Raw genomic sequence first — 72,089 nt, forward strand, 5'->3', positions numbered from 1 at the left:
AGAGGATCAGTGGTAGAGCATTGCATGCAGAAGGTTCTGAGTTCAATCCTTGGCTTATCCATTTAAAAAGATCAAGTGGTAGGTGTTGCAAAAGTCCTCTATCTGAGAGCATGGAAAGTTGCTTCCAGATTGGATTACACTGACCTCAATAGACCAATGGTCTGATTCCATACAAGACAGCTTCATGTGAACAAAATATTTTTCCTGTAGCATCCCTACACAATCAATAAAATGAATCCAAAAGACTGGAATTTTCTATCAGGTATAAAAAGGGTACAGGGAACTACGGTTACCTTTATAAAAGGGGTGGTGGTGGTGATGGTGGTTAAAGGAAGGCTGAATCCTATGTTTGAGACTTTCAGTGCAAGGACTTTCAGGAGAGCATGCTCAGAGATTCTGAGAACGGGCAATGGGAGGAAAGAGATTTCTTGCTTGACTCTACCCTAGCTAGGTGAAACAGGGTACTTGTGGCCTAGTTGAAGAAAGAAGTATGTCTTCAAGTTTCCCTCACACAAAACAAACACAGCAAGATGGAACTGAAATCTGTTAACTAAGCTTATTCTGCCTCTCTTTTTAGAGGGAATTACTTTAGGTGGAAGTAAAGAGGATTACATTTATATTGCTGCATTTTATTTCTTGCACAGTAGTTGTTGGACATTTTTGCTCAAGTATATGCTCTTTCTTTTCAGCAATCACTAGCTTTAATTACCAGTAAAGTAATATTGCCCACTTCATGAATTTGGTGCTTTATTGTGGTCAGTCTGCCCCACATGAAAAATCCAGACTTGGTCCTCAATGACGAAGCAGCAAGAAATATGGTCAGAAAAGTTCTTTATTCGAAGAATTGTTCAAGAGACAAAAAATAGATGAATTAAGTATCTTGAAGACTGAAGTAGTATGTCTGTACCATCTTCTGGTGGTAGAAAGTTCTTTCGGTTGAGGGTGGGTGGGATAAAATTGACAAGATAAACTCACCATTAAGATTTAGGAAATTGGGACTTTGGCCATGGTAGGAACATAGGTGCAGAAAAGAGCAACCAAAATGATTGTGGGACTAGAGCAACTGTCCTATGGGGAGCGGTTAAGACGCTTAGGGCTATTTAGCTTGGAAAGAAGGCGGCTGAGGGGAGACATGATAGAGGTCTATAAAATTATGCATGGTTTGGAGAAAGTGGGCAGGGAGACGTTTTTCTCCCTCTCCCATAATACTAGAACATGGGGTCATCTGCTAAAGCTGGAGGGTGAGAGATTCGAAACAGATAAAAGGAAGTATTTTTTCACACAACACATAGCTAAATTGTGGAACTCCCTGCCCCAGGATGTGTTGATGGCTGCCAGCTTGGAGGGCTTTAAGAGTGGTGTGGACATATTCATGGAGGGGAGGGGTATTCATGGCTGTTAGTTAGAATGGATACTAGTCATGCTGCATACCTGTTCTCCCTAGTATCAGAAGAGCATGCCTATTATTTTGGGTACGGTGGAACACAGGCAGGATGGTGCTGCTGCAGTCATCTTGTTTACGGGCTTCCTAGAGGCACTGGTTGGCCACTGTGTGAACAGACTGCTGGACTTGATGGGCCTTGGTCTGAGCCAGTAGGGCCTTTCTTATGTTCTTATGACTGTGGGGCCTATTCAACTCACCTTTAAAGCTGAACTATCTTCTCAGAGATCACCTTTCCCAATACAAGCCCCCCTTCTAATAATGCTACACTGATTGGCCTTGCTCTGGGAACTTTTACTTTGCAAAATGAGATCAGATGCTGCAAGGAGTAAGAGCTGTATCGCAATAGCTAGGGGTTGCTAACACTTGAAATTTTAAATAAATCCTGATACCTGGTCATGGGGCCTGCAGACTTCAAGTCTGGTGATGGAACCATAAGGCAGTTCCTGAAATTTTACAGCTCCGTGGGTAGATCCTAGAGGCCTTTGGAGGCCAGCAATGTTGAGGAGCCCAGGGGTGGACCCAGTACTAGCATCAAAACTGTCTCTTCCCCTACATGGTATACCTGAGATGGAAAAAACTATTCCCTTGGTGTTCAGGCAAAAATAGATCCAGAGCGAAACATCTGTCCAGGCCATTGTTTTTTGGTCAGCTGAAAAGCCTCGTGATGGTGCTGATGCTCTGATGGGGTCCCCTTGATGTGATCAGTGGAACTATTCTTTCCATTCTGCTCATTTAAGGAGGAGTGAAACATTTACTTTAAAGGGCTTTTGGCTGTTGAATACTGTGTGTCTCTGCTATTGTTGTGATTGCTGTTTTCTGTTGTATTTTTTTGGGGGGGAGTTTGTTTTTCACTGGTTGTTTTTCGTCTTCAGATTTAAGGCCCTTTGAGCCTTACAGGGTACATTACTGGAAAAAAAATACCCTTAATTGGATGCGCAGTTATAATGATATTGAATTTTCATACCAAAGAAATGCATTTTTAATTCCCACTTATTTGAATGGTGCTTAAATATTTCCCCTTTAAATCAGTGGGGACTTAAGTATTTTACGCTGGCTGGATCCTGTCCTTCCTTTTCCCCTCCAGCAATATTTTAACACCCTTGCAGCGTGAAAACAAATGAGATGAAAACATGACAGAGAAAGGAAAACTATAGTTTCCCGTCATTTGATTAAGCATAAACATTCTACTTTTTTTTTTTTTTTTGGCTCAAAGATTAAAATTACTGGCACTGCAATTCAAACAGCATTTCCTTAGCAGTGCTAAAGCAACCTGAGAAAGGCTAAGCAAAACCATGGGCTATTCACAGACAACAGTCTTGTCAGCAGTATGGATTCACTCCATTGGTTCAGATGCCATTTAGGATGAAGCACAATGCATCAAATGAAATGACACTTCATGTTTCATCAGGACGTTGCACTCCTGGCATGTTGCTTTTAACATGAAGTGACACAGCAGTTGACATACAATTCATGTTGCTCATGACAAGGTGGAATGTGATTCCCTGCACATTCCAAGTGCATGTTTAGACTGTGTCAGTATTTATTTGGGAAGCAACTAAATATTGAAGCCTGATGCTTTCCCTCAAACTTTAACAACTTTCTTGACACATAAAGCGTTTGCCAGCTTTTCAAGGATATACACAAGAACAAAATCAGACCATGAAAAAAAAAAACCCTTCCCATATATTCCCAAAGCTTCAAACATCGCTTTCTAAACAACATATTGGCTTCGAAGCACTGTGTGACGGGGTGTCTGAAATTCTGTGGGAAACATAATTGTTGTAACATTAAATTGAGTGACATTTCTTTCTTTTTTTGCAGCTGTCTTTAAATTGGCTTCAGCTATTAAACCAACAGCAGCTATAGTTGTTAGCCAAACGGTTTATGCAACCAAAATCAAACTCAACCTTTCATAAAATTTTCAGCAAAGATTCCAGTTAATGAAAGACCTATTTGTGAGGTGCTAAAACATGTATACACATAGGTATTGCCCCATTTATCAGACATGAGAGCTAATTACCTCATACACGGCTATATTTCTTCCATCCTCTGCATTTCAATTCCCAATATTAGCACATAGGTGGTCAAGCTGACCATTGAATAGCCTGCATGAGCATGAATGCATTAAATAATTTAATGTTAGCAGAGTTTATTAAACTGCCACAATCTAATCAGCATGTGTACCTGCCTTCATTAATCTTGCACTGGTCCATGGTGTGTCTCCACAGCCAACACAGAGAGTGCTAATGTTAACAAACAGGGCCAGTTAATCAGGGAAAATTTACTACGAACCACATGACTGTGCATACCACAATCTAATTACAATCAGACTTAACCTCTTCATTATCTGAACATGTACCCTTTCCACTGAAATACCCAGGCTATACAGACGGAAAGCACGGCAGTGTTCATTAGAGCTGGGAATGTTTGCATTAAGTCAACATTTTTTCAAACTTGGGGAGAATTTTGGCATAGTCGAGTCTGTGTTTTAAAAGGCTTCTCATTAGATTCTCTGCCACATGGCTATTGCAATGAGTTTAGGGTTAGCTTCACCAGCTTTGAAAAGAAGAAGAAAAAACTGGCTAGGAAGGATGGATGGTTATTGGAAACATGTGTATCAGTATGAATGTCCATAATCGGGTGTAATTCAAATGAAATTTAGTCGTTGATAAATTGCCAATTAAATGTAGGTTGCGCAGACAGAAAATAATGTGAAATATTTAGCTAATTCAGTAGTAGAAAAGTGGTTTAACCTCTGAAGTGATGCAGCCTCTTGGATATTGCACACTGTCATTTTATTTTCTTTGCAAGAAAGGCCACTATGTCACATGATCCATCGCTAGTTTTAGGATTGCCAGCTCTGGATTGAGAAATACCTGGAGAATTTGGGGGCGGAGCCTGAGGATGGTGGGGTTTGTAATACTTACTATTACAGAATAACCTGATGTACTGTGCCTGTAACCATCTAAGATTTTGAACTGCTCGTAACCATCTAAGCTTTGTGCCTCTCTTGAAGAAAAACCATCAATCTAACAACTTTCTGTAAATAACAAACTTCATTTTATATTCATACTTTTAATATCAGCCTCAGCCTCTAAGCCTCTCTATTTCCCCTGGGGGAAGGAAAGGGAAACTTTCTCCTCCCACAAACAAGGGTGACAGACTGTGGGGATTAAAGAATATTCAAACCTCCTCTCAGCTGGAGGGTTCAAAAAGAGGGGAACAAAGAACCACCCCACCTCACAGCTTCATTCTGATTCCTTAACAAATCTTAAATTGATAACTATAACCATTTTTGCTTCCAGAATCTGAATCACTCAAACCTACCACAATTAGCTGAATCAGCCAAGTCTGCCAGAATTGTAAGGGCTTCGGTCACAGTAGATAGCCAAGAGAATTGCTTCTACTTTTCTCCTCAGCCACTCCCCCCCCACCTAGTCTTTAAAAAACGCACGCCCGGTTGTTCTTTTTTTTGTCTGCTTTTGTTGTTGGTGTTTTTAATTTTGTGCATACACCGAACTTTGCACATACTGAGTGAATCCAACCAACGTATCTGAGGTGCCTCTTTTGGCCATCAAAAAGACTGTGTTGAGTCATATCACCTGCATTGGCAAAAGCTATTTGTGATGAGGGCCGTAGTAAGGAGACAATTGGGTGAGACTGAGTGGGAAAACAGCCTGGATCCAAACCATCTGTTTGCATATACTGAATTACGCTGTTTCCATATATTAAAGTTTGTGCTTATACCATTTGCCAGATATTTCCATTTCTTCAATGTGTTTTCTTCTTCCATTCCCTCTATGTTACCAGTGCAGAAAAGAGCAATGTTCTATGATGTTATATATGCCTGTATGTATACATCACTAAAACCATACAAAATTGATGCAAGTACACATGTGGTTGTGTGCAGTACTTTCATAAGGTTATAATGGTAATGCAAAGGGGGGGGGGGAGAGATATAAAGGAAATGAAAGCTGTGGCAACTATTCATGCTCCAAAGGTGGGATGAAGTTCAGAAATCTCCTTGTTAAACTGGAATTAAAGAAAAATGAATTTCAATAACAATAAGGACTATACCAGAGGAAATGCATTCATCTATTGAAGGAGCTGAAGATAGAATTTGAGTTTTCCAATAGAAAGGAATCAACAATGAGGAAACCCTTCAGAAGACCTCTGTCTGTGTCCTTATATGAAAATAGCACACTGAGCAAAGAGTCTACTGAGCAAGGAGTTCCTTTGTCAGTGACCCAGTCAAGAGTCAGCAGCTTTATAGGACCAAGAGGAATCCCACTGGATGCTTGTGTCAACTGATCCCTGCTGCCTTGGTACTTGTAATATCATATTCTGCCACCTGTATCACTGCAGAAAAGCAAAGAGCAAGCCAGCAATTCTCTCCCTCAGAAAGCTGCCTTGATAGTAATGTGTCTGGGTCCCATTGCTGTAGTCCCCCATTCAAAACATCTGGTGCCTTTCACCTAAGCCCAAGTGAACTCTCCTGGCTGATCTTAACAAATTGTAATGAGATCCAGGAAAGGAAACATATCCTTATGTAAGCAGTTTATTCATATGAAACCTTTGGGTGCAACGTGGATGCAATTTCAGTGGACTCAACCAATTTAGATGCAATAATAATTGGCATACACTCTAAGCCCACTGAAAATAAATCCTCTGCATGTGCATATTGATTATGCCTGCAGTTTTGTGAGTGTGACTACTTTTCTTGGATGGAGCCCTCCAGATTGCAGACAGAAATAGTTCCTTTCTTAAAGCACTTTCTAAATGCACAAATCCCCGCCAATTCGAGAATGTAATGCAATTGTATATGACTCATAAATATAATTTAGTTTGGAAATGTCATATAATAATCCCACATAAGATCTTATTCATCAAAAGGCTTCAGCTGTCAAAGTCATGATGGTACTTTGATTGTTTTACACATTATTTACACAGAGTGGAGTCAAAAAGGCACATTCCATGCATGATTCAGAAAGAGAAACAGCTCTTTAATGTGGGAGGGTGTGTATTTTTCTCTATAGGTTTATTTGGAGACTGAGAAAGAAAAAACTTACATTTAACTGGGCAAGACAGAATCAGATGGGCTTGGGAAAAGGTATAAATGAAGTGTGTGTGTGTGTTAAGTGCCATCAAGTAGCTTCTGACTCATAGCGACCCTATGAATCAATGTCCTCCAAAATGTCCTATCCTTAACAGCCCTGCTCAGATCTTGCAAATTGAGGGCCGTGGCTTGCTTTATAGAGTCAATCCATCTCTTGTTGGGTCTTCCTCTTTTCCTGCTTTCTTCAACTTTTCCCAGCATGTTTGTCTTTTCCAGTGACTCTTGTCTTCTCATAATGTGAGCAAAGTACGACGGCATCAGTTTAGTCATTTTATCTTCTAGGGTCAGTTCAGGTTTGATTTGATCTATAACCCACAGATTTGTTTTTTATTTGAATAAATGAAGGCCAACTGTTATGTGGATATTTTAAATCAGTCTTGTCCTGCTTGTGAGTGTGTATGTGTTTTGCTGTTTGAATTATTTTTCAACTCAGGCTCAACAAACAACTGGGAACCCAGTTTTGAGGAAAGATAGGCTGTACTGCCAGTTCTTAATGGTTTGCTTTGTTCTTAGTTGTTCCTTGATATCCAAGGGAGATAATTCCCCTGCATCCTGGAGCAAGTGGCTGCACTCTGGGTCAGGAGCAGAGTATGCACATAGTAAGCCATTTGCCCTGCTGTGCTGCTGGTGCTCAAAAAAGCAAAACAACATAAAGGCACAGAGTGTGTCTTGGGATAACTTGGTAGGGTAGGAAAAAAGAGGGGAGGTGTCTACCTCTATAATCTGACATGGAAAACCCTGTGGCAATGCAAGGAGAGGAGAATCTTGATGTGTGGATTGAGGGATTGAATCCTATGCCAGCACATGAAGATGTTGCCTGCTTTCCTCTTTCTCCAGCAGTCCATTGAGAACCAGAAAAACTAGGGTCAAATTATTTATAGAAAAAAAAGACAGAATCTGAATGCAAAACCCTCTAAACATTGGTTAGTCATTTTGAGTTGTAAACAAAGGATGATCATCAGCCAGTAAGGGTGCCAAGCTCCTTAATCCAAAACCGCAGATAAGAGGCTTTAATGTTGATGCATATTTTTTTCTGCTGAAGTTTGTGTGTAAGTAATCATCTGTAACTTAAACATCTCATCTGTAAGTCAAACATCTTTCGCAGCCATGTGTGTGTATGCCTTGTTCAGACTGTAGGGTTTCCAGATTCAGTTTGGGAAATACCTGGTGATTTTGGGGGTGGAGCCTGAGGAGGGTGGGGTTTGGGAAAGGAGGGACTTCATTGGGGTATATTGCCATAGAGTCCATCTTCCAAAGTGGCCATTTTCTCCAGGTGAACTTATCTTTGTCACCTGGAGATCTGTTGTAATAGTGGAAGATCTCCAGCCAACACCTGGAGTTTGGCAACCCTATCGGACAGGCTCAGATCAAAGCTTATCTAGTTGAATAATATGCTTCCTGCAGTGGCCAGTCAGATGCCTCCAAGAAATTTATACATAAAGCATACTGGTGATACTCATTACTCAGACAGGGAGCTCTGACTCCCTCCTATACTAGTTGGCTGTGTTCCTGTATGTGTCTGAATGGTGGATTCTCATGGGGCTTGGAAGAGTGCTTGGTTATGTTCTCTAGGAGAAAAAAATGGAAAGTTCTACAGATAATTTGCTGATGGCTGCAAGGCCATATTAAGCACACAGGCCACCCACTGAGATATTTCCTTTTTTAAATGACAATATAATTCCCCTTTCTATTGCAAAGTTTGATATAACTTCCAAGAAAAATACAAACTGTAGGAACAAGGAGCTATTGAAACTGTATATTATGCTTCTGTGAGGAGTTTTATGTTGAAATGTCTTCTTTTGATATTTTATTGAGCTTTACTTTGTGTCTCTCCATTTCTCAAGAGCCAGATGCTTGCATTAAGTTACAGATCCTAGTCTTAAAAAGAGCTACGGCAGCATTCTTCAGCAAATGACACTCATGAATAAACATTTGACAAAGTCATTTGCCAACTCTACAACCTGTGCTGGTTGTCTTGATAGGCTCAGGTCATCAAGAGATGTGACCTGTACAACCTATTTGTCTATAATAGGCAAAAAAAAAAAAATGCTGTAAGATTTTCTGTGGCCATGGCATAGGATACAGTATAAATTCTGTTAATAATCAAAATAAAAATAACATTATGGATTGTAGGATTATGCTCCACAGAAATACGTACCTGACATCCAATGCAAAAGTTATGTTTGATTCACTAGGCAGTTTGGCCCCTACCCTACTGGACTGAATTCAGTGGGATTTACACAACAAATGTGTTATTGTCATAGCCATAGTAAATTATTCCCCTAAGTCTAAAGACATCAAGAACTTTCTCCCATATTGGAAATTAAATATTTTGTCTACTATGTACTAAAAATACCTTTCAGTTTTCACATATGTGCTTGCTTTCAGCATACAGTGTGAAGTGGTTCAAACATGTGAAATTAGATTAATTAGACTAGTTATGGTTAGAGTAATTAGCCAAATGTGAGCCACACCATTAATTATAGTTTATTAGCGTACCTCAAACTGGAATCTGAACCACGGTTCCAACTTGGTTTATTAGTCTGAACTATGGGGTTTTGAGGTTTTTTTTTTTTTGACAAACAAATATAGGTATGCTGGCTTAATTCTTGTCTGTTCCCTGGTACCAGCTTTATCATAATGCAGGCTGACGTACCAGCCAGGTCCTGGCAGGGGACGGAGCGAAAACAACAAAAACAATATTTGCTGAAGCAAACCAGAATTTGAATGGTTGTCTGTGAGCAGACTCATGGTTTTACAAACTAACCATTGTTAAAATAACACATAAGGTGCTTTCACACATGCAGAATAATGCACTTTCAATCCACTTTCAAAGCACTTTGCAGATGGATTTTACTGTGTGAAATGGCAAAATCCACTTACAAACAACTGTTAAAGTGCATCGACAGTGGATTGAAAGTGCATTATTCTGCACGTGTGAAAGCACCCATAGTTTCATTTTGGGTCCGAACTGAGCCTGTGTGGTAATATGTGAATTACAGTGCAATCCTAAGCTGGTTTCATCAGAATCCTACTGAAGTCTACTCAATAGAGCTTACTCCCATGGCAGTGCTTTTAGGATTGCTCAGTTAGGCACTGACAATAGAACTTGCCTTATGTTCTGAAAATATGGCAAGACAATTGGTCACCAGTTTGTCTGTGTTGTAGTCTTGTATAGTACAAATGTCTATAGAGTTTATTCCCAGAGCTTGCATTACCTCCAACTGGTAGGGTTGCCAGCACCCTCTTCACCACCGGCAGGAGGGTTTGGGGACAGAGCCTGAGGAGGGCAGGGAGGGGAGGGACTTCAATGCCATAGAGTCCAATTGCCAAAGTGGCCATTTTCTCCAGGTGAACTGATCTCTATTGCCTGGAGTTGTAATAGCAGGAGCTCGCCAGCTAATACCTGGAGGTTGGCAACCCTACCAACTGAACAAGCTTCCACTAAAATATTAGTGAGTGTTGTGCTGACACAGTAGTGCAGTTTAAAAAAGGATGCTGGACTTCTCTGCTTTCCTTTGTTTGTTTCCAGGCTGTTGCTTGAGTTGTATTTCTCTTCCTTCCTATACAACTTTTTATATATTTTTTAAATTGGCAAAATGTATGTCATTATGTGGGGGGGGGGGAGCAGTGTTTCTAAGAATAGTACTTTACTAAAAATGGAATTTATGGGGACAGACCCTTATCCATAGAACAAAAAGCAAAAGATAAGTGGAGTCAAGTGGAATGGGAGTAGGGGGAGTGTTCAGGCTAAGTCTGGGCACCTCCTCTCACAACACTGTAAGGCAGCACCATTGAGAGTGAATAATCGTCAGTGGGGAGGGGAAGGGGGCATCAATGAGTCCAGATGGTCTAGGCCAGAAATTCAGAAAAAGAAACACAACAAACAACTTAGTAGTTAAAAAGTTGGGAAGTTTAGAGCTTCATTAGAAAGTAAATGTAGGTCATGCATATATGACATGATAATCACTTACAAAAAGCTGTGGTTCAACTTCTCTCCTTGATAATTCATTGACACCAGTTTACTGGATTAAGCTCTTTAATATACTGAGTGATCTGGACAGTGTAAGAATGCAACACTTGCTGCTTTTAAGACAAATAGGAATACATTTTCTGATAATGGGTTTGATCCTGTGGAAATTTCCACTGATGGATAAGGAGGATGTAGCAAATCTCTAGATTCCTTTGAAATGTGGTGTTGGAGGAGAGTGTTACGGATACCGTGGACTGCCAAAAAACAAATCAGTGGGTTATAGATCAAATCAAGCCTGAACTGACCCTAGAAGCTAAAATGACTAAACTGAGGCTGTCGTATTTTGGTCACATCATTAGACGACAAGAGTCACTGGAAAAGACCTTCGTGCTAGGAAAAGTTGAGGGCAGCAGGAAAAGAGGAAGACCCAACAAGAGATGGACTGACTCGATAAAGGAAGCCACAGCCCTCAAGCAAGGCTGTCAAAGATAGGACATTTTGGAGGACTTTCATTCATAGGGTCGCCATGAGTCGGAAGCGACTTGACGGCACTTAACACACACACACACACACACACAGCAAATCTCTAACCCCCCTCTTGCTGTTCCTGGGCAGGGTCCCTCCTGTTTATCAGAAGCAACATTTGGGGAGGCCTTTTGGACTGTAGAGGGAGGAGGAGGAGAAGACGTCCTGCTCAAGTGATAGAAATCTGTTCTGCCAGTGGAAATTTTGCCCAGGATCCAAGCCAACACAAGCATATCCATATTGAACAGAATACAATTGATACATCATACAAAATGTTGATTTAGCTATAAAAGCAATAATTGTTTTGCTTGGCTGTGACAATAAATAAATACAATTTGGGTACACTCCAATTAAAGTTAAGTAGTTCTAGAGTCAGTTAAAATCAGTGCAAGAAACATAAGCACGTGCTTAACTTTTTTCCATTGAAATTGGTGACACTTTTGGCTAAATGTTGGCAGGATTGTGCCTTTTTTTGCACAACCAAACAGCAATCTAAAGTTCTATGTGATCTCTGATGCCTATGCTACATCATCAGCCAGATCGTACTCATGCTACAAACTTTGACATTCTGGAATAATTTTATTACTTTTACAATTTGGTAAGCATTAAAGTTCCAGCACAGCATGTCTGTTTTTACTTAGAGCTTTTTTTTCTCCTTTAACCAGAACTTTTCAACCTTCTGTGATCTCTTTATAATTCCCTTTGGAATACATAATTGTGCACGATCAATTTGTTAAAGGCTTTTGAAGTGTTAAAAAAGCTGCATTAAAATTATTTTCTTTCAGGTTTTATGTTAATGAATATAAGGTGCTATTCAAAGCAAAGTCAGTGTGTCAAGGGAACTTTAACTAAAGTTATTCATACATAAACTAAAAAAGGAAACATCTTTAGTGAGGAAAATACATTTAATGAGTAAGTGCAGCACACAATTCCTCCTTTCAAAAATGTCAGTTCATATTGAACCTCCATTCTAGATATCTTACAATTACTTTGTCAACAGAAGGTAGACTAGTGATGGATGATGCATTGGTTCTTGAAACCAAACTTTCTGTGAGTTACTTAGGGCTGAAACTAAGTGCTTTTACATTCCAGTCTTATTGATGATAGTGGTTTTATATTTATCACCCTGTCATTTCAGTTGACTGTATCAGCCTCTTCAGTGTAAGAATATGGACACTAATGGAGGTGTGTCCTTAGTATTCGAAAGGGTCACAGATTCATTCCACTAACACGTTTACAGCACAGTTGTAAGCTCAGGGAAAAAAATGCTTTCTCCAATTTCAAACAGCAATCCAAGGTTAATAAGGCATATTAGAAAGAGCTTTTTAAAATCTTCTCTTACTCCTCTCTTCCTTAGATCTTTCTTCTTAGCCCAATGTAACTGAATTACTGCTTAGGCCTTCAAATGAGAGCTGATCTTCATATCCAGGGAAAGTGTGTGGTACATGGTGCTCAAAGTATGGGGGGGGCAGGCCCCTGGCCCCTCTATCTTTTGTAATAAGCCCCTTACCCACTGTTTTAGAAAGCTCTAAGTTAATGTTGCCAGCAGACAGGAAAAAAGATGTCCTGTCTCTTTAACAGAGAAGAATGGGCAGCTGATGAGAGTCGGCATTGTGCAGTGGTTAAAGTGTCAGACTAGGACCTGGGAAAACCAGGTTCAAATCCCCACTCATGTGTGGAAGCTTGCTGGGTGACCTTGGGCCAATCTCACACTCTCAGCCCCGACCCTGGCTAGTATTTGGATGGGAGACCTGCAAGAAATACCAGGGTCGTGACATGGAGGCAGGCAATGGCAAACTACCTCCCAACGTCTCTTGCCTTGAAAACCCTATGAGGTCGCTGTAATTCAGCTGTGACTTGATGGCAAAAAATAAAATTGGGCAGCTGAAGTTTTTCATGGCATGAAGTTAAATAACATGACCTCTTTATTGCCTGCAGATCAAACTTATATTACAGGGACAGCTATAGGGATCAGTTTAAAAATTGGCAACTCTATTTCAGGGGTGTGTGTTTTGCCCCCCTCCCCATTGCCCATGGTCCGGCCTTGCTGGATCTCTCCACCATGTCTCTCAGGGGTTGTGGGCCTGCCTGAGAATGGCAGATGATCCCCAAGTCTGCATCACTTGTATTGCTCTGTCCAGATTCACATATGTTAAAACACCAGGTAGAATATTTCTTTAGCCTGCCTGCCCCTCTCTCCCCAGGCATTTTGTTGTTAACATTGCTATTTTATGCTGCTTTGAGACTCATTCCTGGGGGGCAAGGGAGAGAAGGTATTGTGTTTTTGATTATTGTTTTAATTTTTTTTGTTGCATTTTAATTTGGGAAATGTCTCAGTATTAACCAGGCAGTTGTGATATATACATGTTTCACATAAATAATTGTAACTAACATTTTCTACACAAGTATACCATGGCTCACTGGCCATTCTGGCTGATGAAGAGTTCTATGATACTTGAAAGGTCGTGTACTGCCATACTGCTGGGAATTGCACCAGTAAATGCTATCATTTTACCGATTCTCTGTCTCCTTCTTTGAGGCCAAGATGGCAGCAAGTGTCTACGGCCTCCTTCAAGCAGTGCTCCCCGTCTCTCCTGCTGAATTTGCTCCTTTCATCTTTCAGTAATATAATGGCACTGTTTTGCAACCTCCCCTGTAAATAGGTGGAATTCTACCAGGACCTTGGCTAGCCCAGGATCAGATTGCAACACTTATTTATAAGAAATTCTGTCAAGAATCAATAATAGTCTTGGGTCTCAAGTTCCTTCTTTAATAATACTTTGATATGATTTGTCACAAGCTAGCCCAGAGTCTCCACCAGATTTTATTACTTAGCTTGCAGCACAGTGTCTCATCTTTGAGTCATGAGATCAGCCATGGGGAGACCTTTAAAAAGCTATATTCTTTACTCTTTGGTTATTACAGAAAGTCTATATTACTCAATAATATCTTTTATAAGGTGTACTGTCACATCTTCACATAGATGTTTAACCTTGATGTAGGTATAGTGAATGCCTGGGGGCCATTTGGGTGACACGGACATTGTCTTTCAGGATTGGATGCCAGATGAATCAACAATAACAGTAACAACAATAACAGAACTTAGGCCTTATTTTCACAGCTTGGTATTTCTGACTGGGATTTCATACCAACTGTCAACAGCAACTAAGATTTTATTTAGAGTGCAAGGGTGTAACATTTTTATTACTTGGAAATATGTCAGGCTTCTCTACAGGTAATTTAGACTCATTTCCACCGCAATACGACTTCCTTAGGTTGCCAGTGTATATCTCAATAAACAGAATTTTCCTTTGCCACTAGCATACTTTGGCTCCACATATATATAAGATTTCACTCCAGATCTATAATTCAAGGAGTTACAGCTGATGCGGGCATTATATAGAATGGCTTTCAATGTCATGGGCTAGAGATCGTTGGCATAAGGTACAATAATTCAGTTTTCTACTTAAATTTTTACATTTTCATGGGCAAATCTGCCTTTAGAAAATGTATACATATAATTAGTATTTTCTTGCTCATTTATTTAATAATTGAAAAAGTATTCCTTTGAACTCCACATCTACAGCGACTGCTTCTAGTACTATTACAATAATCATGAAACTTTTTTTCTTGTATCTTAAAATTTTTTGAAGCAAATTATTGGAATATTAACAGCTCTGCTCCTTCACTTTTTCTCCCATGCTCTATAGCAGAAGCCAAGAGGTTAAGCTGATATACTTCCCTCTTGGTTCTGCCACACTTACAGCTCAAAAAACTGAAGCAAGCCAAGAAAGGCCTGATAGGATCTTCAGGGGGAGGGGAATTCTTGTCTTCACATCCTTTCACAACAACCAAAGAAGTCCATTTATTCATTTATTTATTTGTATACTATTACCCCACTTTTGTCCACTGAGTGTGAACTCAAAGCAGTTTACAATATAATAAAACAATAATCATCCACTGAATACAACAAATGTATATTCCACGGGGCGGTGGAGGGGGAGAGCAGAACAAGTGGTTAAAGTTCTCTGTCCCGATGGTAACAGTCTCTCACCAGGCACTTCCTTCCTTCCAGGAAGCAGCTTCCCTTTAAACTTCAAAGGACTGCAGAGGAAAAGCAGAGCAGGTGATAAAAGCAGGTGAGAAATGGCAACTGTCTCTCCCCAAGCATCTCTTTCTGATGGGAAATATTCTGTTCTGGCGGGCTGTTTCTTGTTGCCTAAAACAAGCTGGAAGGAAGCCTTTCACAGGGGGCTGTAGAGTGGACTAAAGGAGAGTCCAAGGGAGGACCCAGATGTGAGGAGGGCAGAAACCACGACCACAACAAGAAGCTACTTTCCATTCAGATTTTAATACAGCTTCTTTTAAGGTTGAGCAACACTAATGAGAAAGGTGCTCATTGCCTCCACAGCCTTTCTTAGCCACAGCTAGGGTTGCCAGCTCCGGATTGGGAAATACCTGGAGATTTTGGGGGCGAAGCCTGAGGAGGGCAGGGTTTGGGGAAGGGAGGGACTTCAATGCCATAGAGTCCAATGGCCAAAGCAGCCATTTTCTCCAGGTGAACTGATCTCTGTCACCTGGATCAGCTGTAATAGTGGGAGATATCCAGCCACCACCTGATAATTGGCAGCCCTAACCTCAGCCCTGTGACTGTTGAAGGAAGACTAGGGGACAACAGTGTGTAGAAACATTTTCCTCAGAACTTACTAATTGCAAACTCCCTAGCCCAGATCCTATGCCAGGGCCAAGAAAGACAGAAACTCCTTTTCTCTTTTGAGATAGTTTTTAATGATCTGCTGTTTATATTATCATGCTTTTATAAGCAAGAGACTATTTCCCCTATGTAAGGATCAGATAAGCCTACATTTGTCCAGTGCAGTGGTCAGAGAGGGGGGCACCTATAGATCTGTCAGCCTTTCTCATCTATGAAGGTAGAATCAATATGAATATGGACACTTCAATATAAGGACAATTGTGTGAGACTTACAGCATTTAATTCAGACGTTCCTAAATCCATTCTTCTTACCTGTTTCCCAACAATTAAGTGTTAAACTATCAAGTTATACTAAGACATATACTAAGACATATATGATGATTCCATTGGTAATGGCGCAGTCTCTAGCTCTTCATTGTTGGAGGAGCACAGAGCAGTCAAAGGACCGGGGAGTACTGAGGATTCCATCTCTGGGCATTCTTTGAACACAAGGACCTGGAAATACTCCTCTCTTTGAAGGTGAGAGAACCCACAGCTCAGTGGAAGAGCATGAACATTATAGGCAGATACTCCCATATTCAGTGGCCTGGACTTTCCCTTAAAGGATCTCAGATTGTTAGGCTAGAATTGCTTGCTTGAGTTTCTTCAGACAGATCTCTCTCCAAGACCTCAAATCTCACACTGCACCAGGAGACGCTGGATATGTCAAGAGCACAAGTGTTGTCAAAGCACATGGCTCACAGCTGGAGTGCCCCTTTAACTACTATTTACTGGCCTTCACTAGGAAGATGCAGTTGAAGTCATTAACTTTTCTGCAGTTGTATTTAAATGGTAACCTTCACGGGAGCAATGTGCTAACAGGAACGTCATCGCTGACACTGACTCTACTGATATCCTGTAGCTCGCTCTTACAACTTTATTCTTACTTCCTGGTTCTCTATCTGTGGAGAACATTCAGTTTCGTTATCTACTGCCTATATATAGCAACCACTCATATATTGGATTACAGCATCTTTCGAGGATCCTCCCCTGTTCCAGGCAGCAGTCCCGGATCCAACTTTGGATGAAGCAAACTCAAGTTCAAAGTTCATAATCATTAGTGCTGTTAAGGGAGGGGGGGAGTGCATGCTGTATTCACAGTTATCTGTTGAAGCGTCTGAAATATATACATGATTGCTTTACTTTACCCAAAGTGTAATTCTGCTGTGCTAATGAATCTCCTGTTGGCATCATTAAGTAGTCCTATCAACAGAATATTGGCTTTACTGGTTCCTGCTTTTCTATCCCATAATCGACTTCTAAGCCTTATGCTCATGCATGCTCTACTGTTCCCAACACTCATTTGTGAAATCTTATCTATTAATTTATATACTTCCTACGACCTCTTTATCGGCGTGCACTGGTCAGAATTTTGAAACTGTCAGGTGTTATAAGTTTCAAATCATTCCCTGATTCCTGTGCCATTTGGTGGCTGCAAGACTGTTTAAGGCGAGAACTTCCCAGGGCCTGCTGTAAGTTCTTTAGGGTTTTTGGGTAGAATTGAGTTCATGTGTTGGTCCATTGTAGCTCCTTTCTTCATCCCTATCATGGCTACATATCACCCCCAGTTGTAGTTACCTTTGTGGCTCCTTTTCCCCATTGTGGCTTTGTTGTAAGCATATTATTACTCTCATATTCTTTTTTAGCACCATCCATACAGGAGGTCTACAATGAGCTAAAAAAGAGTCACTGTGATTTTTCAGGGGGTTCTCATTCTCATAAAATGCATCCATGTGTGCCAGGCAAGGGAGGACTGGGAAGCAAAAATGGCCCTGAAAAAGGCACTGCCCCCAACCCCCCCCCCCTCAATGGAGGAGAGGAAAGCAGCAAAAGATGGCTGTTTCAGTGTGACAGCTATGGGGCCCATACAGCTGGCTCACTGTCCACCATTGCTGTTCTCCCCCTTCCCCCGATAGGGGCAGTTGTTTCAGCTCACCCACCAAATATAGGGCCTGTGCTTAGAGTTGTCAGATCCTTCTTCTCCTCCAGTGGGGGGCTATTGTGTGAAAGCACGCTTGTGGTTTAGAGCCAGAAGTGCCGCCTTGCAAGGGGGCTTATACCTCTAAGTTTGAGTGGTAAAACAGCCCTTTACCACTCAAACTAAGAGGTATAAGGCCCCTCGCGAGGCGAAACTTCAAGTTCTAAACCGGAAGTGACGTGCGTGGTATGTACACGCGCATGCACGTTTGCCCGCCAACCCTCAGGTGGTCGGTGGGCAGAGGGGCAAATTGCCGGCGGTTTGCCTGCCACCAGCGGGCACCTGGCAACCCTACCTGTGCTTCTGGCTCAGTCCCTCCAGAAACTACAAAGATCACCCCAAATGGGGCAAGGACCACTCCTTGCTTGGGGCCAGGATGGCCCTGGTAAGGGGCAATGGTCACCCAGGTCATTGCCGCACTGGGATTTTTTTCTGGTGGCCTTAATGGCCAATCTGTCTTTGGTGCTTGGGATGCATGATTCTTTTGTTCTCTGCCGGTCTGGCTCGGCTCAGTCTAGGGTTGCCAGGTCCCTCTTTGCCATCGTTGGGAGGTTTTGGGGCTAGAGCCTGAGGAGGGTGGGGTTTGGGCAGGGGAGGGAATTCAACACCATAGAGTCCAATTGCCAAAGCGGCCATTTTCTCCAGGTGAACTGATCTCTATCAGCTGGAGATCAGTTGTAATAGCAGGTTGCTATGATATGCTTTGGAGACCTATACAGAAATCCTCTCGGTCCCTCTTTGAAATTGATATGATTGTTATAAACTTTTCTGATATGTGTAGCTGATGAAGCCATGTGCGAAACGTGTGCATGATCTAGACGACACGTCCGGGCACCTCCTCTGGCACCTCCTCGCTGTGGTCCTCTTTTTTGACATTTTGTGTCCAGCTACCGAGAAATACAGGAAAGTCTTTCATGGACAGCTATATTGTTTTTATGTGATCCATTGGACAATTTCTTTTGTCATATTGCATATCTTGCTGGACTATTTATGCTAATTGTTTAAAAAAATCCTGATTGTGTTTCCCTTAATCTTTGTACATATGTTCACTCCTTGCACTTACCTGCACCTTTATAAATTTATCTTGTGTTGATATTACTTTGTAGTGCTGTTTGGATCTTTTCCATCATCTATACAGCACTGAGCCTTCATTCTCTCCAGGACCACCTGGAGGTTGGCAACCCTGGCTCACTCCCCAAGATATTTGTCCAGCCTTGGGCTTGAGTGTCTAACAGAAACTTCCTGGGAAATTTTGCTGGTGGTTTCAGCCTGACAGGATCTCTCTCACTTTTGGACTTCCAGATTATTATACTAGCAACAGCAGTTGCTTTCTTCTTTTGACCTGGTGTCATCTGATCCTGGTTTCTGATCCTAACCTGGCTAAGCTTCTAACAAAAAGTCCCAAATGGGAAGCATAAATCCAGAGGAAAGTTTGAAGGTAGAAGGGCCAACAGAAAATATGTCCCCTAACTAAATCAAGTAATCTTTTAAAATGTTACCTTGGTTTTCTGTTTCAGTTTCAACCTGAGATGTAGAAATTTGACAATACATTCAATACTCTCCTAGTAAAGGATAAAACATGTTAGAAAACAGGATTCTCTGAGAAGTACATTTGCATTCAACCAGTTTCAAGGATGAACATATAAAGCTAATTTTAAATACCCATTCTGCTTATCATGAAACCTCTAAGGTCTATATAACTTTTGTGCATATTTTCTGGAATACAGGCTTGGTACAAAAGTTCAATTTCAGAAGACAGTGTTATAGAAAAGGTTTGTGCACTCAAAGGTAGTAGAAGGTGATACTAAAGTACTCTGTGAATCTGAAAGGATTCCTTTGTTTGGTCTGTTCACAGGATTGAATATTTGGCAAATAAGGTCATGGTCTGGTTTATCAGTGAGGTGAAACTTTAGGCTTTAATAGATTTGTCTTCTGATTTGACTGAACTTATCTAACAGAGTGAGCTAGGTGGGGTTGGAAATGACAACTGTATTTTTCCATAGTACAAGGCTGCTTACATATATATATATATTAAACATCACCTGTTGTAATGGTCTTCAGGAAAAATAAAAGTTGTGTAATACCTTTTATTGGGACAAATGATTCAAAAATGTCACAAAATGTTGTGTATGCTTTTGAGTTCTCATCCTCAGGTTAGCTACTTGGGGAAGGGAGGGGGATGGAGGGGAAAGAAAATGGGTCCTGAACATCTTTTATTCTCTCCTCCATTTTTAAAACATGAAGCAGGTTGAAAAGAAGAACTTGAAAGCTTGCACAGTTTGTTACATTTTGATAACTCTTTTTGTTTTTACATAGTGTGGTTTATACAACAAAATCCGCAGTGAAACTATTGGGCCATTGTTGGAAAGGTTCCCAGGGAGATCTAATAAAATCAAAATAGAATATCTCCTATCAGATAAAAACCGTCAAATGACATGATGCAACATATTCAACCTGTTCTCCACCAGCTGCACTGGCTCCAGATTGAATACCAGGTCATGTTCAAGGTTCTAGTACTTACCTTAAAAGCCCTAAACAGTCTGGGACCTTTGTATCTGCAGGATCGCCTCTCCCAATATACCCCCCAGAAAGCTTTATGCTCGTCTGGAGGCAACTTGTTGGTAGTCCCTAGTCCCCAGACTTTCCAGCTGTCTTTAACTTGGCTTTGGCCCCAGCATACTGGAACACTCTGTCTGGTGAGACCCAGGCACTGCAGAATTTAGCATAGTTCTGCAGGGTCTGTAAGACAGAGATGTTCTGCCAGGCATTAGGTTGAGGCAGCGACAGTTCCATCAACAAATTGGTCTCCCTTCCCTTCTCCCCCATTTTCACTTTATTTAAGTAGGCCCTCTGCCTAAAGTTATGATAGCCTTCTCATCATTACAATGTAATTTTATTACACTAGTAGGTGTATTTGGACGGCCATTTTAACCTATATTATGGATGGTAAACTGTTTTAAATTATGTTTTAATGTATTCTATGTATATATTGTTGGAAGCCACCCTAAGACCATCCTGGAATGGGAAAGAGTGGGGTATAAATTGAATAAAATAAATAAATAAAATTGCAACATAAGCTTTCATGAGACAGACCCAGGTTTGTCAACTGAATGTAACACTTAATGCATCTGACAGAGAGATTTATACACAGAGCTACAAATAATGGGGGGGACGCTATTACAAAAGAACAGCCTCAGAGAAGGTAGGCCACAGGGAGGATGTGGCGGCATGGAGTTCTCTCGCTGCTGCAGCGGTGGGGAGCCCACCTGCCACCAAACTTAGCTCCCCAGCTGGTGAGGCAGCTATGAGTTCCCTTGCCGCCATGGAGGCAGAGGCAAGGGGCTCGCTCACCACCAAATTCAGCTCCCCAGCCAATAAGCTCGCCACTGCCACTGGCCCCGCGGTGTTTGACCAAACACCAGGTCTGACCAACTGGGTTTCTCACAACATCCACACACCCCCAGATCAAATTGCCCGGGTGGTATGGAGACCCGTCCCAAGGAAACAATGGAAAGTGATAGAAGCTGAGGTCCAAAAGATGTTACATCTGGGGATAATTGAGCCCTCGTGCAGTGCCTGGAGGAGCCCTATAGTACTGGTCCCCAAACTGGATCGAAGCATATGCTTCTGTGTGGACTACTGAGAGGTGAACAAGGTAGCCTGGTTCAACGGGCCAACGTACTCATCAACCAGTTGGGGCAAGCTCAGTTCCTGTCAGCCCTAGATTTAACAAAGTGGTACTGGCAAATTCCAATGAACCCCACAGACAAGGAAAGGCGGCTTTTGCCACCCCATCTGGCTTGTATTAGTTCTGGGTGATGCTGGGTGATGCTGCGTGGAGCGGCGGCTATCTTCCAGAGGCTGGTGGATAAGATCTTCTCCCAATGCCAGGGTTACTTGGTAGCCTACATTGATGACATATTCATTTTTAGCCCTGACTGGGAGTTCCATATCCGCCATCTGGGAAATATTCTTTTTATTTTATTTTATTGGAGAACAACAATAAACAATAACAGCAACTAAAAGAAGTAGAAAAAAGGGACAATCTTCATGATTTAAAATACAATATATCTATATACACAATAAAATAACAACAGGTTTCCTATGCTACAGCTTATTTTTTTGTCTTCGTATTCATCGTTCCATTCTGACTGAGCACAACGCATTCCCCTTTCTTGCCCTTATTTATAAAATTCTCTATTTTATTTATAGTTTGTGACCATAACTCATCTAAACTTATTGTATCTCTATTTTTCTGAAATGTTGTTAGCTTAATTAAAACATATATTTCTTTAACTTTAACCAGCCATTGCTCTATCTTTGGATTTTTGTTTCCAATGCCTGGCAAAGGTTGTTCTGGCAGCAGTTATCATATGTAACCTCATACAAAGTTCGTCTTTAGTTAGATTAGGTACCAGATTTAACAGGAATAGCTCGGGTTTACATGGGATATCCATCTCCATTCCAGCTAAGCATTTCACTATTTCAGACCAAAATCACCTGGGAAATATTCTTGAAGCCATCCATGCAGCAGGACTCAAGGTGAATCCCATGAAAAGACAGCTAGGTTTTCGGGAGCTAAAATACCTAGGCTTTATCATTGGCCGAGGTCGGGTAAAGCCCCTCTCAGAGAAAGTGTCCACCCTGGAACAAGCACCATGACCTCAGTCCAAGAAGCAACTCCAGTGGTTTCTGGGGTTGGTGGGATATTACGGATGTTTCATACCCGATTACATGACTCAAGCTAGCCCCCTTACCGACTGCCTATGAAAGTCGGAACCCAACCACCTCAGGTGGACAGAGGCCCATTTTCAGGCTTGGAGAGACCTATGGACTACGTTGTCCCAGTCCCCAATCTTTCAAAATCCCAATTTTGCCTTACCATTTTTGGTCTATAACAATGCCTCTAATACAGGTCTGGGGGCACTTCTGACACAGACCCAGGAGGACGTCAAATGTCCTGTTCACTTCATAAGTGGGAAACTACAAGCCTCCGAAAAGAAATATGCCATGATTGAAAAAGAGGCCTTAGCTGTCAAATGGGCTGTGGGAACTGTCCAATATTACCTCTGCAACAACCCATTCATATTGGTGATGGACCATGCCCGGCTTCAGTAGATCCATCATATGAAGGACCACAACGAGTGGATGTTAAGATGGTATCTGCCTCTATCCCCTTTTAGTTTCACAATACAACACAGGAGTGGCTGGCACCATCTTGATGAGGATTTTTTCATGTCACGCCTCTTTGAAGAACAGCCCGTGGACCAACTAGAGACTCCATGGGGGGGGGGAGTCCATCATGAAGGCATGGGCCTCAGGACTTCCCCTGCCCAAACCTCCGGAGCCCAATGACTCAGGAAGCTCCGTGGCCCACCCCAGCCACCCCCTCTTACCTGGCCAGCCCAGGGAGCCACAAGGGAAGGTGGCGGAGAACAGCCTCAGAGAAGGGGGGGCCACAGGGAGAATGTGGTGGCACTGAGTTCTCTCACCTCAGCAGCAGTGGGGAGCCTGCCCGCTGCCAAATTCAGCTCCCTGGCTGACGAGGTGGTGAGGAGTTCGCTCACCACTGTGGAGGTAGTGATGAAGGGCCCACCCGCTGGCAAACTCAGCTCCCCAGCTGACAAGATGGGGTGGAACTCGCCGCTGCAGAGGCAGTGGTGGGGAGCCTGCCCGCTGCCAAGCCTGGCTCACAGGCCAGTGAAGTGGGGAGGGACTCACTCACCATCACAGAAGTGGCGGCAGGAAGCCTGCCCACTGCCTGGCCCGACTCCCAAGACTCCCACCGCCACAGAGGCCACAGGCAGTGGGAGGGCAGCTTGAAGTCAACTCGAGCACAACAGCTGGGGAGGACTAGCAGCATGGAATTCAACCCACTGCCTGATGGCATGGAGCTTGGCTGCCTTCAGGGCAGGAGTCAGAGTGAGTGGGGTGGCAGAGAGCATGCCCAACACCGCCAACAGGAGAGCCAAGAAAAAGGGGCCAGGGGCGAGAGAATGGGCAGGAGGGAGGGCGAGAAAGAAGGAAAGGGGAGGGATGAGATGATGGACCCTAAATGCCTTCGGAAGGTTGGGCCGAGGGAGGAGTAAAGGGGAGGGATGCCCCATACAGGCAGAGCAGGAAGCAGAGGCCACGGAGGAAGGAGGCAACAGGTGTGCTGGGCTGTAGCCATAGCACCCTGAGCCAGGAGAAGAAGCAAAAGGAGATGAGTGTACCTACATTCTCCATATCTGAGGCCTAAGATACTGACGCCTGTCAGGGCAATGGGAAGCAGTGGACCCACCAACACTAGGGGGTGCCATGGCAACTTGTCACAGTACTGGACCACACATTTGAATCAATAAAAGACCACCCAACAAGAATCTTGATGCATTCACATCAACATTGCCTTTTGGCCATACTTAATCAATGCACATGTCATGTTCATAACACAGAGGGGGAACAAAAGATGTACATGAACTGAAGAAGCTGAAAGTTGTGGCCACTTGCTTCTCCTCCAATTTGAGAATTAATTTGAAAAATCCATCTAGTGAAATTGTAATTCAGAAGCATAAAACACAAAGCAGAGAGAATATATGGAATATTAAAAGAACTCAGCATGAGAAATCTGCTAATCCCTAAACTTTGCCCTTCATTGGGGTAAGAGATATGTATGGTGTTGCTGCTTATGTGCACAGCAAATACTTCTAGTGTGAACTGGCCCATACCTATATCAGTAACAACTATTGCACTGCTCAATTTAGCATTTGATAGAAGCATTACCTCAGGCTTTGATCTTATCAGGTTCAATCATGTCCATAAATCTATGTTCTGGAAAAACATCTAACTTTGCTCTAACTTTCCTGTGAAGCCCATATTTCCCTCTAGTCCCATCAAAGTTCACTATATTAACCCAGGAGTTATAGGTTTCTGCAGAAATAAATTCTTCTAGCAGCAGCAAAATGTACTTGTCGGATTTTCCACCAGTCTCTCAAAATCTCATTCTCTTGTAGAGGAGGCTCATTTTGAATGCTAACATCCAGTGGCACCTCAGCTCTGGTCCCCATGGCCAAAACTTTTAATATTCATCGAGATGTTCACTGATGACCAGTCCTTGTCACTTGTTTGGGGCTATTGAAATCTTGTGACTGGATTAAGTGACTGGGTCAAAGAAGAGAATACAAAGGTCAGATTTTAGATTTCCTAGCAATATGATGGGTGGGCTGCGTAGATCACTTTGTTAAGATCTCTGGTTTACTTTGGACAAGGGGCTTGTCCATTTGAAAATGGCATTTATCTTCCTGTTAACAGTGCTTTAGTTTCATTGGCTGGAAGGACTATTCCCTAAGTTACTTCATTTGGAAATATCTTTGCTGGGGGGGCTGGGGCATGGAAAAGGTATGGAAATGATAAGTCCCCAGGAAAGCATAAATTGGCCCACGTTATAAGACCCCTACTGTGTGAATATCCAGGAATCAGGTTAGCTAGCAGTATTGTAATTGGGTAATGGTTATAGCTGTAGAAGATGTGTGCAGTTCTTCTGTTGGGTTTGGTGGAATGCCAGCTCCAATTACTTATTAAATGCCTTGTCACTTTAAGCTCACTTATCAAAATCTTAGCTTTCAGTGTTTAATACATAAAGTTTCTTAGTTGTTATACATGTTAAACAGAACACTTTTTAGGGTTCATTTGGATGGCATGACTTCACTGTAGTTGTTCACAACTCAGATGGGAGATAACAACAACACCTTTAATTGACATATGTTTGCAATGAGTACAAAGACTAGAGAACACAAAAACTAAGATTAAGAAGAGTCAGGGTTTAAATTCTCAGAGCCTCATAGCCAGTTGCAAGAATGTTGCTACCCTGTCAATTGTGCTAGGATTTTCTTGTTCTGGTCATTGACTGTAATACAGATTATCTATCTATCGTAGGATTTTGTTTGGAAAGAAAGAGCTGTACCTTATACTTGTCTGGGGCTCCTTTCCATTCAACTAGGAGTGAGTTAAGGGGTTTGGCCCGAATGTCAACATAAAAAGGGCAATACAGAAAAACATGTTGTAATGATTCTATGCATCTCAGTCTGCAAGGGCAGAGTCTGTTTGTGTATGAAGTTTTCTGAAAAGTCCCAAGTAGCACAGCTGAAGGTAAAACATTAAACCTTGCAAACATAAAAGTTCTACATTGCTGTGGGTTAGTCAGATAGTAGAAATAAAATGCTGGGCCATCCAAGGATGGTGAAATCTCCAGATATAAGAGGGAACAGGTTTTCCTGGCTGCACAATTAAGTTCTTAAAGTTCTATATCTAAGATTTGATGTTTTATGATTTTATATACAGATGTTCCAGAAGCCATTGCAAGCGAATCTAGAGAGATTCTTAAAATTTTGATTTTTTTGCTCAATATGGCCTAAACATTTGGAAGACTGATACTCATTAAATAGGTAAGACTAGTGGAATTTGGGCTAAAAAGTAAATCCAGCCAGAATTTGTTAGCAGCCATGCTCTGGTTTCTAGCAATCCTTAAATGGTTTCTAGACAAATTGCAGCATATGGTACACAGTTTGGGATTCCAAGAATCCTACATAAAAAGGAGGATTGAAGGCTTTAAAGTGGTTTATTGAAAGCATTAATCCATATTGGGATGCCATATAACAGTTGGGAACACGATTTGGCATTTAAAATGTTGAGAGCTGTGGGCATATATTGGCTACCGCTTGTATAGAAAAAGCGAACCACAGCCCGCATGCTGTTTTTCACTAAGTTCGTTACATACTTGTGATGCGTGGCCCAGCTTGCGTTGTGTTGAAAATACAGTCCCAAATACTTGAACTGCCTAACCTGCTCTGTTTTATTTCCATTGATGTTCCATTTAAAGGGTTTCCACATTTTTGAAAAGTCTATTACCTTGGACCTCTTGTAGTTCAGCGAGAGCCTGTTGGATTCACAATTTGTTAAACAATGATGAAGTAGTCGTTTCAGACCAATTCATGAACAAGACAAAATAACAACATCATCTGCATATAGGAGGACTGATACATGTAATGAGCCAAGTTTAGGACAATGGCCATCTATGCCAGACAGTGATGGAACAAAATCATTAAGGAAAGGTTGAATAAGAAGAGTGCTAGTATACAACCTTGTTTAACACCTTTGCTGATCAGAATTTTTGGTGTTCCAGATGGGGTGGTTTTAACCTGACACCTTGTATGGGAATATAGCTTTCTAATTAAATATAGCAACCTCTTATCCATGTTCATTTTGAGTAACTTGTCCCACAGGAGATCTCTGGGAATAAGAGTTGAAAGCCCCTTTAAGATCTAAGAAGGCAGCATATAACTTGGTACCTATCTCCTACATATTTATTAACTAGATGGGTGAGGGTAACACTGTGATCCAGGGAGGACTTCCTTTGACAAAACCTGGTTTGTTCAGGGCCCAGGATCTTATGCTCAGACATCCAAATAGAAAGTTTGTTTAGGAGATGCCTAGCATACAGTTTCCCCACATCAGAAAGAAGACTGATTGGTCTATAGTTCATTGGTAAGGTGATATCTCCCTTTTTAAATATTTGAGCTAAGATTGCATTCATCCAGGTATCCAGCATTTTACCTGTTCTATCAATTATGGTGAAAAAAGCAGCTTGTGGTGGAGCTCACCAATCAGGATGAAGCTTCAATAATTCAGAAGGAATCATGTTGGGACCTGAAGCTTTCCTTTATTTTAACTGGCCAATTAATGTTTTGATTTCTTCTAGCAACACAGGGCCATCTGGTCGGAGGATATATCTATATCGAATGGGGTGCTACAGGTATTTATTCGGAGACCAAAAACTGACCAAGCAGGGAAGGGGGTTAGCCTCAACCTGCATTCAGCCCCTAGGGGAACCCTTTGACCGGTAAGAGCCATGTGGCGCTTCCTGGATATTCGGCCTTTCCAGCCGTGGAACCCTTCTTATTCATAAAGATTGGGCCTTGTTGACCCATTTTCAGTTTGTATGGGTTTTCTGTTGGGGGTTGGCTGACATGGGATTGCCTGCCGACAAGTTTGGGGCACATTTGCTTCGCATTGGGGCAGCCATGGCAGCGGCCAGATTGGGTTTTCCTCCAAGACAGATTCAGGGTATCAGCCGTTAGAGGTCAGCAGCCTATAGAGGGTACACTTGGATGTCCTCTAACCTTTATGTTTTGAGTTACAGCAAAACGCCAGAAACTAGTGTGGATTTGTGGCCACAGTATCGTCCACTGGGCAGTCGTTTACACTGTGAAATTCGGATGGGACAGAAACCTGGGCCTCAATGAGGTGGTGTGGATATTCTGGATGGGATGCAGAGGCATGTGCTAGGCAGCATTGGAACCTACATTGGACAGGATGGTTCAGGGACATAGTGCCCAGATGCACTGGTGATCCAGTTGGGGGAAAACAGATTGGCCTTCCATAAGGGGAAAGAACTATCAGAAGTGGCTTGTTCTGATTTTAAAGATTTGAGAAATAAAAAAGACTCATTTAGGAAGTGGAAGGAGGGCCTTATAACCAAAGAGGAATATAAACAAATAACTAGTGCTTGTAGGGAGAATGTTAGGAAAGCTCAGTATGAGCTTAGGCTCGTGAGAGATGCTAAACACATTTAAAAAAGGGCTTTTCCTATGTTCAGAGAAAGTGAAATTGCGTAAAGGATCTTGGGGTCTTAGTAGACCAAACACTGAACATGAGTCAGCAGTGTGATGTGGCAGTGTGATGCGGTAGCTACAAAGGCAAATGCAAACTAGGGCTGTATCAACAGAAGTCTACTGTCCAGATCACACAAAGTGATGGTATCACTTTATAATGCTCTGGTTAGACCTCACCTAGAGTACTGTGTTCAGTTTTGGGCACCACAATTTAAGAAGGATGTAGACAAGCAGGAATGTGTCTAGAGGAGTGCAACAAGGATGATGAGGGGTCTGGAGACCAAGCCCTAAGAGGAGAGGTTGAGGGAGCTGAGTATGTTTAGCCTGGAGAGGGGACATGATAACCATCTTCAATTACTTGAAGGGCTGTCATATAGAGGATGATGCCGAGTTGGTTTCTGTTGCCCCAGAAGGTCGGTCCAAAACCAAAGGGCTGAAATTAAATCACAAGCTTTCCATCTAGACAGTAGGAAGAATTTTTTAACAGTTACAGCAGTTCCTCAATGGAACAGGCTTCCTCAGGAGGTGGTAAGCTCTCCTTCCCTGGAGGTTTTTAAGCAGAGGCTAGGTGGCCATCAGGGTCATCTAGTCCAACCCCCTGCACAATGCAGGAGATTCACAACTACCTCCCCCCCCCACACCCCCAGTGACCCCTACTCCATGCCCAGAAGATGGCCAAGATGCCCTCCCCCTCATCAACTGCTTAAGGTCATAGAATCAGCATTGTTGACAGATGGCCATCTAACCTCTTCTTAAAAACCTCCAGGGAAGGAGAGATTACCATCTCCCAAGAAAGCCTGTTCCACTGAGGAACTGCTCTAACTGTTAGAAAATTCTTCCTAATTTCTAGATAGAAGCTCTTTTGATTTGGAGTGGTGGACTCTCATCTGGAGAACTGGGTTTGATTCCCCACTCCTCCACATGAGCGGCAGAGGCTAATCTGGTGAACTGGATTTGTTTCCCCACTCCTCCACATGAAGCCAGCTGGGTGACCTTGGGCCAGTCACGCTCTCTCAGCCCCACATATCTCACAGGGTGTTTGTTGTGGGGAGGGGAAGGGAAGGTGATTGTAAGCCAGTTTGATTCTGCCTTAAGTGGTAGAGAAAGTCGGCATATAAAAACCAACTCTTCTTCTTAATTTCAACCCGTTGGTTCTGGACCGACCTTCTGGGGCAACAGAAAACAACTCGGCACCATCCTCTATATGACAGCCCTTCAAGTACTTGAAGATGATTATCATATCCCCTCTCAGTCTGCTCCTCTTCAGGCTAAACATAGCTCCTTTAACCTTTCCTCATAGGACTTGGTCTCCAGACTCCTCAACATCTTTGTTGCCCTCCTCTGGATACGTCCCAGTTGTCTCTTCCCAGGTAGCAGGGGAATTACTAAGTGGTTCACATCCAGGTATTTCCCAATACTGCCATCCCTAGCTACTCCTAGCAGGACCTCTGGAGTAGGATGTACATCATGCCACATTAGGATTGGCAGATGCTTATGAATCCAGCCCATATGTGGCGCCAATGCTTTACAGCTGTTAAAAAAATAAATAAATACGTTGTGGCCATCACCTCCATAACTATTTCTTCTGAGCTTCAAGTGATGTGTTATTTTGTTAGTAATAAATGTTAAAGCGCTTAGTCCTGGACTAGCAAGAGGCCTTAGGCTCAAGGAGAAACGAGACAACAGAGGAAATTTGCTAATTGTAGTTAAAGGTCAAAGTTGAAAAGTACATTCATTTGGAGTCTCTCTCCAAGCACTCTCTGGAATTTGGGAGCATTTATTAATTGTTTGATCAATTCAGTAAGTAGCTGTGATGTGCTAAGCCACACAATAGCTAGCTACTATTGCAAACTTAGCTGTAATCCTTTGCTAACCGTTTCTCAGCAGAAGAAGGTGTCTGCCCACATACAAAAGACTCTGGGGCATTTTTCACGGTAGATTTTGCTTCTCTTTCGCCACGGACCAATAAAAAAACCGATTTAAATGTTTTTTTCATGGCGGTGATTTATCCCCGTCAATTATCTGTAGTTTTGGTTTTCCATGGGAACAAAGCACGCTGTATTTGACAACGGTTTGGTCTGTCCCTTTTGCAGGAGGCCTCCCCTTCCAACAAGCTCATTGTTTATGCCTGCCTCCAACTCCGCCCCAACTCCGCCCAGCAGATTACCTCGTGCGGTTCACCAGCCCCAGCGCAAAAAACAACCACCAGTCCCTCTGGTCTCCTCCATTTTTCTTCCACCCTCGCTCTGTTCTGCTTTTGGAACAGTCAGATTCCAAATTTGGGGGGGGGGAGGCAGCGCTTTCCTCAAAGCTTCCCTCTATTTTCTATAGGTGTGGAACCCATTGCCCTTTAATGAAAGACAGGATGGGGGGGGCAGGAATTGCATCCATGTGCCAAGAGGTGTGCCTTGGATCCAAGGTGTGCCTTGGATTTGCCGCTCTCTAGATGCACATTTTCCCAATCCTAATTCTCAAAACTCTTCTTGGGGGCTGATTGTTGAATTCTGAGAATTTGAATGGAAAAAGGGTGCATCTAGAGAGCAGCAAATCCAAGGAAAAACCTCCCGTGCATAAATGTCCACTGTAAACCTCTTGCATTAAAGCCAGTGCATTGTGAGAGAGAGGAGGGCTCCTGGCTTGCTCGCCGGCCCCGATCCAGCCAGTGTGCATGGGAGGGGGGAGGAAAGAAGGCCCCTGGCTTGCGCGCTGGCCATGATCTGGCCCCAGTGCATCATGAGAGAGAGGAGGGAGACCCAGAGCAGACTGGCTGCCCCTCTTCAGAAGAGTGATAGGAGGGAGTTTTGCCTTGGGTTTTCCGCTCTCAGGATGCACATTTTTCCCATCCGAATTCTCAAAAATCCCTCCTCCCTGCTGGGGTAGAGGGGCCAACAGCCCCTTCCCTTGAACATCCCCCCATGGGTCCAGCTGCCCTAGACCGAGCTGCCACCACCACCCCCAGCGCGTGAGGCGCACATGGCATGGCCCCGTTGGTCTCCCCCTGGAGCCGTCCGTCCGATGTCTCCCTGGGCTTGGAGGTGTGGGCCCAGCTCCAAGGCCCATCCTGGGCGAGGGGCAGGGAAGGCGTGCCGCCTGCCCGCCCGCCAGCCTCCGGGACGGAGGGAGAGAAGTGCCAGGACTCTAGGCAGGCAGGCAGGCAGGCAGCAAAAGGGGCGGTATTCTTGTCTGAGTGCGAAACTCCCCCAGCCAATCACTGTTCTTGGGGGAGGAGAAAGTAGACGTCACAGGCAGGGGCAGCGGAACTGAAGCAAACAATTCCTCATGGGCCTCTGAACCAAAAAACACGCGCCAACAGGAAAGGACGGTTTAAAAGTGGTTTCAGTTGCCTCAGTTATAACGTGGCTTTTATTGCTCATTCTGGGAAAATGTGGACCTACAATGAATAACCAAAAATTTGCACCGACACAAATCAGATTTGAAAGCGCAGCAAATCTCTGTGAAAAATTCTCCTCTGTTTTAAGAAGGTATGGCAAGTGACACTTGCAAACTCACTCTGGAGTGAATAGAGGAAGTTTCCCTTTAAGGACGTAGGGTCAGCAGTTAGAACTTAGAACAGATTGAAACAGCAAAGGTCAAGCAGAACATTCTACAAAAGTTCAGGTGCGTATTTGACTCAACTCTGTGGTGACAGGATTTAAAACTTAGAGAAATTCCTTTATATTTAACAATAGGAATTGATAATTTGTGAGCTTTCCCTACGGTCAGTTTGTTCTAGAGCAAGGCTTAGAGATTGCTGTAAAAGATGTTGAATTGCTGTTCATATTAAAGTTGCTATCTGTGGGCCCAGAAATGTTGCCACCTTCTCTCAAACTGTTAAATGGGACCATATATTTCTGCTTCCTTCTTGCCATTTCTGAAAAGACCCACCCAGCCTAATTTTACTCTCTGACACTAAAGTCAAACAGTAGGCCGTCAAGTGTACTTTCAGATACCATCATAGGCAAGGTTGTGTGTGGGTATGCACTATTTTTGAGTATTTGCAATTGCTGGGGTATTGTGCTAGTATACTATATAAAATGGTTTGATTCATAATTCTAACCAGTAGCATGCGTGTGGGTGCCTTAGTTCAACTGGAACATTAAAAGAGACTGTATCACCATTGCTAACTATAGGAATGGATTTCAATGTGATATTGCCCAATTCAAGGGATTGTAGTAGATGTGGAGGAATTTACAATTTACATGAATTTACAGCTGGCAAAATTTATAGTACAATATAGTATAGGCTTTTTGGGATCACATGATTCTCAGGATCAGGAGACCGTGGAACAAGTTCCTGAACTTCCTCTTCCAGCTAGCCATCCTGTTAGCACAAAAGGTAGTGAATCAGAGCCTGATTCGCAGGACTGGTGGTCCAAACCCTGCAGCAAATTGTGATCTTATCAACAGAAGCTCATTTATTTTAACTTTTTATTCTGGATTGTGATATACATTTCATATCCTGGTTTAAGATTTTTTTTAAAAAATCATTTCAGGTTGAACTACATCAGTGAAGATGAGCCTGGCAGCAAATGACCCCATCCTTGTATGTCAGTATAATTATGGCCTATGAATGGAGAATAGGAATGCACAGTCCCAAAAGCTTATACATGGAGAATGTGCATGGCTACTCATTTGTGGTCAGAACAGCTGGTGATATTGACACCAGGATGTAGGATGGTCTGCCGCAGAACCTGAGGCATTTCACAATCTGGCAAGGACTCCTTTGCTGAGCTCTTCACCTTGACTATTGAATTAATAATATTGACATAAAGGCCAATTCAAAGTAGATCGGTTTCTACATCCATGCCAAAGTATCGACCTTGGTGTACTTTGAGCACTGATGTTCTAATTTGTTTTATTTTGTCAGTCTTAATACATTTGTAAGCTTATTGTTCAAGCCATATGGGCTTCTTTAGTAATGTGCATCCTGCACACTCAAGTGCATATTAATCTGCTTTATGTTTCAAAAGTAATGCGTTGAAATCCAGCTGGAATGTACTTTTAATAAAAAAAATCTGCATGTCTTTTTTATTCTCTTTATTTCCTCTCAGTTGCGTGGATCATTATGTAGATCGATCAAGTCATTTCATTATTATCCAAGCGCACTCAACAGCTAATGAAAATATTGTTCTCTAAGAGGAATTTATTTACAAAAATGTTACTTTTTCATGTTTGCTGCAGAAATTAATCAAATCTGAAGACTTCCTGTATTCTTTGCAAGACAGTGAAATATGTTTTAAATACTAACATATCTGTATATATGCTAGGGTTGCCGTCCTCCAGATACTAGCAGGAGATCTCCTGCTGTTACAACTGGTCTCCAGCCAACAGATCAGTTCCCCTGGAGAAAATGGCTGCTTTGGCAATTGGTCTCTATGGCACTGAAGTCCCTCCCCAAAGCCCTCCCTCCTCAGGCTCCACCCCAAATATCTCCCGCCGAAGAGGGACCTGGCAACCCTAATGTATGTGTATGTGTAAAATAAAGTATATTTGAATAAATGCATCATACAATAACAGACTATCATGATTATGACATTTAAGGTATGTGCAGATGTGCAGAGGAGAGACTGGTTTTGCAAAGAATCCTGGGAGACTTAATTCCTACAGGATTGGGGAGGGGCCATGGGTCAAGGGCCCACCAACTAAACCTCTCCCTGCCTGTACGCAACAACAGAGCAGCCAATATGAGGTCATATGATTTAGGTTGCTTGGTTAATTTGTTTTCCCCAACAGACAGAAGGGCCAGGGCTGTTATCCATCTTCTCCTGACTCTACCTTTTTGCAAAATAGGTGATGAGACTCACCATGCATATAAGCATTTTGAGTATCCAAGCCCTTCTTTTCTGGCCAACTAATGAGCAGCAAATGGAAGGGTCATTGGCTTTATCTGAACCAATTCTCTGTTTTCAGGTTCCCTGATCAAGGTATGAATTGGCCATGGAGTACTGAGATTTTTGGTGATCACCTTGTGTATTGGGGTCTCCCTGAAATGGTAGTATTAGTTGTAGTATCGTGAACACAGGACACATCAGCTTTGCTTAACTTAAGAAGAGTTTTATTAAGTTCTCTGTCTCTCTTTCTGGCTTGGCCTTCTCTCAGTCAACGTCTCCATTAGCTACTTCAGCAATCAACTACATACAGGAGTCCTGCAGAACCAAAACTAAAAGAGATGCAAAGCAGACACTTGCCTCCTAGAGGCTTCTTGTATACATTACAGCAATGGTGATGGTTAAAGTCATGCAGGCAGAAAACTACCAAAAAGGCTTTAGTGGTTGCCAGTGCCTTAAGTTTAAACCAGTATCTGCAAACACTCAAAGAGAACCCAAGTTTATTGGAAATAGCAGTGTAAGTCTGGGCATTGCCCTTGGGGTTCCTCCCCTCCTCCTCCATCCTGACAGTTACAGAGACTCACGAATGAGCCAGCCTCAGAAAGGGCAGAGACCTTGGAGACATGTTTCTCTTGGTCTTCTCCTGCCCTGGACGTTTGTCTATTGCTCTCTCTCTGCGTCAGGCTTCTGCCCTCTCTCCTCCCCAGCTGGGCTCATTTCCCTACTTTTTATCCCTGCCGTGCTTTCCATCCCCCTTTCTTCCCAATCCTTGCCCCTTTCACCTAGTTGTCTCCCCTTTGCGCCAGTGCCTAAGGCTTCCCACGGCCCCCTGGTGATGGGCCAAGTCTAGGGTTGCCAGGTCCCTCTTTGCCACCGGTGGGAGATTTTTGGGGTGGAGCCTGATGAGGGTGGGGTTTGGGGAGGGGAGGGACTTCAATGCCATAGAGTTCAATTGCCAAAGCGGCCATTTTTCTCCAGGTGATCTGATCTCTATAGGCTGGAGATCAGTTGAATTAGTAGGAGATCTCCTGCTACTACCTGGCAATTAAACAAAAAGACAAAAGATTATTCCCTTAGTAACTACCTGGCAGTTGGCAACCCTAGCCAAGTCTGACCTGATGGTTTGGGACTACTCCTGAGCTAGCTTCCCCAACCCTGCTGATCCTCCACCCCGATTGTCACCTGAGATCTTCTCAGGTGTAGACATTTGGCTGTTCCGCTTCCTCACTTGGCAGCCTGTGATCTGGATGTGCTCCCTGGAGGCGGGATCTGCTGCCACCCTATTCTCCGAGGCCAGAAGCTGGAGGATCTGGTGGGAGCATGGTTCAGAGCTGCTGCCTGGGTAGACCTGTTGCTCCAGCAGGTAAGTGGGGGTGGGGGGCTCCCTTTCTCTGGGGGAAGTGGTTGCCGAGGAGGGTAAAGCATAGGCAGCCAGCCTGCCCTGCCATCCAGCATCTGCCCTCTGGCTCTGCAGCCGGCCCACTGATCAGCCAATCGGCAGGCTCGCAGGGTTGTGAGGCATTGTGGGTGGGGGTGGGCGTTGCAGCCACTCGTCTTGGGGCCCCTGCTTGCTGCCTCTTCCGATGCCCATTTGCTGTGCCGGGCATCGGGGTGAGGGCCTGTGCCGCACCATTTGTAGGCGCAGCCAGGATGGAGGCTGGGACGGGCTTGGATACAGCAACCTCTGCCACTGCCTCCGTTGGCCGTTCCTGGACAAGTAACAAATCCTATCAACTCCCAACAAGAGCAGGAGGTGATGGCAGTGTGATTCAGCTGGCATGAGACAATTAATCCTCTTGATGTGTTCTGTTAAAAAAAGCAATCATGCAGAACTCTTTATGACTAGCTTGTTTATACTAGTTTAAATTCAAACAGTTTTAACAGAAAGTTTATTAACTATATTACAGGCACTGAGTAATTTCCATCATTCTCTTCGATCACTAATGTTTATGTGATGGATTCAGGCTTTAGTTGCTATAATTATGAGATAGGCTGTGGACCAAGCCCTCTATCAAGTTAAAACTTTCCATAAGGCCCAAAAACATTCCAAGAACGATGTCAGAGGAAAGTATATGTTTTGATTGGAAGTCACTCCATCAACTTTACATCCACAAAAACATCAACAACCAGAATGAACCCTTGAGGCTGCAATTCTACAGGCAGTTAGCTTGGAAAAAGTCTTTCTTTCAGACCCATCTCAGGCTCTGGTCTATATTTTGCTGGGATTCATGCTTCAGCATCTGTGACCTTGCTGCCTCTAGATCAGTGCTGACACAGATATTGGGGGAGGTGGGTAGATTCTCCCAAAGCAGGCCACAGGATAAGAACTGCTAAAAAAAAGCACATCTGAATAATATATAGACACTACATCTCACAGAGGTCATTTTTTGGAAATATCCCATCAACCTTTACTCCAGGCTTCTGGTGTGCTGCTTTCAGGTACGTGGCATCATGCAAGATTGTCTTTATTCTTTCGACTAATGCTTTCCTGCATTATTCATCTTTTTTAATAATAAATTTAGGCACCAATCCTTCTAAAGAAAGAATATAACCAACTTGCTGCATACACAACATTAAGATGCTACAAAATTGTCCTCAAAACGTTTGCTCAATATTTTTCAAACTTGCACATTCACTCCAGACATTAGGATGTCCTTTCACACAGTTCATCAGCATGAACCTTGTGACTTTGAAAGCTTAATGAATGTCATTTGGGCACATGGAGCTGTTCTCATTTATAGCTTCAGTTCCAATTCCAGACAGAGTATAAGAAGCCCTTTCAATTTAATCCAACTTTTTATAAATCACTTATCACACCACCAGTTTTATTAAGAAACTATCCAACAATAAGATTATCTCTATTATTTCTTTCTCAATAATAAAAAAAAAGGATTACCGCTAAGGTGCCATTACTTTCCATTCTCCTTTCCCTATACCCACTGCTGTTGTCTTGTCTGTAGAGCTACACAAACTGTAGTCTTTTATGCATGGGTTGGATCTCCCTGCTTGGACATGGGTTCATTGCACATTAAAGTAACCCAGGTTGGCGGAAACTGTATGCATAGGCTTGAATGATCAGGGACGAAACTGTGTGCTAATCGAACCATGAATAGAGAAAAACAGTCTCCCAAGCTCAAACCAAGTTCCACCCCTTTAAATACTGCTCTGTAATTGGCTTACTTCGCAGTGCTCCCCGTGAGAAGATTTCCTTCCCCCCAAATCCAACTGCCACATAAAAACACATTTTAAGAACAAAAACACAACAGAGCAATCTGAATGAAAGGGGGGGTAGAAATCCAAGCCTCGTTTTAAAAAAGCCTTTCTTTTGCTCAGAAAGAGCTTCGAGGTAGCAGGAAGCACTTGAATCCCTGCCTCTTTACACACTGCTTTGTGATTGGCTGTAAGAAAAGCCAATCTTCTGTTTTCTCCTGTTTAACCATCGGCATGCTGCTTTGAGGAGGGGGTTGGGAAAGGGTGAGGCGTGATGGCGCAGGGAAGCTCAACCCGAGAACGGCATATGCATGCTCTGTGACTCCGGAATGAGCCAGGATGAATGGTTTAATTCGGGCCAGAAGAGGAATGGGAAATGCCGGGTTCATTTTGTGTCGAAACAGCTTCCAAGGAATGAGATATTGTGCATATTGAAATATTTGATCCTGGCTGAAACGGGGAATAAAGGAGGTTAAAGCAACCATGCATAAAACACCTGTGTCTGCATGGATAAAGTGCATCAAATAAAACCAGAGGTGTAGAATGATTGGAACATTGTGCATGGGAGACCTAAATTTAAATCCCCAGTCATTCATGAGCTCATTGGATGATCGCAGGCCAGTCATTCTCTCTCATCATCATCTACCTTTCATGGTTATGAACATAAAATGGGATAAGTTGATGTACATTTTATGAAACTCTTTAGTGGAAGGATGAGATGTCCAAGTAATAAGTAGATCAGTTAGGGATGGAGCAAGCACATCTGATGGGATTTATAGACTCTCCTTTCATCTAAGCAGCTGGACAATAGCATGCCAATATTGCAATTAACGTTTGGACTCATTAGATCCTCTCTAGCAGTTCACATCTCACTGGATTGTGGCAGCCATTGTGCCACATCCATTGATAACACACCTAAAGTTGGCAAAAGAAGCTATTGCTACTGACTGGTACGGAGTTAAAAGAAGACAGTTTCACACAACATTAGGTGAAATTATATGACAAATAGAAGGTTGGTTGGGGACTCAAGCTCTTTTTTTTCTTGGTAGTGTTGCCAACTCAGGGTTGAGGGTGGAACCTGGGGGAGGTGGATTTTGGGGCTGGAGCTCAGCAGGGATGTGATTTCACCCTCCAAAGCTACCACTTTTTCCAGGGGAACTGATCTCTGTAGTTGGGAGATCAGTTGTAATTCTGGGAGATATCTGGGCATCACTTGGAGGTTGGTAGCCTGGCCAGGATGGGAACTAGTTAGGTTTGCCAGCTCTAGATTGGGAAATACCTGAAGATTTGGGGGGGGGGTAGAGCCTGGGGAGGGTGGGATTTGGGGAGGAGAAGGACCTCAGCAGGGTATAATGCCATACAGAACACCCTGCAGTGCAGCCATTTTCTCCAGGAGGACTGATCTTGGTCATTTGAAGATCCAGTATAATAGCAGGCGATCTCCAGGTGCCACCTGGAGGTTGGCAACTCTAGAGCTAGCCTAGTGAGTTTCCTAAGACTGAATATTCAGAACTCAAAGTGATCTTCTGAGGCTGAGTTGTGAAATAACAGCCCCTCTAATGGGTAGTTTCAAGAGTGGCCAGGCCTGGAATAAATGCCAGAAGTCTTGTGCCCTAGTCAACAGTAGAACTTTATGGATTCCAGGCTCCAGCCATTTACCTCAGGGACCCTAAGCTGCAGAACATACTACTGAACAAGGTTCTGCTACAGCATCAAAGGCCCTAGCCTGGCTCTGGCACAACTTTAATGTTCTGCTTTATTATGCATTGATCCATAACTAGGGTTGCCAGATCCCTCCTGGCAACCAGCAAGAGATCTTGGAGAGCGGGTACAGGGGGTGGTGATCAGCGTGTGTGTGTGATGGTGTCACTTCTATCATGATGTGGAATCTCTGGCATCATACCAGGGGGACTCTCAAACACTTGCACCCAACTCTATGGTCTCCATAGAGTTTTGGGGAGAGTGATAGAGCATTCCCCAGTGCAATGCCACCACTTCCACATTACACCGTGGAAGTGATGTCATTGTACAAACACACACATCGCCCCCCCCCCCCCGTTTTTGGCTGTCCTGCTTCTGCCCACCAATCAGGTGAGTGTTGGCAGGCAGTGGCAGGAATTGGCAGGAGATTGCCTGCCATTAGCAGGCACCTGGGAAACCTATTCATAACTGTGAGAGTTAAGATGGAAGATCTTGCCCTCTGTGCAGTAATAGTTTCAGAGGATAGCCATGTTGGTTTGCAATAGAACAGCTAGATTGGAGTCTATTAGCACTTTAGAGATCAACAACATTTTGGGGGTATAAGCTTTCCAGAGTAAAAGCTCCCTTTGTCAGATATCTGATGAACAGAGCTTTGACTTTTGAAAGCTCTTATCCCAAAAATCTTGTTGGTCTCCAAGGTGCTACTGGACTCCAGTCTAGCTGTACAGAAACTGTTACAATTTGTAAGTTCCATACAGATTCTCAGTTGATTTCATTGGTAGCCTATCAGCTGTGCCCACAATATTACTCTTGGTGAGACTAAAGAAACTGAAAGAGTGGGAGGAGTGAGCATTGGTGCTGCATGGGACCCCTGGTCTAGAGGGTGCAGAATGCAGAGGCATCCAGTATACGGGTTTTCAAACCACACATTAATTCCTCTTGTGGATCCCTGGCCTTATGTATGAAGTTTCCAAAAGAAGTCATAATTATTGATATTGTTGGGGATGTGATGGCATATGATAAAGCATTAAGGCTCTATGTTTTATCATCATTTAACGAAGACCTGATCTTACCCTTGAGTTTTTCAGAAGGGCTTTTCACGTATAGGATACTTGCCTTTCTCAAAGTATAGCCGGAGATCATCAAATGCATGTTCAGGACTGCAAACTTTGGCAAGCTTAGTGATTCATGTAATATGCTTCCCCCCCTCTTAGTGCAGATATCCCCTTCTGTAACACTTTAATTAACACTTTAATTAAAGCAAAATTATAATGAAAATGCTATGAAATTATGCTTTCTATCAACATTAATGGAAAATGAGTTCTTCCTGGATGATATTTTTTACAATGAAGACAAAAAGAGATAGTACTAATGAGGCCATCAATTCAGATTTACCATAATTTCAAGACCATGTCACTTACTTATCTGTTCTTGATCACAAAGCATTCACTTTTGCTATGCATTTGTGCTGCACTTCTAATGTCCACTGCGCAAACAAGAAGGGGTGGAGGGGTCACCTTTTGAATAGCATATTCTTACTAATGAGGTTCAAATAACTGAGTGTTAAATAGTACAGACCCAAGTCAAAACCAGTAATGAACTGGCACGGATCTTTGGTGATGATAAGAATAAGGAAAGAAAATCATAACAATGATGACATATGTTTGATTGGGTTACTAGACTGCAACACCTTTTCACAGTGAACACAATCACATACTATATAGATTGCACAAACTGACAACAACAACAAAAGCAGTAACAACAGTGCCTTTACAGAAAGAGGCTTGCATATCCAATCAGATCAGAAAAAAGCAATGGAAGAAATAATAGCTCATGTCAAGGCTTTTTTGCCATACACTGCCAGTAATTTTTCAGTACTTTCCAGTCTAAGTGCAAACCTAGAGAATGATATCATTTGTACAAAGCTGGGGGAAAAATGGGGAGGATGCAGTGGACTGAGGGTCATGGGAGGTGAGGGTTGCTGGAGATGGAAACACATTATAGGTGTCTATATGTTAATGTTAGAAGTCTTTGAGCCAAGATGGGAGAACTGAAGTGCTTGGTGCTCAATGACAATTTCGATATAGTAGGTATCTCAGAAACATGGTGGAATGGGGAAAATCTATGGGATACAGTCATCCCAGCATATAAGCTCTATAGGCAGGACACTGAGGGATGGGTTGGTGGATGTGTTACATAATACATCAAAGAGGACATATAATAAAATGTTAGAAAACATCAGGAGGATTAACTCCCCAACAGAAGCAATATGGGTGAAAATTCTAGGCCCTAAGGGTTACTTAAAAGTGAGGATGTATTATCACCCACCTGATCAAACTGTTGAGGCTGACCTTGAGATGGGGAAGGAAATAAAGGAGATGACTAAAGCCATAATGCTATGATACTGGGAGACTTCAACTACCCTTACTTTGGCTGGGTAAACATGTGCTTGAGTCATGCTGTAGAAATGAGATTCCTAGACATCATAAATGACTGTGCACTGGAACAGTTGGTCACAGAGCCAACCAGAGGGGTACTAATCTTGGACTTGGTTCAAGATCTAGTGAGAAATGTAGAGGTTGTTCCACCAGTAGGGAACAGTGACCAAAATGCTATTAAGTTCAGCATTCATGTCAAAGGAAAGTTGCCCCTAAAGTCCACAACTATAAAATTAGATTTCAAAAGAGGGGACTTAAAATGATGGGAATAGTTAAAAGGAAGCACAAGTAGAAACACAAGAGAGTCAAATCCCTAGAGGATTTTTGGAAGCTATTTAAAACTACACTGAAGCCACGATAGAATGCATTCCACAGGTTAGGACAGGCACTGCCAAATCTAAAAGAATGCCTGCATGGTTAACAATGCAAATGAAAGAAGCTATGAAAAGTAAAGAGGTTTTTTTTAAAAAAAGTGGCAGGTCTGCCCTAATGAACTGAACAGAAAAGACTCCAGGTTCTGGCAAAATAAATGTAAGTCAATAATTAAGCTTGCAAAAAGAGAATTTGAGGAATCGGTTGCTAAAAACATCAAGACAGACAATAAACATTTTTTTTAAATATATCTGGATCAGGAAACCAGCAAAAGAAGCAGTTGGGCCTTTGGATGACCATGGAATAAAGGGATTGCTAAAGGAAGATGGAGATATGGCAGAAAAGCTCAATGAATTTTTTGTTTCTGTGTTCATTGTGGAAAGTTTGGGCATGAACCCATACCACAGCCACTATTTTCAGGAAGGGACTCTGAAAAACTGAATCAGATGTAGATGATGAGAGATGACCTATTGGGAAAATTAAAAACCAATAAGCTTTCAGGACCTGATGGCATACACCTGAGAGTTCTTAGGAACTCAAATGTGAGACAGTTGCAGTGCATTCCTGACCAGAATGCTTGCAGCGGGCTTAGGAGGCAATGCAGTAGTGCTGCTTCCTCAGGAGGTTTCAGCCCGGCCGAAACCTCCACCCGGTGCCAAAAATCCATGCAACCCTATGAGGGTGATATATACATGCTAGTAGATCAACAGCGCATTCCTGAGGTGCGCCAGTGGCTACACCCAAAGGCCTTTGGAGGCCGGCGACAGCCTATGCCGGTGCAAGGGCCCACAGTGCTGGCACAAGGGCCCACAGTGCCAGCATCTGAGCGGCGCACGTTGGCGTTTGTGGCCCCAGCGCTGCCGTGCAGGGCCGGACGCCGGTGTCTGGCCACTGGTGCAGTAGTGCCAGGCCCGGATGCCGCTGGAGCCTGCCACTGGCATCCGGCCACCAGCAAAGGCCGCGGCAGCGACCTGGGAGGCATTCCCAGGGCGTAACGGCTTCTAGGTAGCATCTCTCCCATGAGGTTGCTATTCCAAGAATGAAATCAGAAGGGCCATTAAACCAAACAAAAATCAGAAAACTCAGGAAAAACAGTCTCCCATAGGAAAGGTATTCTTGCCATTTATTAAAGGAGTCACTGATAGGATGGAGAAACTTTTGAAAAAACATAACCTACAAACAGTGTTTAAACCCACCAAGAAAATACAACAAATGCTACGATCAGCAAAAGACAAAAGAGACCCCCTCACCTCTGCAGGAGTATATCGTATACCTTGCAACTGTGGAGAAGTTTACATCGGGACCACAAAACGCAGCATACAAACAAGGATAAAAGAACATGAAAGATACTGCAGACTTGGCCAACCTGAGAAATCAGCAGTGGCTGAACATGGACTGACACAAACAGAACACAGGGTCTTATTCCAAGACACTGAAAGGCTGGACAATTCTACCAACTATTTTGTCAGATTGCACAGAGAAGCCATTGAAATTCATAAACATCAGCACAACTTTAACAGAAGAGAGTTTAAGAATGAATAAGGCTTGGCTTCCTGTCCTCAAAAACCTCCAGACTAACAAAGACTATAGTCAACAATAGCCATGCAGATTAGCTTTGGACTTCACACATTAACAGATCACTTCAGGATACAATGGTTCCATATTAACATACCACACGGTCATTAGCACATTATCTTGATACTTACAGGACAATGACTAGCACATTACTTTTGCAGGACAATGACTCAGCTCAAACCCAACCCCTTTCTGACTATATCTTCCTACACACTTGACACTGAGAGACACTGTCCTTCAGTGTTACGACTCTGAAGATGCCTGCCACAGTTGCTGGCGAAAAGTCAGGAAAGAAAATTCCAAGACCACGGTTACACAGCCCGGATAACCTACAAGAACCAATGAACTCTGACCATGAAAGCCTTCGACAAGCCCATCTTTGATTTCAAAAAAATGGGGTAGAAATCTAGATTCATATTACTTGTTGTTTGCCTATTTGAATATCAGTGTTTGACCAAGATTCTGCCTTATAATAGATAGAATCATAGAATCATAGAGTTGGAAGGGGCCATACAGGCAATCTAGTCCAACCCCCTGCTCAATGCAGGATCAGCCTAGAGAATACCTGACAAGTGTTTGTCCAGACTCTGCTTAAAGACTGCCAGTGAGGGGGAGCTCACCACCTTCCTAGGTAGCTGATTCCACTGTTGAACAATGCTTACTGTAAAAAAATTTCCCCCTAATATCCAGCCGGTACCTTTCCACCATCAATTATCTTCTGCTGCCAACAGGAACAGCTCCCTGCCCTCCTCTAAGTGACAACCCTTCAAACACTTAAAGAGAGCAATCATGTCCCCTCTCAGCATCCAGACTAAACATTCCCAACTCCCTCAGCCTTTCCTCATCGGGCTTGGTCTCTCAAGGCCCCTGATTATTGTCATCAGTCTTCTCTGCACCCGCTTGATTCTGTCCACATCTTTTTTGAATTGAGGTCTCCAGAACAGCACACAATACTCCAGGTGTGGCCTGACCAATGCAGTGTACAGTGGAACTATGACATCTTGTGATTTGAATGTTATGCCTCTGTTGATGCACTCCAAGATTGCATTAGCCTTTTTTGTTGCTGCATCACACTGGCTGCTCATATTTAACTTACGGTCCACCTGTACCCCAAGATCTTGTTCACATACACTGCTACCCAGACGGGTATCCCCCCCCATCCAGTATGTGTGTCCCTCATTTTTGTTACCCAGATGTAGAACTTGGCACTTATCCTTGTTGAATTGCATCTTGTTCACATCCGCTCACTTTTCCAGTGTGTTCAGATCTCATTGAATTCTGTCTCTATCTTCCGGTGTGTTCGCTGCTCCTCTCAATTTGGTGTCATCGGCAAATTTAATGAGTAGTCCCTCCACACCCTCATCCAAATCAATTATAAAAATATTGAAAAGTACTGGACACAGAACCAAACCAAGTGGCACCCCACTGGACATTGGATAGATACAATCCTTTTCCATTTAGGTTTCTAGATATCTGATAAATTAAAACAGTTCATCTCATTTGCTCAGCAAGACACCTGGATAAACCCTTAGAAGACACTGAGGATTTAGCTTTATTCCTCAGGATATATCCATGGACACAGAACTAGGAAGCTCATCCAGCTAGATCTGACCAAAAGGTTTGTCTGATTAACACATGTTACCTATCCCTAGCTATGGAATGTAACTATATAGGCATAGTTCAGTCTTGAGCATTGGGACCATGCAGGGAATATTTATTTCTGAAGGAAATTTGTACCTGGGGCTGATAGGAATTTTAGTCTGCCTGGGTTGAATAATGAAATATGAAAACACATTTCAGCTTTGTAAACAGCATATTACAGTGGAGAAAAACAATTCTGTTTTAGGTCATGCCCTAGTTAAGCGCTAAAATAAATAGGTATTGATTTTGTGATACAACCTATTTCTGTGGAGACTAGCAGAGGCGTGTGAGCTGAAGTTGTACCATACGTTCCATGGCCATTCTGCATAGTCCAAAGAGCTGACAATTATTTTATCTCTTAAATGCACGAGTTAACATTTATAAATAGCACCTTTTAAACCATGCAGCTTATTTTCATGCTGATTACAATAATTATTAATTGAATGCATTTCACGACATCTAATTACATATCACCTAATTTCTCATTTCCACTGTTTTTAACATTTAATTTCTGTGACTTACTTGGTTCTACATTCATTTTGCCTTGAGCCTCGTATTTCAAAGGGCATTCCTAATTGTATAGGCTTCCATTTTGATCAAATTCTCTCTGAAATATAAGTATAGCTCCTATTTATCTATAGGTTTGCCAATTTCAGATTAAATTCCTGGAGATTCAAGGGTAGACTTTGGGGAGGGCAGGGTTTGGGGAGAGGAGGGACCTCAGTGGAGTATAATGCTATACATTCCACCCTCTGAAGTAGCCATTTTCTCCAGGGGTGCTGATCTTTGTAGCCTGGGGATGATTTGTAATTTAAGAAGATCTCTGTGCCTCACCTGGAGCTTGGCAACTCTGATTTATCTATCCTGTTTTTTTATCCCAGCCTTCCTTCCAAAAGCTAAGTGTGACACACATGGTTCTCTTCTCTTCCATTTTATCATCACAACAACCCTATGAAGTTGATTAAGCTGAGTTAGAGTGACTGGCCCAAGGTCACCCAGCATATTACATATCGCCAGCTTCATGGCAGACTGGGGATTTGAACCAAGGTCTCTGCTGTCCTCTTAGTACTATACCATGCTAGTTTTCAATATCATGCAGATTCTCATTTTAACTTTTGCATTCTTGACATAGTCATTTGACCTATCTAGCATGAAAGTTGTGTGTATATAGCGTTAAGGGGGTATCTTTTTTCAAAATCCCAGATGCAGTAACCAGAAAAATATGATGCTTAAGGTCTTGCAACCTGTGTCTCCTATTGAACATAAATGTAGTTTGCAGTCTAACCTATCAAGAAATTTGTGAGTAAATTATTGTGTATAAAAAGATGTGTATTGTTTAGACTAACTCTTCTGGGGTTAGGATCCTCATTCTTCTGTTTGCTTTTGAATGATTTTAAAAATATGCACAATATTAAAACTATATCAAGCATTAATACTACTAACTCAGCTGTGCTTTTTATACTTGCACACATGTATAATACCCATCCTTTACTTTCACAACTAGTTGAAACCTCTTCCCAGTCCTCGGCTTGTTCACAAAGATATTCCTGCCTTTAGGACAATGTGTATGTCTACTCTGATCCAAACTGACAACAATCCTTTCCTGCACAGAAATTGGACTACAAACATACAGGCAGCTTTGTACATGAAAACGCTTAATACCATATCCTCAGCTCTACACAGGGGTGTCTTAACACATGGGCACGCTGGGCAGTTGCCCGGGGGCCCCATGAGGATAGGGGTCCCATGCTAATCTATGTATATTGTGACTTGTTGTCAATGAATACATTCTAAACTATAAATATTTGTTATTGGAAAATGCATATTTAGCATGTGTTTTACTAAAGATGATGAACAATATTAATGTTAATTTGGGTTTGGATTAAGAATAAATACTGAAGTAAAATGTAAGAAATGACTTGTTCATTATGGAAGCTCCAATATATATAATTTTATTGACAATTTACATTTTTATTCCTGTGTAGGTAGTGTAGGTAGGGGACCCAGTGCACTGCTTTGCCCAAGGGCCTATAACGCTGTTAACATGGCCTTGGCTCTACATATAGGTATTTGAGTCATTGCTGCCACAAACACTATACAATATAATGCCCACTTATATCCTGGTCAATCCTTGGCCCTTTCCTTTGTCAAATGTACAGCCCTGAAGTATTTCTTAGTTTGAGATCATGTCAGGAAGACTAATTCCACACATTTTTCTTGTGATGATTTGGCTTTTTAAAATTACCATGGATAGATTTGGTTTTTTTCACTTCATCTCGTATTGTTTTAAGGTTTACAAATGAAATTAAATTGATAGGTTTAAAAATTTGGAATGTAAGTGAATTCTATAGAAAGTGCTGCATTATGGAGACATGTGAGAGACATCCAGCAGCGAAAACTTTGTAGAAGAAAGGAACGGGGTCAGAGGCAACCCCAAAGAGTACATTTCCATGAAATATACAGAACTAAATGCTCAGATGCCAGAATGAAGTGCAGATATTTTTGTACCCACACATTTCTAGCTTTTAAAGATGTTGCTGGCAGGTTGCCAGCCTTAAATCAGACATCCAATATTTGTAAGGTGGCAGCTGATAGAGGGTTTCAGCAACTTTTCAATTTTAACTTTACTTTTAAGGCTCCTGCAGGAAGTCTGTCTTCTCTGACAGCACAAATGCACTGGTGACATCTTCCTCTTTACACTTGATCACACCTGTTGACACTTATGTGCATTAACAAATCAACTAATGGACTTCTTCCCCTTCCATTTTTTTTCCCATTTGCATTAGTGCTGAGATTTCTATGCATAGACAATGAATGTAACACAGTTTGTGCGCTGGATAGGTGGTTTTTATTATGTGACATGTTAATTCTTGTTCTTATTGTTAGATGATTTGTACATATGTCAAGTGAAACGTTTTAAAAACCTTTGGGCAATACTTAACGTGTAAATAGAAAGCCTTTAGATTGTGTCTTACACACATATAAAACATTTTCCCTCCAGCAAATGGTACTTTTCCATGATGTCCAGATCAGCCTGGACTGAAGAATGGTACCAATCAGAGTAAAACTCTGGAGCACTATTCCTTTCTCCATTTAAGGTAGGATTACTCAGCTGTTGTGGTCGGATGATCTCTGCTTGTATCTATCCATAGACTAATTGCACATGAAAGGTCTGAGCACATGACAGATCAGATGCTGCCCAAAAAATAAGTTCTTGCCTTGCTGCTGGGCATTATGCTCAACATTGCCTCATCAAGAAACTAAATACTGCCTCTCAGCCTGGCTTAAACAGAAACTTAGATTTTCTTACACAGTATAATTTTTAATAGCTCAACAGGACCCACTTTTAGAAACTTTGATTGCCTGCAGCCCAACACAGAGACCAGCAATGGGGAAGCACCTCAGAAATCTCTCTCTTTCAAAATAAACCAGTAACAGTGGAGGAAATTTGAAGGGCACAGTAAGTTCTAAAGGGGGATAATTGGGCCTGATTCACTGGAACAGTATTGCTGATGCCTCACAGAGAGAGAGAGACAGAGAAAGAGAGAGAAAGAGAGAGAGACTGACTGCAAAGTCCAGATACCGTATATACCCATGTATAAGCAGACCCGCGTATAAGCCGAGGTGCCTAATTTCTCCCAAAAAATGGGGAAAAATTAGGCACCCGCGTATAAGCCGAGGGTCGGCTTATAACTCCCCCCCCCCCCGCAGGCTTACCTGACCGGCTCCTGGCGGCGAAAAGCTGCGCGGGCCCGGTAGGGGCTGCTTTCCTGCAGCCGCTGGAGGCCGCCCCCAGGCCGCTCCGGGCAGCGGAAAGCGGCACGGGCCCGGCAGCCTCTCAGGCAGGCCTCGCTGGCCGCTCCCAGGCGAGCGGGCCGGCGGCGGCGGCAGGGGGGGGGCGGCGGGGGGGGCGGGGGGGGGCGGCGGCGAGGCCTTCCTGGGAGCAGGCAGGCCCCGCTGGCCGCTCCCAGGCGAGCGGGCCGGCGGCGGCGGGGGGGGGCGGCGGGGGGTGGCGGCGAGGCCTGCCTGGGAGCAGGCAGGCCCCGCTGGCCGCTCCCAGGCGAGCGGGCCGCCGGCGGTGGCGGGGGGGCGGCGAGGCCTGCCTGGGAGCAGGCAGGCCCCGCCGCCCCCCACGCCGCCCCCCCCGCCCCCCCCGCCGCCGCCGGGGGGGGCAGCGGCGAGGCCTGCCTGGGAGCAGGCAAGGCCCCGCTGGCCGCTCCCAGGCGAGCAGGCCGGCGGCGGCGGGGGGGGGCGGCGGTGGGGGGGGGCGGCAGGGGGGGCGGCGGCAAGGCCTGCCTGCTCCCAGGCAGGCCCCGCTGGCTACTCCCAGGCGAGCGGGCCGGCGGCGGGGGGCTGCGGCGGGGGGGGGCAGCGGCGAGGCCTGCCTGGGAGCAGGCAGGCCCCACTGGTCGCTCCCAGGCCGCTCCCAGGCGAGCGGGCCGGCGGCGGGGGGGGGGCGGGGGCGGCGGCGAGGCCTGCCTGCTCCCAGGCAGGCCCCGCTGGCCGCTCCCAGGCCGCAGGAAGGCGAGCGGGGAGGCGGCGGGGGCGGCGGCGAGGCCTGCCTGGGAGCAGGCAGGCCCTGCTGGCCGCTCCCAGGCAAGTGGGCCGGCGGCAGGGGGGCCAGCGGCGGGGGGGGCGGGGGGGTGTGGGGGGGCGGCCGCGAGGCCTGCCTGCTCTCAGGCAGGCCCCGCTGGTCGCTCCCAGGCCGCGGGAAGGCGAGCGGGCCGGCAGCGAAGGATGGCTGCAATGGTAAGTTTCCCTCCTCCCTCCTCCCTCCTCCCCTACCCTACCGTATTGACCCGCATATAAGCCGAGTTGGCTTTTTTCAGCCCTTTTTTTGGGCTGAAAAACTCGGCTTATACGCGAGTATATATGGTAGTTCCAAAATGTTGCCCTGTGATTATTACTGAAGAATATAAGATACTTTAGAACCAACATAGCCTCTCCCTAACCAATTTAAGATTTAACCCAAGCAATTTATCTTTTAAAAAAGTAATATCAACTGAAATACGTTCCAGAATATGGAAATCAAAGCTTTGTATTGTGTTCCTCCTGCCTTTTATTTCCCTCCAAGTTTATTTTTACTACTCCAATTACCACAGACTTATTTAGTTCAAATCATTAACATCTATCAGCCCATTCATGAAGGGGGGAGCGAAGCTCCTTAGGAGGCAGCGTGACCTCGGCCAGTGTATGTGCCACCTTATCATGAAATAAGGTGGCATCTACACCGGCATGGGGGCAAACACGTTGGCGTCCAGGCACCTCCTGCCCCCGCCACCAGTGTTACCATGCCAGCTACATCATTTCCCGTTTCACAGTGTAAAGATAAGGCATTGTGGGATATTGCTACATTAATTGTAGAGTGAAATGATTCCCACCGAGGTAAATGAGAAACAGCAACAACAAAAGGACTCTTGTGTGAAGTCCACTACATGGTCTGAATAATCATCTCCTCCACAAAATATTTGTTGGATGATCACTCAAGTGATCTTGAGCAAACTAAGTATTGTTTGGTTTAACTTGTTGTATGTCACCTTGGAGATCATTTGATTGAAATCTGCAACATAGGCCTGTGGATCATGGGACCAAATCTGAAAATGGTTTAGAAAATCCATTGACTTCCAAATGCAGCAGTTAAGAATCCTTACAGGACTGACTACAAAAGTCATACCTTGTAAGAGGTAAAAGAACTTCATTATCTACCAATTCATTTCCAGGATCAATCCAAAGTGTAGGTTCTTACTTTTAAAGCCCTAAACAATTGGCTGCCAGGCTACCTAAAGGACCATATTCTCCCATATGAGCCAGCCTTTCAATTAAGATCTGCATCAGAGGCCCTACTCATGTCCCTCAGCACTCAAGAGGAAAGATGTTTAACTACTAAGGACTTTTTCTGCCATGGCACTACTTTTACGGAATGACCTCCACAATTCAGTTATAGCTGACTGCTTTATACAAAACATGGGGGCCTTTTGGTGTTAGGTAAGCTCTTTTCTTTTTACTCAAGCCTCTATTGATTGTAGGTTCCCCCTCTAGTGCTATTATTAATCCTACTTTTGAGATGTGCTGCTCCTTATTACTAAATGAAGTATTTTTTTTTAACTGCTTTTTCTTGTTATGTTGCTGGTTAAGTGAATTGATTGGCTCAGGTTTCCTTTATTGTTCATGATTGTTATTGTTTCCACTGTTTTTTTATTTGCACACTGCCTTGGAAAAACTGTTGACAGTGCAATTTTGAAGTAGGGTTGCCAACTGATAGAGTTGCCAACTACAGGTTATGAAATTTCTGCAGATTTGGGGGCTGGAATCTGGGGAGGGAAGGTTTGGGAAGGGAAGGGACCTCAGTGGGGTATAATGCCTCAGTGGGGGAGTCCACCTTCCAAAGAGGCCATTTGCTCCAGGCGAACTGATCTCTGATCAGCTGCAATTCCAGATTTCCATGCCCCACCTGGAGGCTGGTAATCCTACCAACTGACTATTTTTCCACAGATTACCATCTGAGGTTGGTGTTTGTTTGTTTTTTTAAATAGTGGAGAGAATAGGAGATAGGCTGGTTTTTAACTGCTTAGTGTCTTGTAAAGCAAAGATATGTGCTGTGCTGTACCTTTAAGACCTTTGCAGCATTAGGCTGCAGCCAATTTTGACTTTCATTTTTCAGCCTATACTCTTCTTTGCCTAAAAAGCATGCAGTTCACATTATTAGCCAAATGCTAAGTACTAAGATTGTCATTTGGATTCACTGGCCAAAGCAAAAATTAACCCACATACAATGGAGAATAGGTCTATTCGTGACAAGGCACTAACAAGATGCTTCCAATAAAAGACTGAAAAAAATATTAGGAAACGGGCCATTGTTACCTGTTTGTAGATATTCAATAAGATTTCTTCACATTATTCTTTGTTAACAATTTGTTTCTTAAATTCTGATCTGAATCACAATAAATCTATGAAAGCCAGTTGAGGGATTTTGAACATAGCTAAATGCATAATAAACTCAGGAAAGTTTATGTCCCTGAACATATTGTAATATCAGTGGGCAAGAGGAGGTTTAAATATAGATTTTAAACCACAGGATATTAATTATCTAGAAGTATTTTACCATGTGGATTGGATAGCTAAAACTAAATATACAGAAAAATGTAATTTAAAAGTGGGTAAAATCAGTTTCAAGGTGGTCTCACCCACATAACACATAAAATAATGGGAAAGGCTGGGAGCTATGCAGATGACACTGGGAATGAAAATGGACAACATCTACACAGAAAGTATCTCTCATTTCTAAAGATTTTTTTTTTCAAAAAAAAAGAAAAAAAGAAAAGGACCTTAGCAGTCTATTAATTAATTTATGGCCAAATTATTCAGCCCAGAAACCTGGGATAAAAATAGTCAAGTTAGCCAAACTTTTTTTTAGGTAGAACAAATTTTCCAGTACTACAAAAATATTGTATTTGTCTGAAGCCAATGAATGGAATGAAAGCTGTATAAATAGATCCCAGCCCAGCTGGATGGCCTTAGAAAAAACAACCTTCATTCTTTCATTTCTTCTCATTAAGGAAGGGGAATTGAATGGGCTACTTGGATCTAAATCCTATGCTGAAAACATCCCTTAAGTGGATTTTAAAATGTAAATTAAAAGGAAGAGAAAATATCATGGAAAATGTCTCTTTAGTGTTCATAGATAAATGGAAATCTTGAGGCACTTAAAAGACTACAAAATGTTGTTAGCCTCTAAGGTAGCACAACTTTCCTGTTTAATTTTTCTGCAATAAACTAAAACAACTGTGTGTGTTAAGTGCTATCAACTTAACACAACTTATGCTTCCAACTTATGATGGCACCTATGAATCAATGATTTCTAAAATGTCCTGTCATTAACAGCCTTTCTCAGGTCTTGCAAACTGAAGGCTGCGTCTTCCTTTATTGGGTCAATGCATCTCATAATGGGTCTTCCTATTTTCTTGCTGCCTTTTGCTTTTATTAGCATTATTGTCTTTTCCAGTGAGTCTTGTCTTCTCATAATGTAACCAAGGTACAATAGCCTCAGCTCCCTCTTTAACTAAAAATAGGGTCCCTGTCACTCCAGGTCAGAAATTTCAGTTTGTGCCTGCTCTCTAGCAAACTCCAAAATACTTTCCATTGAGCCCTCCCAAATACAGCTGAGATAACTAGGTCAGGCAATGTGTCCATCTAGGTCAGGCAATGTGCGAACTCCAGGTTGGGAAATACCTGGAGATTTTGGGGGTGGAGACTGAGGAGGGTGGGGTTTGGAGAGGAGAGGGACTTCAATGCCATAGAGTTCAATTGCCAAAGCGGCCATTTTCTCCAGGGAAACTGACCTCTATCAACTGGAGATCAGTTGTAATAGCGGGAGATATCTAGCCACCACCTGGAAGTTGGCAACCCTACCATCTGGGCAACTTGACCCTCCTCCCCTGGGCCAAAGCCCATGAGGCTAGCCACGATGGGCTAGTCCTGCCCCCATATAGATTTGTACCTCTATCCAGCCCCATCAGGTCTGATATTCCTGCACATCACCTTGCACACAGCAAAACTTCATCTGCCCCAGAAGCTTCCTGCCTGTCAGCTTGAGCACTAGGGTTTGTCAATTACCACCATCTATTAGCACCTTCACTGCTTCCCATCTATCCGTGCCTCTACCACTGGGGCCCGGGGAAGCCTGTTTAACTGTGTGACAGCCCAAGCCAGGTGTTGAGCATTCCATTCATAGGCATTCCTGGCAAATATGCCCCTATTGCTGCAGGCAAAGCACAGAGGTCCCTTTGGCTTATTCTCCTCTCGAGGTAACAGTGCCAATGAGGCTGAGTTCCGTAGGACTGCTCTTGCCCTTTGGCCAGGCCCTTGTCACCACTGACCCATCTGGGGCTTACTTCGAGGCCATGATCCTCTACCAGCTTTCCTTGGCATGCTTGTCTCTAGCCAGGACTACCTGCCTGATTCCTTTCTCACTGGTCTCTTCCATGGCCATGAATGATTCCCAAAGGGTCACCACCTTGTCCACGGTCTTAGGCTCATGGCAAAGCAGCCAATGTTGTGCCAGACCCTGAAACAATTCCGCATATTGCTCTAGCATGATTAACTCAGTCATTTGCTTGGCCATGCAGACAATGAGTTTCAAACAACACAGGACATTTACTTTTACCTCCTGTCCCAATACCCACAGGTGTGTCCCAGGACCTCCCTCTATGGCCTGCAGCCAACACCGATACATTTCCTAGGTAATATTGTGGTTGTTCAAGATTATTTATTTCATTTTCTGGTAATCAGCTGTCTTTGCTGCCAAGAGCATATCTACCAAATCTTGGGTAGGCTTATCAGGCAGGACATGAGAATGGTGGCCCACTGGGCTAAATCCCATCTCAAGGCCTGGGGCACCCATTTAACTGTATTAGGAAATGCTTCAAGATCCTCTCTGGGTGCCATCTTCCCTATCTTTGTGTATGGATAACAGGGCGGCACCCCTTGGGCTGACCCCTTGACATCTGCAGCTGCTGCACCTTGGTCTCACCAATGCTGCTGGGTTTCTTTTTGAGCCCAAACCAGCCTCTCAATCAGTAAGAACTGCTGCTTCCCCAGCTGCCGGTGTAATCGCTTTGTGGGCTCTTCCCACCCACCAGCTGCCCTGGCGACACCTTTGCTCACACAAATATGCATCTTCATCCCCAGCATCTCGGCCACCGTGGTGTGTGACTACGCTGGGGCCAGTAGGCATGGGCTTGCAAGGGTGGAGGCTTATAGCAGGCGGGGAGTGGAGTGGGGTTCCATGCCTTAGTCTCCTTGAATCAGGACTCATGTGGCAGGTTTAAACACCACAGCATTAACTTTTATTTCCTCACAGGCCCTGGATTACATTGTTGCAGATTACTTGGACAAAGTTATTTCACTCTTGCTCTCCTGTCTGACCCTCTAGATTTCTGTTGGTCATCATCATCATCATCATCATCATCAAGAACATAATAATAAAGGCCCTGCTGGATCCGGCTAAAGCCCATCAAGTCCAGCAGTCTGGTCCTTCAGTCCGTGTCAGCTGTCAGTCACCTCCTCAATCCTGGGCCACCTTCCAACACTCCTCTACCACCAGCCTAAGTTCCTTCTCCAGTAACTGGCCCCGCCCCTTGGTCACAAGTGCGTGGGCTACCTCCCCAGTTCCCCTTAATGTTAGTGGTATTCTTTCTCCCTTTACAGCTGCCACATGAATCAGCCCTCCTCTACCAGCCATCGGTGTTCCAGGCCAGACTTGCTCCACTGGGCAGCAACCCTCCTCTCCATCTGTGGAAATTCCACCTGTCCCCTTGCACCCATCCCCTCATAACTGCACTGCCTCCTGGCTTTCTGGTCTGCCACCCCCCCCCCATTTCTTTTAAAACTATCCATAGCTTTTCATGATCCATACAGTCAAAAGCTTTGCTGTAATCTATGAAACACAAGTCGACTTTCTTCTGAAATTATCTTGTATGCTCCCATAACCAACATAAATTTTCTATGTGACCTCTAATGCCTATACCTTTTCTGAATCCACCTTGAGCATCTGGCATTTCTCATTCCACATATGGTAACAGTCATTGTTGTAACCTTTTGAGCATCTCTTTGCTTGCATGATGCAATGGTCCAATAGTTGCTGCAGTCTTTGAAGTCTCTCTTTTTTTAATCCAGCATTCCAGTCTATGGGTCATTGTTTCGTTTTTCATATTTTGGGCATATTCTTGTTAAGATTTTGATGGACTCCATTTCTGTGGCTTGAAGTAGCTCTACTGATATCCCATGTACTATTGGTAACGTGTTTCTTTTGATGGCTTTGTGTGTAGCTTTCATTTCACTTTCTAAAATCGCAAGTTCACTGCATTTAGATTTCTGATTCTATTTCTGTCATCTTTTACTTTTTCTTCTCATCTACCTGTAGCAATTTTAAGAGTTTCATCAGTGATCCATCGAGACTTTTTATTTCTTTTGGCTACAGGAATAGGCTTTGCATGTTCTTCCTTGATAATATCTTTGATTTCAACCTATAGTTCTTCTTGTTCACATTCACTTGAACATAGTAACGAAAGTCTGTTCTTTACATGGACTTTAAAATCTTCAGGAATGCTGTATAGATTATATTTTGACACTATGAATGTTATGGTGTTTTCTTCAGCTTTATTCTAATTTTAAATATTAACAGTCCATGATCTATATCACAATCAGCTCCTGGTCTTGTTTTAGCGGAGAGAAGAGAGCTTTTCCATCTTCTGCTTCCATTTATGTAAACTATTTGATTTCTGTATTGGCCATCTGGGTATGTCCATGTATACAGTCATTTGTTTAGTTGCCTGAAACATGTGATCGCAATTAACAAATTGTTGCCTTCACAGAATCCTATGAGTCGGTCTCTGGCTTCATTTCATACTCCTGACCCAAATTTTCCAACAATATTTTATTCTACTTTGTTTCCTACTTTTGTGTTCCAGTCACCTATGAATATCAGCACATCTTGTTTAGATATATGATTAATTTCTTCCTGGACACTTGCATAGAAGCTTTCTTCAGCATCTATAGTCGGGCATAAACTTGAATGATGGTTATGTTGATAGGTTTTCAATGAAGGCTGATTGATATTATTTGGCCAGACTTTGGATTATATCCCCTGACTGCATGTGCTACATCTCACCTCACTATTAGTGCAACTGCATTTCTTCTGTGTTTGTCATTTCCCAAGTAAAAGACTTTATACTTTTCTGACTGAAAATGTCCTGATCCAGTCCAGTTGAGTTCACTTACTGCCAGGATTACAACGTTTAAACATTCCATTCCTCGTTTTACAATTTTGAGTTTATCTTGATTCATACTTCTCACATTCCTTGTTCCTATTATATGTGTCAAACAGCTTTGGACTTTCCTTTTGCATCCATTTACATCAGCCACTGAACATCCTTTCAGATTTAGTCCAGTTGCATAATTAAGAATGGTGCTATTCATACTTGTCTTCTGCTATTCCCCAGTAACTAATTGAGTGCCACCCAACTTTGCATCTTGTATTCCAGCTCTATATTTTCTTTAATTTTGAGTTGTCTTATCATAAGTTTTTTGAGGTATGAGATAATCAGAAATGGGTTACCCTTGCTGCCTTCTGCCCAGTTCTAACCAGGGTTAGCAGAAGTGTTACTGCCGTTGTCTATGATAGATCCTCTAGCAGTGTCACCTTCCACTACTGCTGCTGCCCTTCAAGGATTCTTCCACCCCCATCACCATTAGAAATGTCTTTTCCCTTCTGCTGATGTGGCCATTGATTCCTGAAGGGGTGGTGGTGGATGCAGTCTGATGTTTCAGCTGTGACCATTCCTCCTTGAGTGACTCTGCTAGGAGTTTAGCCTCTTGTCAGAGTCTAAACTCCTGATGGTATTGCTCTCAGCTTCTCTGACACACTCAACTCCCCTCCCCACATTAAGGTGTGCACCCAAGAGGGGCACTAACACAACCACCCCTCTGGAATTAATCTCCAAGGATCAATTACAAGGAAACTCATTCTGTTTAGCAACAAAGTTTTACCTGCTACTGTGGATCCTCATGTTCCACCCCATGCTGTTCCCTCACCCCCGCCCCAGACCTGCATTTTGGGAGTGCAGCATGCTGCAACAGGAAAGGAAGGTAGGCAAATTTTATTCTGCTTGCTGAGGTCTGCTTGCTGAGGTCTGCTTGCAGTGTTAAACCAGTCCTCTCTTGAAGACCTCTGGGCTGGTCTACTCCAGGTTCAGCCATGATGAACAAAAAGGATCCTGGTCTGTAAAAAAAAAAAAAAAAAAAAAAAGCCCAATTCTACATAGTGTTGATAGTACAAAGATGCTGCAAAGATCACTAAGAACAGAGTATGTCTGGAAATCTGGATGACATAGAAATGAAGATGACAGCCCTTGAATGATGTAGCTGGAGACAGAAACAAAGCTAAGGAATAAGGCCATAATACCATAATAAATGATATGGCATTACATGGCTAGTACTCGTTTATGGGTGTGTGGATGATAAGGACTATCTTATGTAAGATATCAGTCACAGGAATTAGGCAGAACTGTGTAAATGTAAGTTGATCTCTATTTCTCAGAGCCACCTTTGATCAATGATGAAAAGGGTATACATGGTTCAGAACTGAGTGTGCTCAGTCAGTCTATTATCCTCACTCGTCTAAACCCTGTTTCTTCCTGTAAGGCTACTGGATTTCTGGATAGGTAGCTGAGCAATTGCTTTGAGTAATATAGAGAGCTTAGTTCTTAACTAAGTTGGCTGGAGAGGATTAGGAAGACAGAATGCTATAGGGACAGATCTGAATTTATTGCAGTGCAACCAGTGCTGTTTATTCTCATTATCTGACTTCTATCCATGTGCCATGAAGTCATGTGTCATGCATATTTATGTATTTATCTATCACCCTTGTTTGTTTCTAGTTTATTGCTTTTGGTCATGTCATTCATCTATTGTCTATGCATTGAATATTGTGTCACAATATACTATTTAATTCATCTCAGTTAAACTACTGAATTTGTGTTTTCTTACTGATTCATTATTGCCCATTGGGGTGAAAAAAGCCAGATTTTCAGTTGACCTTTAGAATCAACCCATTAATTCTTTAAAAGTTAAAACATAATATTTTGCAAATATTAAAAATTCAACAAACTATCAATTTTTTACTAGGGATCATTACAAAATCCTATTAGGGCAGATTTCACAATTCAAGAGATCCAATGATCACAGTCTAAAAAGGGGAAGGAGATGTTTTTAAAACTCACATAGGTATGCAGGTTGACCACCTTGAAATTCAAGGATTTCAGGAAAAGCACACACATGGATTATTTAAAAAGTAGAAAGGAAACTACCCCTTTTTGTTCTGAAAACTAGTGATGTGTGTTCAGATAGGAGTGTGCATTTAAAAAATGAGGATTTTTCAGATTCAAGAATATTGAAACTGGAAAATATTGTTATTTCTATATCTCTGAATTCCAATTCCAATTCTGGTATGGTATTTGGATTCAGGTTTCATTTGGGAATCCAACTTTATTCAAATCCATTATAGCCCGTGGGGAAGTTATCCAGTGGTAGAGGCACCAAATTTTTAGCAGAGCTGCTGGTGTCTGTTCACAGAACAGCCCCCAAGTTGTAAGAAGATTGGACCAGGAGGTCCAATTTTATGGGCCCTCCAAAGAAGGTGGCACTATCCATCCTCCATTGTTTCCAGTAGGAGGGGGGGCAGCCTTTTTTTCCAGGGCAAAAGCAAAGAGGCATGCCCGCAGCAACCTCAGATCATTGCCACCCATGATAAGAACCAACACAAAATCAGCAGAATGCAAGCAGAGCCCAATAATCCCAGCAGAACCACAAACTAAGGTGGCAAGCCCAACAGAACTAATATGGTGGATATGTAAAAAAATTTAAAATTTTTGGAAAAAAATAATAAGAGAAACCAATAATTTGATTAATACGAGAGTAAAAAGAAATTCTGCATTTTGTTTACTGGGGATTCCTCAAGAAAAAATGGATAAAAAAGATGGGGTCATTTGCCAATATAGTTTTGCTGCTGCAAGAATTACAATAGCCAAAGTTTGGAAGCAAGTAAATAAACCTTCAATTAGTGACTGGAGAGAGAAATTGTGGATGTATATGAGGATGGCCAAATTAACAGAATTCCTACATGGAAAAGATATGGAAGAATTAAAAGAAACATGGGCGAAGGCCGTCACATATTGGGATAAACTGGCAAAAATGGATTTTACTATTTTAGTTAGTGAGTTATAGAAACAAGTTTAACTTTTTTTTATTGTATTGTTAATTGTGCAGTCTTTAAACTGTTTAGACACTTCTCCGGAAGCCGGGTGAGGGGTCACTTTTTTGGTGGGTGGTGGGTTAAAAGGATATTATGAATTTTGTAATTTTGAAATTTTGATTGTATTAAGTAGATTATAGAATTGATATCCTTTTTTTCTTTATTATTGTATTTGATTGTTTTGTTTTATGTTATATATATATATATAATCTAGAGCACACATCTTAATACCTAGATCATGTTTTACAATAGCTATACATCTTGCCCTCCCTGGCAGATAGGCAAATGGTTAATTCTCTGCAGAAATACAATTCTGTTCTCTGACTTCTTGATGCATTTTATGGCTCTGTTCCCTGGGAAAATAAACGGCTGTCATGATCCCAGGAAGAACCTGATGTACTTCAAAGTACCTTATATCTCCAAATCAACATCCATGATGAATCTCTTGTTCTGTCATACTCTTTATTCCATTTCTTTATACACAACATTTATACACCACTGATACATACACAACATCGTTTTTATCATTAATGTGCACTTGAGACACAAATAAACTCCACAAAATTCATATGTTTTTGTGCAAATTAGTTAGCCCAGGGAAATTGTAAATGGTGTGAAAATAGTCTTGGACCCAGCTTTAACTTCCATTGACAGAAGGGACTGGGAGTGGACCTTCTGCTAAAGCTTATATTTGGTAAATTCCTGGAGATCTGAGGGTGGTGCCTGGGCAGGGCAAGTTTGGGGAGGGGAAGGGGATGTGTTGCCATGGAGTTTACCCTCCAAAGCTGCCATTTCTTCCAGGGAAACAGGAAGAAGATCAGTTGTAATTCTGGGAGGACTCCAGGCTTCACCTAGAGGTTGGTAAACATAGCTACAGCCCAAAATGCCCCAAAAAATGTTGTTGGGGGACAAGAGGTTCCTGGGGAAATTAGAGGTTTGCAGCAGGACGGGAGGAATGAGTGAAAATCACCCCCACTTGACTTCATCAAAATCCTCTATTGGGTCCAAGTTAAAGTGCCATGGCTTTATTTCTCAGAAGGAAAAAGCAAGAGCTTTTTTTGTGCCAGTACACACTGCTATGGGATACTGGCATCTTTTTTGGTTAGCAGAGGTCAGGGCCACAGCCCAGAGGCTGAAGGAGAAGGTGGCAGGTGGGTCTGATGCCTGTAATTGCCCACAGCAATCAATCTAGTGCCTCATTACACCTGCTGACATCATTAGCAGGTATAACATGGGATGACAGGTCCAGGAAAGGATGGCCCAGGCATGCCTGAGCAATCTGTCCAGCCCTCAGCAGACCCAAGTCTAGGGAAAGAAGCAGAGGAGGAGAGGCGTCTTCGGCAGCAGATCTTCCAGTGGTAATGAGGAGCCCACTAACACCTGGGGGTAGGGAGAAGCCCATTGAGAGTGGGGTTTGGAGGCGCCTGCTGACAGCAAGGAGCCTGACTGGATGCTCGGCTGGTAAGTACCAACACTTTTTTTTTTTTTGCAAAAACAAACAAACAAAAACATTGGAGCAATACTGAAATGCAGATGTTATAACAAAACCTTGCAAAATTCTGTCTAATCTCTAATCACAAGAGTAGAATCTATAGACACTGCTTCAGGTATGCTCACATGCAATAGTTGTTCTATCAAGAAAGGGAATGGATGAATGCCCTCACATCATGGTGCAGGAGAATGTGCACGGCCACCCCACTCACTAGCTCAGAACAGATGGAGATTAAATCAGATGCTTCATCAAGATGTATATTGTTATGTGGCCAAAATGATGAAGAGTCTTGTGGCACTTTAATTGTTATATGGATATAAATCTGGAAGGGCATCTTCTTCCAATTGACACACATAGATTTCAAACCAGAAAACAAGCCATGCAGAGGCCAACTTCAACATGTGAATCTCTTTGGCTGGATCATGGAGATAATATCTATGCCAAAAGCGGAGGAACATCAAGAAAGAAGTGGAACAGTAAAGATTAAAATAGTAGCATTTATTAAAATTGGAAAGAGAGTGCATTGCAGAGCCTGTTTTGTCTTTTTCTTGCATTCTTTTTATTTTGCGATTAGCCTAGCTATGCAGACGCCAGGGAGAAGTGTTAGAAGTGGTTTATGTGACATGGACAAATGCTAGTCTTGTGATTCTTCAAAGGGCACCAATTGGCATAATTTATTCAAATAATCCTGTTATTCCACAGTTTGGGCTGAGAGTTGGTGGCTTTATTTTCTTTGTGCTGGGCTATCCAATTACAGCTCAAATACTTGCACTTGACAGCAGGTTTTGATTCAAGAGCAAAATGAAAAGTGATGAAAAACTAGTGGATACTTTGAGAGCAATCTGTCATAAGCTAATATTTTTGAAGAACAAATCCTGACCACCTAGGGTTATTAAAGATCCCATGGCATTTTCAATATGATTATTCACAGTGTCCTTACAAAAATCCAATTTAGATAATTGCCTTCTGTCTACATAGATTCCATTCACAACGTCATTTGAGACATTATGTTTTTCCTATCACTAATTGTCAAAGTATGGACTGTTAAAAGCTGTCACATTCTATCCCAGAGGTGGATGCAATTTAAGTTTAGGAGCAAAAGAGGTACAAAGAGATTAGCAGCCCAGCCCATATAAACTGGAGATTTTTCAATTTACATGAGGGATAACTAGTTGACACGTAAGTATATATTGGTCAGTACTGAAACACCTTTACAGGACATTCCTGAAATGTGCCGGCGGCTCAACCGAACGGCCTTTGTAGGCCAACTAAGGCCTCCACCGGTGCAGGGGCCCATAACGCCGGTGGCCGTATGGCGCATGCCGGCGTGAGTGGCCCCAGCGCCGGTGTATAGGCCTGGCCGCCGGTCCCTGGCCACTGCCATGGCAGCACTGGGCCCAGCCGCCCCCGCAGCCTCCCGCTGGCCTCTGGACGCCGGCACAGGCTGCGGTGGTGACCTGGGAGGCGTTCCAGTGCCCCAGGAGGTGTTCGGCTGGTGGGCAACCGGGAGGCGGCTGGGGGGCGGGTCCGATGTTAGTCGGCCTCCTGAGCCGTTTTGGCTCGGGAACGCCCCTTTCAGCTCGGAAAAGCCCCCTGTTGGGTTTGTGAAGATACGCCAGCTTTTTGCTGGCGTATCTCCCATGCAACCCTATGAGGGTTGCACAGGTTTTTGGCACCTGGTAGAGGTTTCGGCTGTGCCGAAACCTCCTTAGGAGGCAACTCTGCTGGGTTGCCTCCTAAGCCCGGTGCAGGCATTCCTTTCAAGAATGCGCTGTTAGAAAGGAAACCAAACAAAACATTGCTTGCTAAACTATAGCCAAACAAAGCTAAAGAAGTATATAGTGCACAGTCTAAAAATGCAGAGGCAGGGAAGCGGCATAACATCTGCAAGTTTCACCCTGATGTACAAGAGTTCACTTGAAGGTGTGTAAAGGCCCCATAGTTGAGGCCCTTTTGAGGTAAGGGTCATGTAATTGGAGCCAACTTGGTCTGACCAAACTATCCATCACCATTCAGTGGAGTAATCTGGATAGTCTGAGGCAGAAGGATCATTTAAAAGATGGGGCTCACCCAGTCCCGTCCGGAGGGATATACCCTCCAGCTTCAACAGCTGCTGAACAGGCTTTGTTCTGAAGAAGACTCCTCACCCGCATGGATGAGCCCCCACAGGGGCTTTGGGGAAAAATCTCCATAGACTATAATGGACCCAAATTCGGTAAATTTCGGGTTTGGGTTTATTGGGCTTGAATTTTTTCAGTAAACCCAAAATAAAGCCTAATACCCATTTACCAGTTTGGGCGCTCAGCTTATTTCGGTTTACCCAAAAAATTCGGGCCCAATAAACCCGAACCCAAAATTTACCGATTTTTTTTTTTTTGCACAACCCTAACTACAACAGGCATGTACATATGTGGTTATGTCGCAATGAAAATAGTAATGTGGCATATTAAAGGGTGCTCTCTGTAGAGTAAATCATTTTGAACATAGAGGTTGGGCTTATGCTAGATTTCCAGCACGTACAAGAATGAAATGATATACACTAAAATTCTCCAGCTGGAGCATTGAAATTTTGCTTAATATTAAGACCAATATGTTAAGTAAATTAGACAAATTTTGTGTATAGGGGATCCTTTCTGACAAGAAAGCAACTTGTTTTTTGTTTTTCAAAATGTTGCTGTAGTTTGCTTGGCTCATAAGCCTAGGGCAAGTTTAATTAAAGTCAGTGAAGCAGTTTAAAGTGAAGAAAAAATTAGGACAGCAAGAAAAACACAGTGATTGTTTCCTAATTATGCTGAGGTCTTTTTCTAGAATGGACCCTTTAAAAAAATAGTAAAGCATCTGGTAGGAGACACTTTGAAAGAGCAATGAAAATTATTTGCACAATTAAAAAAATATCCAGTTGAATGCAGAGGGTAGTTTTCGTGATCATAGCTTGTTGACAACAGCTGAGCAAGACAAAGGGTTGCACTATATTTGCTTGCTTGGATGTAACTGATGTCCCTATTTGTAGATTCAATCACCCACATAGACATGCTGGAAGCATGTGCATGAATAAGTCAATGCAGTGTGCTGGTTAAATTAATTTATTTGTGGAGCAGAGTTACACTCTTCTAAGCTCATTGACTTTAGTAGACAGAAGGGTGTAACTGTGTTTAGGATTGCACTGTTAGAGTGGAAAGATTGTCGTTCAAATTCCTTTTCAACCACCACACTCACTAGGTAACCCTAGATCTCTCCACCAAGCCTTGAGGACAGCTACAGGCATTTCTGGCCCCTCAGAGACAGGATGTCTTTGTCATCCATCACAGCTCCATTCCCTACTTCATAACTTCTTTACTCTTTACTCTTTTTCTCAGCCCATTTTGCAGTTACATTCCTTTCTCTGTGTCCCACTGTGTTTTCACTGGACAGGCAATGGCCTATGAAAATGGAACCTGGACAAGGCAACAAAGCATGGCTCACTTGTGCTCCATTTCTTCTGCTGTTTCCAGGTATTCCCGCTATTGGAAGATAGGCCAAATGCCTGTGGCTGGAATGCTGCTGGGATGTGAGCCTTGGCAAGTACCAAACCTTGCCCAGCCTTGGCCTTGGGCCTCCTATACAGCCTCACAAGGTTGTTGTTAGACTAAATGAGACTTCATATGACATCCCAAATGTTCTGCAGGAATGGTGGAATAAAAGGGTAATAAATAAATGCTCCATAGTCTCCATTACAATTAAGGAGGTTAACATGTTTTAAAGCATAAATTCCTATTCTCCCAAATGGTACTATCTGTAAAGATAATTGACCATGGGGAAACTTGCCGAGGCAGGAGTGCTAACTGTTTGCAGACTTAGGAATGGCAGGCAAATTTTCTAAAGCCAGTGTTTCAGACTGAGGTGTCCTGGCCTTGAGCAATACTGGTTGCTATGTAAATAGAGAAGAAGAACAAGAAGGAAACCTAGAGAATGAGAATATATATATATACAAAATAAGGCAGTTTATTACATGACTATTTTATTGTAGAAGTAATTACCCTAATTTTGTGACCCCAGAAGCTATAGAAGAAGTTTTGTATTAGGCTTACTCCTTCTTTCATTACCGGCAGGAGCTACTGAAAGATACACTTGCCCAAATCCCTGGACTACAGTTATTGCAGTGCTGCTAGGCAGGCAGGTATTCCAAGATGATCCTACCCTCCAGGGTCTGAGAAGGAATTAAAATAGTGGAAATGTATCAAGATAACCTGGAGGCTGCCATTCAAGGTTCCCATGAGATGCCCGAAGTTCACTGAAGTACACATCCATGTGGGAACTTCTCCCTGCTTTGCTGCACAACTAGAGCTGTCTGGAAGCAGTCTGACAGAAACAGTTGTGACATGGCACTTGTTTTCTTGGGATAGCATTGCCTTTTTTCCTCTATGGAATGTGGAAGAAATGTGGGATACAGGTTACAGCTGTAGGGTAAAGGTGGGATTTGTAGGACACTATGTAGGACTCCACTGAACTTTTTTCCATTATGATTTTTGAGTCAGAATACTATTTTATGTACTGAGGCAAAGTCATTCTTCATTCTCCTTCATTGGGGGCTAAGTTACCATTTTCCAGTTATGTTTGCTGCCATTTATTTCCCCCATCTGCTGTTATTTCCCAATAATATATAAATATGCCAGTGTCATAGCAACGTGGAGTCAATCAGATTTGGCAACCATTGAGATGCCTAGCAATGCTGCATAGCTTACTCACATGAATGATGCTAGTCAATGAGGGATTATGCAGGAAGCAGATAGATAACATGATGCTATACAGTCAATCAGATTGGGTTATATGCTTGTGTTATCGAGTAAAAGGACAATGTTTTCTGAAAATGCAGATCATACGTTCCCTTTTCAAGCAATTATCCCCCCCAAAAAATATCTAAAAATATTTACAAAATCTTTTCTTTTAGTTTAGCCATAGCATGATGTGCCTAAAAGAGAATACCTCAAACCTGAGAAATATTTTGAGGTCTTAGTTAGGTTATCCAGCAGCCCAGATCACTGGCCTCAACCAGAGAGCCAACTGTTTCCCATGCAGTTTAGATGCATCGGTATGAATTCAGTTGTCCGTTTACACTACTTTCTTATAGCTGTTACCTCCCCATCTGCTGGGTCTACCTCAAATTGTTAAAAGTTATACAGTTAAAAGGAAAATAAATCTTTTCTAGATTTTTTAGTTGAGACTTACAGCTTAGATGTCTTTGTGTGCCTTCAGTGTTTTTCTACCAATGAACCTAATTAATCTTGTGATCAGTTTGGTGCTGCTACCTCCATTGGTGTAAAATGCAGGCAATGCAATATATCCAGTGTGGGTACTTAAAAGATGCATGTAGATGCAAGATGCAAACAGATGATAAACTGCAAGGAATTTCGTACTTGACAGGTAGGCAACTTTATTAACTCAGCCATGACCCAAGAAGCCTTTTCTCTGGTAAGTGAAAAGATTTAACCAGATTTTTAATTTGCTGTTAATTACTGATACATGGCCTGGCTCAGAAGCACAGTGGCCTGCTGCTGAAATAAAATGCTGCTTGGCATGGTGCCTGAGATGAATTTTGATAAAAATCATCAAAGGGCTCAACTTGCATGGAACCAATGAATTTCGATCAAGGTAACTTTATGTGGTGATCATATTTGGGTCAGTTCTCATCATACCTAACACTTAACTAGCCATCACTTGGGATAGTGCCACAAGAAACCAATCCCACGTGGCTGAGCAAATGTGTGAGGAGGGCCTAAATTGGTCAATGTATATCACGTTGCTCCTGATAGATCATCCTTTTAAAATGTTGCATCCTAAAATTTAAGATTTCTTTTATTCTTTTCACACCACCTCCTTTTATGCCCACTGTACCCACCACTGAACCATTTTGAAGGGCCATACATTGTGCAATACCAGTTGTCTCTCTAATAAAATCTGCTTTTCGTAGCCACCAGTAAGTCCCTTTTGTTGAGTGCTGCACATTAAATAAAGCACGTAATATAACTTTGAGTATATTTACCCATTTCCTTTTCTTTTGGAAGATTTATTTAGTCTTCAAAATCCTTCTATCAAGGTTGTGGGCTTATGACCACCCAGGGGCTATCTTAAATTATGGCAGGTACATTAGGTCCTGTGTTTGTGAAACTCTGAATTGTCCCATCATTCTTCATTGCAGATCTAATGGGCATATTCCTGGTTGTGTGAAGCAAGAGCCTGCCTTGGCGAGCAGCAGTAAACTAAGCGTGAGCTTTGAGGGACTTCTTGCTGGAGTTCACAACAGCAATGCAGCATTTACTGAAGTGTTGAAATGTGCCTGCAAAAGTTATTTTTCCCCTAAATACATACATACATACATACATACATACATACATACATACATACATACATACATACATACATACACTGGAGTAATTGACTAGATGTTCATAGCATCCGTGGCTACACATTAAAGATCACTGCAAAAGCTCAGAGAAATAATGGGTGTATTTCATATTTATCTTTGAGAGAATGAAAAATTTGTTGCTGATAGGGCAGCTTTATTTGTGGTGTGCTTGCTATTATTATAGAGTTTCCAAACATACAAATCACCTGTTCCTGCCCTATTGCCTTATGGCCACAAGCACAGAACAAATTATGGTCAGCTAATGAACCAGCCAATCTGTGTATTTTGTGTCCCATTCTAATCAATGTGTGATCCCTTTCCTTATTTATTGTCCGCTTTTCAAATCTAGCCCCAAATCAAAGATTATTATTTTCTAATAACAAGTAAAAGTAAGACGTGTAACTCCTGGAGATGTGGCTTGATCATGCAGCACATTCCCTCCCTGGCATCTGAAAACCTTTCTAATTCAGTCATGGTCCCACTACCAGTGCCTTGGGAGAAGTGTTGCATAACTGACCAGAATAAGAATGGCCTAGTCATGGGGAGGTTTTTTGGTTGCTGTTGTTTTACTTGCAACCCAGCTGCCAAAAATGCACTGGGAGAAGGCCAGGTTTTTCTTCCTCCGTTTTTAAAAGCATTATATGAATACACAGCTTTGTACTGGATGCCAAAAACTGTTGGGCTCTACTCATGGGCCTTCTAAAAACCGAAGAGTCCTTTTGCAGACTAGCCAATTACCTCCACTGATCTCCACCCCCTGGCTCCCCCATCCACCCAGGAACGAGATTTTTTTTTAATTTCAAGAGCTGGCAACCCAGCTTGGAAAAATAGACTTCATGACTAAATATTCAGATACCTGCAGTTACTTCAAATATGGACATAACTTTATTTGACCAATTACAGCTATATGCTATACTGTGCAAAATCCCCATTCCTTCTCCTTCCTGAGAGTTTCAGACTCTGCCACAGAAACTTGATGGAACTTAAACCTTGGGCCAGTCACACACTGCCAGTCTAACCTAACTCACAGGGGTGTTGTGAAGTTAAAATGGTGAAGAGGAGAACAATGTAGTCTGCTTTGGGTCCTCACTGGGGAAGAAGGCAGGGTATATATGAAGTAAATACATAAATAGGTTTCAATCAATGGAGACAACTTTGAGCTTGGCATTCACTCAAGTCAGGGATCTGAACAAAAATTGTGTTCATTTTCGCTTTTAGTTTGTTTTCATTTTAAATGCTTTACTGTGTGTTATAGTTGTTTCACAATAAGCCGAGATAACCTACCTCCCCCCTGCCTTATAATGTTGTACTTCAGTAATTATTTTTCCTTCCCAGCCCAACTTGAGTATGAGAGGTTAATACTAAAGAGCAAAGATGTAAAAAGACCACAGATCACTGATTTCACATATCTTGATTTGCTGGGTTTGGTTTCTCTCTGTGTTAATGATTATGACACATGATAGTGATGCATTATAGATACTGCCTATCACTAGGAGAAGTGGCGGTATGAAATTTGTCTTCAACTCCTTTCAACACATTATTCTGCAAAGCTGCCTGCCTGTATGTCAGTGTATACAAGCAAAATGCTTGCTTCCATCTAGCTAGTGGAAGTCTTGCCTGCTCCTGGGGGGAGGGGGGAGGGAGGCAGCAGTGTGGACAGCAAGTGTAGCATCTCATATGAACATATGAAGCTGCCTTAAACTGAATCAGACTGTCGGTCCATCATAGTCAGTATTGTCTACTCAGACTGGCAGAAGCTCTCCAGGTCTGGGGCACAAGTCTTTCACATCACCTACTGCCAGATACTTTAAACTGGAAATGCTGAGGATCGAACCTGTGACCTTCTGCATACCAAACAGAGGCTCTACCTCTGAATTACAGCCCCCCCTCATCTCTTCTCTTCTGCTCTCTCTGCTCTCCCTCTGATCTTTGTGAATAGAAGATCTGTATACATGTGGAGGTTGAGAAGTGAACAACAGGCATGACCCTGCTCCTCCACCCTGTCTTTTAAATGACCCTTCTGCCTCCAGACTATCCTGATACAGATCACCACTGAATGGACTCAAAGCCACTATGGAATGTGGGGAGGCAGAAGGCAAAATAATCAATGAAAAGGTAGAGTGACCAGCAGACAAAAAGGCACAAACCAAAATCAAGGGATGAAGGAAAGCCTTTCACAAAACCCAGGGAAAAGACAGGTATTATGCTCTAGAGATTGCAATTTTGGAAAGACCTTAATGTTGCATTTGGTTCAAAACAACTGCCCACATTTTTGGCTCCATGTTTATATTGTCAATAGTCTTGAAACAGCTGGGAAGCCTTGTGTTCAAAACTAGTTTTATTTATTTTATTTATATTTTAATGTATACCCTGCCCTCAATCCCCAGCTGAGGCTGGGCTCAGGGCGGCTAACATCCACAGAACATACAAATAATAAAACCATAAATATAACTTTAACATTGTTAAAACAGTTCCCAGTATCTAATCAATTAAACAAATTAAAAACAAGTGGTGCTCATCATAAATACATAAAGCATAGTCAGGGCCCCCCAATGTGAATTGATGACAAACATAGACAGAGGGGGTTGGGGATAGGGAGGCCAGCTTTGATGGTAAACCATTGCTGCCCTCAACTATAGGCCTGGCAGAATAACTCCGTCTTACAGGCCCGGTGGGAATCTTTAAGGTCCCACAGGGCCTTGGTCTCACTATGAAAGGGATTTCCACCAGTAGGGTTGCTAACCTCCAGGTACTATCTGGAGATCTTCTGCTATTACAACTGATCCCCAGCCGATAGAGATCAGTTCACTTTGGCATTGAAGTCCCTCCCCTCCCCAAACCCTCCCTCCTCAGCCTCTGCCCCAAAAACCTCCCACCGGTGGTGAAGAGGAACCTGGCAACCATATCCACCAGGCCGGGGCCAGGGCAGAGAAAGCCCTGGCCCTAGTTGAAGATAGCCAGACACTCTTTGGGCCAGGTACCACCAGTAAATTGTTGTTATTGGAGCATAAAGCTCTCTGTGGGGGGGGGGGAGCGTATCAGGAGAGATGGTTCTGCAGATACGATGGTCCCAGACTTTAAAGGTTAAGACCAGGATCTTGAACCTGATTTGGTGCTCCACCTGGAGTCAGTGCAGTTGACGAAGCACTGGCTGAATATGGGCCATAAGCGGGGTCCTATAAGGACCCTCGCTGTGGCATTTTGTACCAGCTGGAGTTTCTAGATCAGTCTCAAGGGCAGCCTTACCTAGATTAGTTCATAGAATTATAGCGTTGGAAGGAACCACCAGGGTCATCTAGTCCAACCCCCTAACAAAGCAGGAAATTCACAACTACCTCCCCCCCCAAGTTAAATGCAACTTGATGAAAGCAGCAATATTTCCCCCCACAAACTTTTTACTGTTGAGATGATGCTCTCTACAACTCCTTCTGTAGACAGCAGGTACTCATGTTTGATCTGCGAATAATTCTCAGAGTAGATAACTGGGAAATCCCAATGGGCGTAAAACTTGATTCTGTCTGAGCATAGCTTACTGAGTGTTCCACCATATAATAATTGATTTTGTGATACATCAAGTGGGGAATGCACTCGAAGATTATTGAACTTTTCACTTAGGGCCTCTGGCTGATCATGAACTGAGCTTCCAAAGAAGAACCAGTATGTGACAAGCACAAAGTTTAGCTTGCTGAACAGGCTCTTTAACTTACATTTTCTTCTTTTAATCTAATATGATAGATCTACCTTCACCAAGATCTAAATGTGCAAAGATTCTCATTATATTGGCTAAGTTGTCTTTGGAGATAATCACTAAAGGAATGTATTATAAAAATGAGCGGGGTGGGGAGATATGCCTAGAAAGCCTGATTTTTGCTTTAAAAAGCTGTTGTTGTTTTTTGTGAAGAGGGTATGGATGCTGACAGGAAAGCCACTATTGCTATAGGGCACGTTTAATTGCCTTTTAGAAACTTATTTTAATCCTATAATAGCAAAAAATTAAATCAGTGCTGACATTTTTTTGTTGCCAGAAGAAGGTAGTAAAAGGGTAAAGAAATAATTGTTAGTTCTTAGAATATAATTAGCAACTTTAATGCTTTAATCTAAAAAAAATGCATATTTTGAGCCTGGGTGAATGATTAAAGAACAGACACTGAAAGCCTTAAAAAATTTACTGTTTGTTTTTTAATTTTAAACTATGATCACTATA

This window comes from Euleptes europaea, chromosome 2 (assembly GCF_029931775.1).
Source record: "Euleptes europaea isolate rEulEur1 chromosome 2, rEulEur1.hap1, whole genome shotgun sequence".
Lineage (NCBI taxonomy): Eukaryota > Metazoa > Chordata > Lepidosauria > Squamata > Sphaerodactylidae > Euleptes > Euleptes europaea.